At 51.3% G+C, this 60,948-nt stretch overlaps 1 protein-coding gene across 2 annotated transcripts; it reads right to left on the reverse strand.

Annotated features, from left to right (window-relative positions):
* Positions 1–32,686: 32,686 nt before the first annotated feature.
* Positions 32,687–51,380, reverse strand: KRT80 (keratin 80). 2 transcript variants are annotated; one of them, XM_049783487.1, is made up of 9 exons: positions 51,018–51,380; positions 45,203–45,411; positions 41,281–41,341; positions 40,997–41,092; positions 35,753–35,917; positions 34,900–35,025; positions 34,372–34,592; positions 33,575–33,630; positions 32,687–33,441 (listed from the first exon to the last, which is right to left on the reverse strand). In XM_049783487.1, exons 1-9 carry the CDS (start codon positions 51,303–51,305, stop codon positions 33,314–33,316), a joined length of 1,350 nt encoding a protein of 449 aa, XP_049639444.1. In that variant the 5' UTR covers positions 51,306–51,380; the 3' UTR covers positions 32,687–33,313. The 2 variants fall into 2 exon arrangements, with proteins under 2 accessions (XP_049639444.1, XP_049639445.1); XM_049783488.1 differs by having other exon boundaries at positions 33,365–33,476.
* Between the last annotated feature and the right edge of the window lie 9,568 nt (positions 51,381–60,948).

Below are 60,948 nucleotides of genomic sequence, written 5' to 3' on the forward strand. Positions count from 1 at the left end.
CCTGAACTTAATTCTATCTGCAAAGACACTTTTGTCACTAAAGGCGACATTCAGATTCTGAGTGTGGCAGGACCCTTGAGGGTCACTACTCAATCCTCTACAAGGACTAGGGTCTTGATCTAAGGTTTTAGAATGAGGACTGTTCTTAGAGGGGAGCTGGATGTGAGGACTGCTTGTGGTGCAAGGAGAAGGCATGTAAGTATAACCTCTCCCAAGTCAAAATGCTAAAATCACCTGGAGTGCAGACCAGCCCACTTCTGGGTGGGGTCTACATAAGGGAACAAAAGGATGGCCTCAGGGGTGGAGAGGAGACAGATTCCAGAAGAAGCTTCAGCAGGAGGCAAGATTGGAAGATGATAGAAAGAGGTTTGAGGGCCCGGAGAGATAGCACAGCAGCATTTGCCTTGCAAGCAGCCGATCCAGGACCAAAGGTGGTTGGTTTGAATCCCAGTGTCCCATATGGTCCCCCGTGCCTGCCAGGAGCTATTTCTGAGCAGACAGCCAGGAGTCACCCCTGAGCACCGCCGGGTGTGGCTTAAAAACCAAAAAAAAAAAAAAAAAGAAAAGAAAAGAAAGAAAGAGGTTTGAGATTCTGGGCAGCTGGAGGAGGAAGCAAGAAGTGGCTAGAGGTGTTGGCAGCATGGAGGGTTAAGAAACAGGTTGAGATGGCAGGGCAGCTAAAGAGAGCCTGCTTAAAAGGTTAGATTAAAGGCCACACATATGGTGGCTATGGCTTGTAATACAACCTTGCCTCCTGAAACTTCATGACCGCTGTGGGTCATTTCCTCGCCACTACCCTGAACGAGACTCGCTGACTGGAAGAGGATGCAGGTGCCTGGCCCTGGTCAGCTGAGAAAGTTCTCTCCCCTCCTTCTCACCATCATCTACAACCATCCAGGACTCTATAATTAATATTTAATTCTACAGTAAGTTCCTAGGAAACTTGCCCTAGAGTAGAGGGATTGGGGATCAGAGAAAAAGAAAGTAATAAAAATAAAAATGTTATCTTCCAGATGACAACATGTGGAGTGGGCTTCAGTGTGCTCAAATGTGAGCTCTGTAAGAGTGGGTTTGGGAAACAGGAAATGCTCAGAAGTCAAGAATACACTTTGCATGCACAAGTTTGATCCCTGGCACTGTTTATCCCCTGAGCACCACAGAACCACTGGGCATGAGTAGCGCTACATCACTGGGTTAGAGCATTCAATTGTCTGGCCTGGTTTGAGTATCACTGGGAGTGGCCTCTGGACACCCTGAGACTCTTGGAGCTCCTCCAAACAAAAGGACAGGTCATGCACTCCTTATCCTTCGTCTCGTGTAGCCAGTAGGTGCTCAATGTATGCTGATTTTTATTTATTTATTTATTTATTTATTTTTCTTTTCTTTTCTTTTCTCTTTTGCTATTTATTTATTTATTTATTTATTTTTGGGTCACACCCAGTTGTGCTCAGGGGTTACTCCTGGCTCTTCCCTCAGAAGTCGCTCCTGATAGGCACAGGGGGCCATATGGGATGCCGGGATTCGAACCACCATCTATCCTGGATCGATTGCGTTCAAGGCAAACGATACTGCTTTGCTATCTCTCTGGGCCCTGCTGATTTATTTTTTGAGGGGCTCACCCAGTGGTGCTCACAATTCACTCTTGTTAGATTCTAGAGAACACAGGGGTGCTAGGAATTGACCCAGGATCAACTGCATGTGAGGCAAGTGCCCTGACCACTGTCCTATTCCTCCAGCCCCTTATTGCACGCTGAAATGACCAACTCTCTTGAGGGTGCTTGGATGACTGGAGGTGGCATGAGGCAGAGGCTGGAGAAAGATATTGAGAGAGAAGGCTGAAGAGTGGGTTCGAATGGAGTCAGGTAGGGAAAGGACAAATGTGTTTGCCTTTGGATTGATCAACACCTCCCTCCTCTGCCTGTGGATCATATTCTAGATGGTTCCTCACCCTGATGGCAGGACCCCTTTTCCTGCTCATTCTCCCAGGACAAGCCTGATCTGCCCTGCCAGTTCACTGCTCAGTGCCAATTCACACCTCACTGCACTGACACATCCAGTCACAAGCTGATGGGTAAATTAATGCTTAAATACCTCTCATGGTTGCCTAGTTCTACTCAGTCAAGGTCAAGTTCCTCCCTTCCTCCCTCCCTTTCTCCCTCCCTCCCTCCCTCCCTTTCTCCCTCCTTCCTTCCCTTTCTCCCTCCCTCCTTCCCTTTCTCCCTCCCTTTCTCCCTCCCTTTCTCCCTCCCTTTCTCCCTCCCTTTCTCCCTCCCTTTCTCCCTCCCTCCCTCCCTCCCTCCCTCCCTCCCTCCCTCCCTTCCTTCCTTCCTTCCTTCCTTCCTTCCTTCCTTCCTTCCTTCCTTCCTTCCTTCCTTCCTTCCTTCCTTCCTTCCTTCCTTCGCACTTCCAGGAGTGATTCCTGAGCACAGAGCCAGGAGTAACCTCTGAGTATTACTGGGTGTGACCCCAAAGCAAAACCAAAACAAGTATTTTTCAGTGAGTTAAAATACTTACACTACTTGCATTTTAAACTTCTGCCACTAGAGGAGCAGTGTTCTGAGAACAGAGAACAGAGCTTTTCATGGCTTTCTGAACATCAGTTTTGGTTTGATGTGTGTGTGTGTGTGTGTGTCTGCAGGCTTCTGTGTGTGTGTGTGTGTGTGTGTGTGTGTGTGTGTGTGTCTGCAGGCTTCTCTTCCAGGGAATCATGGCACTCTGCAGCAGGGTGGTGCACCCCACCAGTTAGAAAGTTTGTCTTAAAGAATGAATACAGAGGGCCAGAGAGATAGCATGGAGGTAGGGTGTTTGCCTTGCATGCAGAAGGACAGTGGTTCAAATTTCGGCATCCCATATGGTTCCCTGAGCCTGCCAGGAGTGATTTCTTTCTTTTTTTGTTTTTGTTTTTGGGTCACACCCGGCAGTGCTCAGGGGTTACTCCTAGCTCTATGCTCAGAAGTCGCTCCTGGCAGGCACGGGGGACCATATGGGACGCGGGGATTCAAACCACTGACCTTCTGCATGCAAGGCAAACGTCTTACCTCCATGCTATCTCTCCAGCCCCTATTTCTGATCAAACTCAGATCGAACTCAGGTCCGTCCCAGGTCACCTGTGTGCAAGGTAAATGCTCTACCGCTGTGTTATCACTCTGGCCCAGACTCATATATTTAAAGTATTTAAATATTAAAGTATTTAAATATTAAAGTATTTAAAACAGAGCATGCATTAACATCAGAAATAATAAAAGCCATAATTGAATAGTCCAACTCAGTTTGCTGAAAATAAAACTAATGATATTTATTTATTTATTTTTTTTTTTGTGGTTTTTGGGTCACACCCGGCAGTGCTCAGGGGTTATTCCTGGCTCCAGGCTCAGAAATTGCTCCTGGCAGGCACGGGAGGACCATATATGGGACGCCGGGATTCGAACCGATGACCTCCTGCATGAGAGGCAAACGCCTTACCTCCATGCTATCTCTCCAGCCCCATGATATTTATTTTTTGAGGAATCCCTTCACATGTGCTACCCAAACACTCTTCTATTTAATCATAAGTTTCTCTACACTGATAACTCTACTAGGACACCTGGACACCTGATCAGCATCAAAATTACACAGGAACTGCTTATGGCTGCACATTTTCTAGATTGCTGAGTATAATAAATCAGAGTAAAAAAGAACATTTCCCCCCCCCCTTTTTTTTGTTTTTTGGGTCACACCCGGCAGCGCTCAGGAATTACTCCTGGCTCTATGCTCAGAAGTCGCTCCTGGCAGGCTCAGGGACCATATGGGATGTCGGGATTCAAACCACTGACCTTCTGCATGCAAGGCAAATGCCTTACCTCCATTCTATCACTCCGGCCCCCTTTTCCCCCATTTTAATGTACCTATGCAAAAAGGAACAATGCCACAAGGTGTTACTCATTCATATGGAGTCAGAAGTAACAAGCCCAACAATCTCCATAACCTGGTTCTAACATGAACTCTAAACACTAGAGAAACTTATCTAAAAAAGAACATTTTAAAATAAAATATTTGCCAGTATAAGTAACATAAAATTATATAAATATCATATGCAAAGTTTAAAGACTAAAATAACACATATGGAGGTAACACCCATCTGCAGGCTAAGGAAACAAGCACTGTTATATAGTGTGGGTCATAGCCTCTCTTGTCTCCAGGAGAACCACAGTCTCAAGTCTATTTACCAGGAATAAGGGATCCAGAAAAATTTCCTGACTACACAGGGATTTATAATTATTTTCATTTTGTTTTAAAGTTAATTTTTTTTTTTTTGGTTTTTGGGACACACCCAGTAACACTCAGGGGTTACTCCTGGCTATGTGCTCAAAAGTTGCTCCTGGCTTGGGGGACCATATGGGACACCGGGGGATCGAACCGCGGTCCGTCCAAGGTTAGCGCAGGCAAGGCAGGCACCTTACCTTTAGCGCCACCGCCCGGCCCCTAAAGTTAATTTTATTACAAATATTTGTTGTATTGGGAACTGAATTCAGGGCTCGATTTTAGAGTTTCTGTCACCTGAGCTGCACCTAAATCGCTGTAACTCATCTTTCTGCCTCTAGATGGCACCACCGATCCTTCCACTGCTCAGGCCCTTCTAAGGCTTGATGTTTCAGATTTTGGGCAGGATGGAGAGATGCTTTAAATTGAAAAGGGAAGTTCTGGCCAGCTCCCAACTAGCCAGAGTCAGCTATTGATTCCAGCTGCAGGCTCCTTTGAAATCCTGGCACAGTACAGAGTCCTCAGGATTTTGGGGGGGTTGCTTATGTGAAGTATGATAACAGCCTAATTTGGAGAGGTCTTTTGAATAATGGATGATTTGCTTTGCCTAAAGTGTCTGGAAGTGTTTGGTACGCAACGAATTTGCCATTTTTCCCCCTTTTCCATTTACATGGAGGAATGCGGGGGCGGAGCTCAGGACAACAGCTCACTGTTCATCTAGGTTTCCATTTGCCTGGCACAGAGCACTGTGGAGGGAGTTTCTCTCCCACTGGTCCCCTGCATGTGAGGCAGGGACCATTGCATTCCATAGGGCCGCAGAGAAGATAGGGAAGGGTCTTCCAGGGCAAAGGGCTTACAGCATCGAAGCAGTCTAGGTTATTTGAGTGTGGGCTGGGCTGCCATGAGGCAGGAGCCCTGTGTGGTGGAGGGATGTGAGGACAGTTAAGAAAGCTCAGGGGGCGGGGGCTGGAGAGATAGCATGGAGGTAGGGCCTTTGCCTTGCATGCAGAAGGACAGTGGTTCGAATCCCGGCATCCCATATGGTCCCCCAAGCCTGCCAGGAGCGATTTCTGAGCATAGAGACAGAAATAACTCCTGAGCAATGCTGGTGTGACTCACCACCACCACCACCGAAAAAAGAATGCTCACTGGTAGTTTAGTTATTTACTTATTTTTGTTTTTAATTCACATGTGGTGGTACACAGGCTTTCAGCTCTGTGCTGGGAGTCACTCCTGGAGGCATGTTGGGGACCATGTGGTACCAATCGTACCTAGGTCTCCTCTGCATACTAACTGAACTATCTCCTTTGTCTGGTTCCCCCCACCCTCTTTGCCATTGGTTCAGTGCAAGGGCAGGAAGGAGGCTGTGATGCTGTTTGAGTCCTGAAGTGCCAGGGATCCCTGGATCACCCTGGGGGTGCTGGAGACCTCCAGGGCTGTACTTGGAGATGCTCAGGGGACTATGTAATATGATGATAGGAATCAAATCAGGGTTAGATGCATGCTAGGCGTGTGCCCTAACCACTGTTCTCCTTTGTGGCCCCCTTTATTTGGGGGTTTAGTTAGTTTTGGGGTTTTGGATCACACTCAGCGGTGCTCAGGGGCTACTCCTGCTTCTGCGCTCAGAAGTCGCTACTGACAGGCACGAGGGACCATATGGGATGCCGAGATTAGAACCATCGTAGGTCCTGGATTGGCTGCGTGTAAGGCAAATGCTCTACCACTGTGCCATCTCTCTGGCCCTTTATTTTTATTTTTCAGTGCCTGGACTGGAATGTTTCCACACATACATGGCACATGGACTCTGTAGCTGAGCACTTTGGGTTACGTCTGGCTCCTGGGAACTGGCTGGTTGGGTGTTGCTGAACTCTCACAGAAGAACTTTTTTTTTAAATTTTTTTTATTTAAACAACTTTATTACATACATGATTGTGTTTGGGTTTCAGTCATGTAAAGAACACCACCCATCACCAGTACAACATTCCCATCACCAATGTCCCAAATCTCCCTCCTCCCTACCCAACCCCCGCCTGTACTCTAGACAGGCTTTCTATTTCCCTTGTACATTCTCATTATTAGGATAGTTCAAAACGTAGTTATTTCTCTAACTAAACTCATCCCTGTTTGCTGTGAGCTTCATGAGGTGAGCTGTAACTTTCAGCTTTTTTCTCTTTTATGTCTGAAAGTTATTATTGCAAGAATGTCTTTCATTTTTCTTAAAACCCATAGATGAGTGAGACCATTCTGCGTCTTTCTCCCAGAAGATCTTCTAATCTTCCTGGACTGTGAGGTTGAACTCGGCAGGGGTGCAAGGGTTTGTGTATTTTCTAGATGAGGCTAGAGGAAGAGACTGATTCTGGGATAAGGGGTGGGGTTGTGCAGTGCTGGGATAGTGGCCCCTTAAGCTACAGTCATAACTTACATGTGACTCCTGTCCTCAGCACTCATGTCCACTGTACTGTTCCTGTCCTGGTATCCACAAACCTGATTGCCCAAAGCAGAAATTACCCTGACAACTGGCTCCCATCTTCACTTGCATCCCTAATGGTTGCAGGGTTTCCAGGGGAGTGGTACTCCATCCCCTGACTCTGCCTTTCACCCCAACTTGACAGTGGGATGCTCCTGGAAATCCTTAGGTTAGATCACAGCAGCTCCCGGCTTTATTGTATCATTCACACTTTGGCCCCTGCTACCTGGCACTGGGGACTCTTGGGCCCTTCCCCAGACCCTCTGTGCTCTTGCTGGCTAAATGGCCTCTGTCCTTAAGGAAGACACAGTGCCCACCTTTGTCCACTCCTCCTGCAGAGCATGCTGGCTCCTCACCTGGCTCCTGACCATAGTCAGGACAGGGGTGTGTGGGAGGGAAAGTGGTGGCAGGAAATGTGTACTGGTCAACGAATGGGTGTTGAACTAGTTGTATGACTGAAACTCAACCACGAAATTTGTAACTGTGTATCTCATGGTGATTCAATTAAAGAATTAATTAAATAATTTAATTAATCAATTAATTAATTAATTTAGTTTTTGGGCCACACCCAGTGACACTCAGGGGCTACTCCTAGTTATGCATTCAGAAATCGCTTCTGGCTTGGGGGACCATATGAGACGCTGAGGGAATCGAACAGTGGTCTGTCCTAGGCTAGCGCTGGCAAGGCAGACACCTTACCGCTTGCATCACCACTCCAGCCCCCTATTTTTATTTATTTAAAAAATAAATAAAGGGGCCGGAGAGATAGCACAGCGGTGGAGCATTTGCCTTGCATGCGGCCGACCCGGGAGGGACCCAGTTCAATTCCCAGCATCCCACATGGTCCCCCAGCCTGTCAGGGGCGATTTCTGAGCTCAGATCCAGGAGTGACCCCTGAGTGCTGCCAATGTGGGCCAAAAACCAATCAATCAATAAAGTTTAAAAAAATAAATAAAAATAAAAAACAAGTGTCCCAAATGGCACACTTTGAGGCATTTTTATTTTTTATTAAAATTCTATTTAAATATCATGGTTAGGCATTTTTATTTGAAGAAAGGAAGAAAGGAAAAGAAAGGAAGAAAGAAAGGAAGAAAGGGGCCCCGAGAGATAGCACAGCAGCGTTTGCCTTGCAAGCAGCCGATCCAGGACCAAAGGTGGTTGGTTCAAATCCCAGTGTCCCATATGGTCCCCTTGTACCTGACAGAAGCTATTTCTGAGCAGAGAGCCAGGAGTAACCCCTGAGCACCGCCGGGTGTGGCCCAAAAACCAAAAAAAAAAAAAAAAAGAAAGGAAGAAAGACAGACAGAAAGAAAGAACAAAAGAAAGGAGAGAAAGAAAGGAAGAAAGGAAGGAAGGAAGGAAGAAAAGAAAGGAAGAAAAGGAAGAAAAGAAGAAAGGAAGAAAGAAAGAAATAAAAAGAAAGAAAGAGAAAGAAGAAAGACAGAGAGAAAGAAAGAAAGACAGAAAGAAAGACAGACAGAAAGAAAGAAAGAAAGAAAGAAAGAAAGAAAGAAAGAAAGAAAGAAAGAAAGAAAGAAAGAAAGAAAGAAAAAGAAAGGACCAAGTGCCTAGTTAGGATTATGTTAGGGGCTACTGCTGAGGAGGGTGCCTGAGGAACTGGGACAGCCTAGAGCTGAGAAAGCGAAGGCATTCCCCCATCAGTCCTGCTGCAGCCAGATGGCACACAGGTTCCCTGGGGGCCTTGCACTGGCCAATCATTCTGTGCAGTGAGCTTGGTCCTAACCTGATATTGTGTGGCTTGGGCTGCTGCAGCCTTGTTGGGCCTCAGTCTTGACCCTTAGGGAAAAGGGAGGATGTATGGCCACCAGATTTGGGGTCAGGGGGTTATGTGGTGACCTGGACAGTGACAGAGGTGGAGGTCTGTGTATGAGGAGTGTTGGGAGATATGGGGAAGAGAGATAGGCTCTGGAAGGTTGCCACGAGGTCCCATCACAGAAGAGGTACAGGGCATAGAGCTTGAGACGAAAGAACCTGGTATCTGCTGGCATGTTCAGTCCCCAGGATGCCCACGCAGGTGCTGAGGCCTCAGGTTGCAGGCCTGGAAACCGTGTGAGGCTGGGCCTTGAGGCTGACACCTTCTCCAGAAAGTCTGCCTACACCTGCCATCTGGAAGGCAGTCCTTAGAAAAGAGGTGGGTGGGGAGGTGGGGGGCATAAAGATAATCAGCTGGGAAGGCTCTTGCCTTGCTGACCCGGGTTTGAGTACCTCCAGGATTGAGTCCTTGGGATGTGCTCAGGGGCAGCACACAGGTGAGAAGGAGCCCCTTGGACTTCAGCTCTGCAGCCGAGAACCTTTGCCGGCTACCAGGGTGGGCCGTAGGGTGCATGGAGCAGCACTCAGGAGGGCATTGAGCACTGTTGGCATGCAGTGCTCTTTTGGTCACAGGGCTGGGCTGGAGACAGTTGTCGAGGGCAGGAAGGGCTTCAGAAGCGGCTTGTCCACGTAAGTCCACTAGACGTAAACAAAAAGGGATCCAGGGCCAGAAAGATGCAGTGCGGTGGTGGGGACTCTCCTGCCCACTCTAGGTATCACACTCAGCCACAGCCAAGGTGCCTCAAAAAACCTGTCCTCTCTGTGCCCACTTTGCCTGTTAACTGTCTCCAACCACCTCTGGTCCTTCCTTTTCCAGCTTCGGCCTTAACCAGGGCCCAGCCAGGGACTGAAGTGCTACTTCTGCTCGTGGCTCTGTTGTTCCTTCATGTAGGTGCCATGCGGCCTCCCTGCCCTTTGGAGTCTTCCACTGCAGCCTTTGACCTTGTCTGAGCTGGGCTTTCTTCCCAGCCTGCCTGTTTCATTACTGGTCGGCAGGGGCCGCTCCTGCCCTATGGAATCCCCGAGGCTGGCTTCTGGGCCTACGGGAAGTCTCTCGGTTGCTGCCAGCGGGACAAGCCGGTCTGGCTGGTCTGGGTGTGCCTGGGCGGTGGAGATCGGGAGTGGGGCCCGAGATGAGGATGCGTAGGTGCCAGCTATGGTGCGTGGGGCTGTGGGCTCAGCTCCCCTTGGGAGCCTGTGAGGGTAGGGCAGGGTAGACCATCGGTTGCCCTAGGGGTTCAGGTCAAAGTGCTCTGGGGTCCTGTCCGCACCCTAAGGCTGGAGACCCGCCAGATAGGTAGGGTTTTAAGAACTCTGGGGAAGTCTGACCTTTGTTCGCCCACATTTCCCCAGCACCCTCATTTCTTCGAGGGTGAGCTTAGCCTCAGTGCCTGTCAGTAAAACTGGGACAGTAACACCAGTGTCACAGCCTGTCATGAGAACCTTGCCCCAGTGGGAGTCAGCCATCCCTCCAGTGACCCTGCCAAATGGGGAAAGGTGGGGAGGCCCAGCAAGCAGTGTTTGCCTTGTAAGCAGACACTTGAATTCAACCCCCAACACCCTATATGGTCCCCAAGGCTGCCAGGAATGATCCCTTAACACTTGAGCATGACCAGGTGTGGCCCAACAAAACAAAACAAAAACAAGATGGAGAAACCAGAATGAAATCACAGCCCACTCGAACCTTGTGTGCCCCATCTGTGTCTGTGGGAAGCTGGAGGTGGGGTGGCAAAGCCAGGCCTTAGAGATACAGGGCTGGGATCTGGAAAGGAGGTAGTGGTTAGGGCTTCAGCAAAGGAAAGCTGCCACCCAGCTGGGCCTGAGTGTTTCATGGTGGAGACAGAGGGTGTGTGCCCACTTTTTGTCAGCCCCTAGACCATGGAAGCCTACATGAAGCCCAGATGCTGAGACTCCATTCTGCACCTCGTGGAGTTCTTGACTGTGAATGATTTGAATGACTGGGGCTACGGACATTGCCCATGAGAAATGGAGGTGTCCTGGTAGAATTGAGCTCTAGGCCCTGGACAGCTCAGAACACTGAACAGGCAGGACTGATCCCACTGCCCAGTGGTCTAAAAGCAGAGGCAGCAGAGCAAGAGACCATGTGGCTGGTGGTGGCAGGGATGAATAGCAGAGACTCTCCTCTTCTTTGAGGCCTAGAAAGACTGGGCCCAGGTGTGTTGAAGACCTGACCTGTCTCTCTATATACTAGCCAGACTTCTGGTCAGCCCTGGGCCGACTAAAGCCTGAGGTGTGGCCAGGGGGCTTGTTCCCCAAGTGAGTATGGGGTGGTATGTTGGGACCCATATTGGGGTATCTTTGGCATGCTTGGGGGGCCTGGAGCCTGGGCCTTCTGACAGGAAAGAGGCAGGCTGAGGAAGTGGGTCACTTGGGGTTCTGCAGTTGCAGGTTAATCAGACAGTGGGGTGGGTGGGATGCTTGGGTCAGCTTGAGAGGCTCCTGGGAGATTGTGAGAGAAACTGTGTGCAGCCTCAGCAGCCCTGGAGGCTGGAGGCAGTGGGAGGAGAGTGCTGAGCTGGCTTGTTTACCCCGAGGCAGGTCCTGGCCTGCAGGGAATGCAGGGGTACTGGCTGGAGGAAAGAGTGGGACTGAGACCAGAAACAAGGGCTGGGGGTGGGTGGGGTGCGTAGGATGGCCTCTATCTACAGCAGAGTCTAGGTGCTGGAAATGGGGTCAGGGGGGTCCTGGGGATTTTGGCAAATTTCCAGGGGCTGAGATTTGACTCCCTCCCTGAGGTGTGGGTGCCCCTTCTTGGGATCGGGAAGTGGTCAAAGTTGGTCCCTCACCAGAGTGAATAAACACAGTAGGCATCTGGACTGTTCTGAGCTACCCCCATTTACCTATGCTGGAGAGCAGACTGGCTAGGTTGTCTGGATGACTCCCTGCCCCTATCCAGAATTGTAGTAGGGGTGGCTTGAGGGCCTTGGGTACAGGGTTTGGATTTCAGGAAGAATACCTACTATGCTTACTGTGGGGCTTGAAAGCATGGCTTGTCCACAGCCCCTGTCCTTCCACTTCCTCTTCCTGACTGGACATGTGGGCCCTGTCCCCAAATCTGTCAGTGCCCCTTTGTTCTCCAGGCCCAGCAAAGGTCTGGGGCTAGAGAGTAGATACAAGGATGGGATCAATGTGAGAAATTTGGATATAAGTGGGGTGTGAGAAGGTAGGTTAGGGAACGCAGGAGGGTCAAAGCAGGTTTTGGAGGGCTGGAATGATAGCACAATAGGTTAAGCCCTTGCCTTGCATGTAGCTGATCCAGGTTTATCCCTGGCTCCCATATTGTCCACCAAGCCTAACAGGATGATCTCTGAGCACAGAACCAAGAGTAGGCCTTGAGAATAGCTAGGTATATCTCTCCAAAAATAAACAAAATAAGATACACAAAAAGCAAAGCAGGCTGTTGCGGGGGGAGGGTACTGCTGGAATCTGGAGTGGGGATTTGGGTTTGGGTAGGGCAAATGGCATATTTGAAAGGGGAGATGAGATAATTGAGAGCAAAATAGGGGCTTACAAGGAGATGATTTGGGGTGACAATTTGGCCCGAGAATGGCTGTGGGCTCATAATTGGAGTTTGGGATGGGATTGCTCTATGACTGGATTTTGAGGCATAGGCAAGCGCCCAAATTTGGAGTGAAGTTCCAAACACCTCAAGATTTGGGGATATGGCTTAGATTTGGGGTGAATGCAATGTCAGATCACCCCATACTTGGTGCAGGGGCGAGTGTGGGGAAAGTACAGGTTAGCAATAGACATAGTTTGGGATTAGGTGAGGGTTAGGGATTTTAGGGGTGTTGAGGGCTTGGGGATCTGAGTGTTAGTCTATGTGTCACTGGTGGGCCTGTCTTTTCCCTAGTTGCTGGTCTGGTCTCAGCTTCAGCCTTGTGAGGTATCTCATGGTGCCCCAGTGGTGGCCAAATCCTGTCCCCCTCAGCCAGGCAGGGCCTTCTAGGGCTGGGGGTGGTGGTGGTCACATTTCGTAGCAGGTTGTTCTGCTTTGAGCTACTCCCACCACTGTGAACATAGGCCTCTGATCCTGGCCCCCTGCCTGCCTCTTGTTCAGTCTCCTCTCTCAGTCTGGTCCTTGTTTGTGCTACTTCTGGTGGGGGTCAACAGGGCGAGACTCTGGCAACCTCAGTCCCAGAGAGAAATAGGCCTTGGCACAGGATGGCCAGTTGTGGGTAGTGCCTTAGCATGTTGCACCCATCCCAGCATGGCCAGTTTTTCTCCCAATTCCTCTTTCTTGGAGTGTCTTGCCTGCTCAGGGAGCAAATATTGTGGGCTTCAGTCAGGGGCTTCACAGGAGTTTAGCACCCAGTGGCTCACTGGGACTCTGAGGCCCATACCGTGCTCCTGCCTCTGTGGTCAATTTGAGGGGTGCCCCTGCTGTATCATGGAGCAGGCATCTGGCTGGGTGTGTCTCCCTGTGACTCAGGCTGGATGCCCGAGCCCTGAGCTGGTGGCTTTGTTTTCTGTGCTGGTTGCTGGCCTTGGTCGTGTGCATTTCACAGCCCTGAGTCACTAGGGTGTGGTTCATCAGCCTGATGGCACCCCAGATTCATACATGGTCTCATGCACAGACAGACATGTCCAGGGGCTGGAACATGACAATCCTGAGGCAGAGGGTCCTGGGAGCACTTATGAGGGTGTCCTGGAGGCAGGCTGTGCTGCTGCAGCTGCCCCCATATGGACCTGGGGTTGGGAGCAGGGCCAGTGCCCACAGACAAAGCATGGAACTCTGGGGGCAGCACCCACGCCCCCCAGCTACCCAGTGAGGCCCCTCAGGTCTCCATGTGCTGCTCTTTTCTGCAGACAGCCTGGAGAGGGGGAATCCATGATTCCCAGGTGAGCCAGTGATCCAGGGGGTTGGGTGTCCTTGTCTTTGAGCTGGTGAACAGCCAGATCACTTTATACCCATCTGCTCTCACTATGCTTGGGCCTAGCCTCCAACTTCTGTCTATCCAACTCATCCCAGGAACCCCGTAGGCTCCCCACCTTTCAGTCACCTGTTAGAGGCTCACTGGCAGAGGCACAGCTCTGAGCCCGGGTTCGAGGCCCTGTACAGCACACACCAGGCTGCTGCACTGCCCCAGAACAGAACATATGTGGGGGTGAGTGAGCATAAGAGCCAGTTCAAGGCACTCAGTGTGAAGGGCAGCAGGAATAGGGTGGGGTCCAGCTTCCCAGGAACCTCAGAGGCAACTTTAAGCCATGGGGTTCTCCTCATGGGTTGGGGGGCTACTGTTCGCACGGCAAGTTACTCAGCAATTTGGGGGAGTAAGAGGGTGTGGCCCTACCCTCTGCCCCAACTGCCGCTCTGGCAGAGAAAGCTCCTTATAAGGCAAGCGGCTGGCTGCCAGGTGCAGAGGCAAACCCCACCCAATAGCCAGGCCTGCTTCCAGGTGTCTGGGATGAGCCCAGGAACACCCCCCCCCCTCATCTCCTGGAGCACCTGCCTCCCACCCTGGCCTAGATTGGGGTGCCTAGTATGGGGGAAGGTCTGGAAAGTGGAAGAGGCAGCCATAATCTAAGAAAAGCAACTTAAGGCCCTGACCTTAAGGACCTTTCTGAGCCTCAATTTTCCCTTCCATACAATGGAGAGGGTGGACTGTGGGATCAGAGTTCCCCTGGGCATCTTGAGATCCATTAGTGGTCCTTTAGTTGTAGATTCTCAGCAGGCCACTCTGGGCACTACTGTCCCAAAGCCCAAGAGTTTGCTTCTTTTCTGCTGGGCCTGGAGTCAAGGGCCAGCCACTGTGCTCCCAGAAAATGGGCAGTTCTCAGTTCTTATGTGCAGGGTGATGTCGGGCTCTGCTCACCTCCTTCTGAGCACCATGTGCTTCCTCTGCTGACAATCTGGAATCATTATGGTCTCCCTTGAAAAGCTGACTTGCCCCCTCTACTCTACTAGTGCCTGCCCTTGGGTGCCCTCTGCTTTGTGCCATCCTCTGCTGCCTGGCACCATGCTCTGGATGAAGGCTCTGATGTCAGACCACACAGACACACAGTTCAGACATTCTTGGATTTGGGCAGGAGACAAGGGGTTAAGGCACTCACCTTGTATATGGCTGACCAACATTCAATCTCTGGCATGCCTTATGATTCCCTGAGTCCTGCCAGAGATAAGTCCTGAGCACCACTTGGTGCATCCCTCCCTACCAAAAAGAGAAGCATTCTCAAACTGTATCCTGGCTGCAGCCCTCCTTGCCCCTTGCTGCCAGCTGCTGAGTGTGGTAGCTGGGTGGCCTTCTCAGCATGAAGGCCCCGAGTTTGCAGCCAGCCAGCTCTGACTCCTGAGGCCAACCTTCCAGTGTGGTCCTTGGGAAGGCAGGGGTGTCTAGATGTCTGCTTCGGTATCCCCCAGACCTGCCCCATTTCCGGGATGCTTACAGTGCTCTCTTCTATCCACATCTGGGCAGGCCTGGGCATGAGGGGTGCTGGGCTCTATTTGGGGGGTTACACCTAGGTGGCCCAGCTGGGAGAGGGCAGTGAAAGCCCAGTGGAGGAGCTGGCTGTGTGTTCCCCTCCCCTCCCTCCCCCTCCCCTGCTGCCTGAGCCTCTGCCTTGCCCACTACCAGCACAGGGATTGCTCTGAGCTTTTCCAGGGAGCTGACAAGGCAACTTGTGAGGAAAACAAACTAAACACTGAGGTGGGCGGTGCCTCCTCCCTGCTTCCTCCATAGCAGCTGCCCTGACAGGCCTGCCTCAGCCTTTCTGGGTGCAGGAAGTTTCTCCTCCCCCCAGTTCACAACTTTCTTGAAAAAAAAATCTGGGGGCGAGGGAGTCCCTTAGTCTCTCTAGCATGGGATTCAGTCAACTCTGGCAGGAAGTGTTGCCTCTTGCCCTGTTCCCGCCTCTCCTGCTACATGTGGAACCCCTGGGCCCCACTTGTCCTGTCTATAAGAGGCTGCAGAAACCCCTGTGCGGAGTACTTGGCTGTCAGGATGTCAGCGACCTCCTCCTCTTCTCCACTGTGGTTCAGGGGACCCTGAGCTCCACTCGGGATTCATATAGCAGGCCCCTCTTCACCTCTTCCTCAGCCAGCCCTGTCCTGCCCCTTCCCTTGGTCCATGGTGCTCTTTGGGGCTTCTGAACACTGATTGTGGACTGCCAGCTAGTGCCTGGCAGGAGGGAGGAGATTGTGCCCGAGTCTGCTCAGCAGTCACCAGACCCTCCTGGCCACCAGTCCTCCTGGACTTTGCTGGGCCAGCCATAGAAACTTTGAGGTCTGAATTACTGGGAGAGCCAGGGTCTAGTAGGCATAATAGGGCATAATTCTCCCAAATCCTGGGCTCAAAGTGTGGATGATCACAGGGTCTCGCTCTTGTTACAGTTGTGGGTTGTTCCACGCACTTCAGTGAGCTCCTCCATTCCACAAGGCATCATGGCTCTAGGAGAGGCTGAAGCAGCCTCCAGAGTCCAGGAAAGGCAGGTGTGACCTGCCTCAGAAGGAGACCTGTCCCGTCCCTGTAGATCAAACCTGGGTCTCAGGGACCGACTCAGTGGGCTGCTGTGAGTGGCCAGGCCAAACATGCATATCCCCTTTGGAGCTGATCGCATTGGACATGGTGGGAGGGACGCTGCTGGGAAGGACAGATGAGAGTCACAGAAGCTCAGTCCCAGGTTCAAGGAGAGATACACGGTGCATGTGTGTGTGTGTGTGTGTGTGTGTGTGTGTGTGGTATGCATACCTACATGCATGGGGTGTGCATTGTTTGTTCTTTGTTTTTTTGTTTGTTTGTTTGTTTTTTTTTGGTTTTTGGGTCACACCCAGCAGCACTTAGGGGTTACTCTGGCTCTATGCTAAGAAATCGCTCCTGGTAGGCTCAGGGGACCATATGGGATGCTGGGATTTGAACCACCAGTGTTTTGCATGAAAGGCAAACGCCTTACCTCCATGCTATCTCTCCAGCCCTAACATTGTTTGTTCTTTTGAGGTGTGATTTTTTTTTTTAAATAGAGAGTAGGCTTTGTTCATCATGCAGGGGTGGGAGGCTACATATGCCTTTTGCTGCCATCTCTGTGAGAACTGGGGTTGTCTTAGAAGGGTCAAGACGGGGTGGACATTCCAGTCGGGAAGTCTGGAGAGAGGGTTGAGGATTTGGAAGATACGTGCTCAGCTTAGTCCGACCTTCTGGAGCCCAGGTACTTCTGCAGCCCGAGTGTGGCTATGTCCACAGTGTGCTACTGAGTGGTACAGGGCAGGGGTGTTGGAGAAGGGCTAGAGCTTGGCAGGTTGAAGAGAATCAAGGACTAGGCCCTGCAAGGCTCTGGCTAGACTTGGAAGGCAATCCCCACACCAGGCACCCTAGGACCCTAGGAAGGTTCGATGGACTGGGAGCTTGGGCAGCCCGTGCAGCTGCCTGCGAGGCACAGCAGGGGGCATTGCCTGACCTGCTTTGGGGGCTCCTACTCCAGGGCGGGGCACCCCGGAATGCGCCGGGGCTCAGATGTGGTGGCGCCGCCCGCGTCCCGTCCCGTCCTGTCCGATCCGGTCTGGGCGGCCCCTGCAGCCTTCCTGCCTGGGCACGCCAGGGCAGGAGGACACCAGGAGTTGGTGCTGCAGGAACAGACGCTTCCGGCCACGCCCGGGCCCTGGCGCCACTCCCCGCCCCATGCCAGGCGCCCTGAGGTGGGCGCGGGCACTGGCTGCCAGGGCTCAGTCCCAGGTTTCCAGAGTTTCAAGATCAGGGACCAGAAGAGGCCCAAAACAGTGTCAAAGCTGACTCCCCTCACTCCCAGCTATTTGCTCACTGAGCAAACTTAGAGCTGAGTTGGTTGAAGGCCACTCTTGCCCTCTTCCTGAGGGCCCTGCCCTCGGCCTGTCAATGTGAGCATATGTTCCAGCAGAGACAGCCTTCTTTAGCACTGGGCAGATGGGCCTGAAGAACTCAGTCAGAAGTTAGTACTAGACTTGTGCCCCTGACTGTCCCCAGCCTCCTTTTGTCCTGCTCTTTGCTCCACCTATCCAGGACATTGATTTAAAACTGCACAATCATAGTATTAAAAAGTTGGGGGTCCAAAACATGGGTCAGCATCCCCTACCCAAACCCAGTTTTACCTGTCATGCACCAGTTTCATTCTCATGCTGGCCATGGCCAGCTCTGCTCCTCCTTGCTGACTCCAGAACTCATCGCCCTTCTTTCTCTCCATCCAGCACACAACCAGCCCATAGACTGTGCACAAAGCCCACTCCCACACTATTCCTGCACAGAGCCAACCTAAGTCCTCGCACACAATCAGCCTACAGTCTCTACACATAGCCAGATCACATCTCCTGCACAGAACCAGCTCCCAATACCTACACACAGCCAGATCCCAAACCCGATTCCCATATACAGCAAGCTCACCGTCACAGCCCACAACCCCTGCACACAGCCCCAGCACAGTCAGCTATTTCTCTTCCCATCTTTCAGGTAGTCTCAGCACACATTGGGAGATTCCCAGGGTTTTGTCTGCCCCTCCTGGAGGGACTAGCCCAAAGTCCTATACTTATCACTGTGGTGGGCAGAGATTAAGACTCCAGGTCTCCATACGTAGCATGATATCCTTGGTGCAGGGAACATGCCTGTGTTATTCTCTGACCTCTCCATTTGAGGCTAGAGGTAGCCTTGATTGATTCTGGGGGGTACTGGAATGAGCTGGGCCTCACTGGGTTCATGTGGTTACTTAGGAGCCAGTTTCTGGAGAGCAGAGGAAAGGGCTTCTCAACTGGGTTCAGTCATAGGTCCTGCCAGCTGCTTCCCACCCTTGTGGACTGAGTCCCAGATCATCCCTTGAGAGCTAATAGCTAAGAAAGCTGGGGAACAGGACCAAGACTGCATTTGGGATGTCACTACCCTTGGGAAATTTTCAGGACTACTGGAACAGGCTTATAAACTCAGCCCTTCTGTTCTCTGAGTTCCTTTTTTTTTTTAGAGTTCAGGATAGGAAAGCTGTGCAGGGCAGCAGGGACATGGGGCAAGACTATGGAATGGTCTTGGGGTCCTGGAGGAAGGAGTTGTGGGGTCTTTTTCCAGGGAGTCCTAAGGAAAGTATGTGAGGGTTGGGAGAATGGGTGGTGATTCTCTGTACCTCACCCCAAGACTGGCCTGGGACTTGTGAGAGGGACTGAGATGGGCTGCCTGTAGCTCCCCAATCTCATAGTGGGAACACAGTGATCTATGAACAAGGCAAAGCCTGCAGTGATCTGGGGGTGGTGGTGGTGATGGTGGTGGCGGCACTATAAGTTCTCCATCTTGTACCATAAATATATGGGGCCTAGAAGAGGGAAGGCAGAGGATTGCAGGTTTCCTGGCAAGGCCTGGTTCCAACAAGCTCAGGTGGAGGTGTGGGCGATGTAGTTCAGTAGCTGTAAACAGAAGCTGTGCTAAGAGTCTTGCTGGCTGTGAGCCTACGTGGCCTGCTGGGGCTCCCTCCAGGCTCAGGACCATGGCCCCAGAGGATGCTGGGATCTCCAGGGCTTTAATTCCTGCTCCAATTGGCCAGAGGATACTGATCTGTCTGCTGCCACCTGCTGGTGCCTCTTTAAACCCATGTTTTGGCACCCTTACCCCCCACAGCAGACCAGCACCTTTGTTACCTGCTTTTACAGATGGGGAAACAGCTCTACAAAGCTGCAGTCATGGGACAAAGCCATCGGGTGATAAAGCCAAGCCAGGGTTCCCACGGGAGGTTGGCCGGGTCCAGAGTCCCTCTTGGCTCCCTGTCTGTGTGTAGGGGTATAGGAAACTGGATTGAGGTGGGGGCTTGAATAATGGATCGAAGTGAGCATGGTATTAGGCTCAGTGGGAGGGTGTGCACCTTGGTCCAAACCACAGGTGTGCATGTCATGTGACACCTATGTTCTTGTGTTTGGATAAGGTGCACATGTGTACACATAGGAAGAGTGTAGGCAAGCACACTTATGTTATTTTTGCCTTTTTTTTTTTTTTTTTTTTTTGCCACACCTGGTGGTGCTCAGGGATCACTCCTGGTGGGCTGGGGGATCACATGGGATTGAACCCTGGTCAGCTGTGTGCAAGGCAAACCCAGCACTCGTTGGACTGTCTCTCTGGCCCCAGCATGCCTGTTATTGAACAAGAGCGTTCCTCTTTGCTGAGTCCCCTGCCTATCATCCTGGGACTCCCTGAAAGCTCACACTCCTTCCCTTTTTATCCCTCCTGGCCTTGACTCCCTGAGGACCTGGACAGCCATGAGAGATTTAAGGTTAAGGCGCAGAAACCTGCTGGGGTCCTTTTCATTCCCCAAGCAGGGGCAGAGGAGGATTTACTGTGGCTAGGCCCAGTGCCATGAGTCCTCCCCACTCTCCATCTCAGCCCCCTTAATAATAGACCTAAGCAAATGCGCCAGGCTGCTGGCAGCAGTGTGCCCCATTCCATGTTAAAGGCCTGGGGGGCCCTAAAGTCCAGAGGAACGAAAGGGAGGGGGAAGCTAAGACGTGAATGCTAAGCCTCACCTGGGTTCCTGGCTGTGGGGTACAAGAGGTGGGATCAAACTATAGTGGAGGAATTGGTCCTCTCGCCCCATGGAGCTCCAGTTGGACGAGGAGGTGCAGGCAGAGCAGAGGCCAGTAGGGGGCGCGCGGAGCCTGCGGATGACGGGCTCAGGCACTGGGGATGTGGCTGAAAGGCTGAATTGGAGTGTGTGCACTTTGGTCTAAAAATGCAAGTATGAATGTCACATGACACCTATGTGAGTGTGCTTGGATAAAGTGCACACGTTTGCATACAGGAAGAGAGTAGGTAAGCAAACCCATGTTATTTTTTGCCTTTTTTTTTTTTTTTTTTTTTTTTGGCCTCAGCTGGTGGTGCTCAGGGGATCACTCCTGTGGGTTGGGGGAACATATGGGATTGAACCCTGGTCATCTGCATGCAAGGCAATCCTCCCACCTGCTGTACTATGTCTGTGGCTGAAAGGCAAGTAGATGCAGAATTGGCCTCAGTAGGTGGAGCAGGGCTTTGAGCCACAAGGTGTTTCCTACCTTTTTACTTCTTCTCCAGAAAGGCAGACATCCAGGCTCTCCTCTGGGCAAGCCAGGTGGAGGCAGGAGTGACCTCAGTGGCCTGTGAGTCTCTGGTGACAGGGAGAAGGGTGGTGGGGATCTGCAGCCCCTCAGGCCTGGGTTTGGGAAAGCTGCGCCTGAACACAGACTGATTCTAACTGTGCCTGGAAGGGACCCTCAGCAAGGTCTCAGGCTCTCCTGGATTGAGGGTCATTTGGACTGGGGACCCAGCAAGGACAGGCAGGATGGCTGTGGAGTTCATCAGAAGTGGGTTTTATTGTGTTATGGTTTTGTGTGATGAGGATAAATCTGTCTGTGCGCTTTGGTATTCCTGTGAGGAAGAATCAGAGCAGGGACGTTGGGCTCTGGGTGAAAGTGCCATAGGACCTAATGTTGGGTCATTATGCAGGGGACAAGGACTTATTTATTTTTGTTTTTTGGGCCACACTCAGTGGTGCTCAGAAATTGCTACCAGCAGGCCAGGAGACCATATGCGATACCAGAGATTGAGCCCTGGTTGGTTCCAGGTTGGCTGCATGCAAAGGCAAATGCCCTACCCACTGTGCTATTGCTCCAAACTCTACAAGAACTTTTAAACTTTGGAGTGTCTGTCTCTCAATGAATGCCAGGCCAAAGATCTTCTCCTCCCCCACATTTAGGAAGCCTGGTGGAACCTCTATTTTTAGAAGCTCACCCATATCTGGCCAGGTATCCTCCTTCTCAATGTTTCATATGGTCTTGGCTTGGAGAAATAGAAAAGGACCGTTGAAGAGTAACTGGTGGCTTCTTTCCAGAGGGAATCTCTACTGTCTATTCAATGTTTAAGGAGCATCTGGTGGGTGCTCTAATGGGGGAAAGGGTACTAGGGGCCAAATTGTACCCAGCTTCTTTGAAAAGAAAACTGAGAAATAAAGGAGGAGCTGACAGCTGATCTCTCATTGCCAGTCAAATCCAGACAGAGAAAATTCCAGAAATGATTGTTCTGCTATGGCCTTGGCTTTTTTTCCCACAGAAGTCTGTGGTGTCACTCTCCACCACAACGTGGCAAAGCTAGAGTTCATCAAGCCACACTGGAGGCCTCTGACCTGCCAACTCCCTGCAGCTGCAAAGCTTTTGTAGGCATCCATGTGGCTGGTTCTGTGTCTCTTTCTGGATGTTTGTTTGTTTTGGGGCCATACCTGGCAATGTCCAGGGCTTAGTCCTGGCTCTGTGTTCAGGAATCACAATTGACAGGGCACAAGGAACCAAAGGGGTACCAGGAACCAAATCCTAGTTAGCAACATACAAGGCAAGTGCCCTACTATGGCTCCAGCTCCTCTTTCTAGATTCTTGTTTGATTAATTGTTTTTGGGCTTCACCCAGTAATGACATTGCACTCAGGCAGGCTCAGGGGAGCACATGAGCTGCTGAGATTAAACCTGGGTTGGTTGCATGCAAGATAAATCCCTACCTGTTGTGCTTTGCTTTGCCCTTTCTCCCCTTTTGAGGGTGAAATCCCCCTTATGGATTGAACCCAGGGTTTCATACATGTAAGGCTCATGCTCTATGGTGGAGCCACAGTTCATCCTCCTAGATTTTAATGAAATGACTCCTTATCAGGAGAGGTGTGTCCTTAAGCCCCCAATCACCTTCCAAGTCAACATTTCCTCTGCTCTGATCTCTGTTCTTTCTTCACATTTATCATGGCTACCTTGCTACACTGTCTTTTCCTGTCTCTCCTGGTGAAAGAATAAGCAACAAGCAGGATTTGGGGGTTCTGTTCATGCCATCACCCCAGAGTCTAGAACATCCTCAGCACTCTGAGGCCCCACTGGCTATATCAGGGGAACACAGGGCTTGAGGGTGGGAGTCTTAAGAAGGAAAAAGTATTCTGGTTATTTTTTGCTCTTTGAAAAGTGAGTAACCAGGGAAGCATGTACCAAACTCACAGACCTTAACTGGAATAGGGAGGAGCAGGTTTTTCCCTTTGAGAAAAGTATTTTGTTTAAAGTCTAGGACATCTAGCAAAATAATTTATTTTTATTTTTTTTGAGTCACACCCAGTGCCACTCAGGGTTACTCCTGGCTCTGTGCTCAGAAATCGCTCCTGGCAGGCTTGGGGAACCATATGGGATGCCGGGATTCAAACCGGGCTCCATCCTGTGTTGGCCGCATGCAAGGCAAATGCCCTACTGCTGTGCTACAGCTTTGGCCCCTAGAAAAAGAATTTTTTTTTGTTTGTTTTTTGGTTATTTTGGTCACACCCATTTGATGCTCAGGGGTTACTCCTGGCTAAGCGCTCAGAAATTGCCCCTGACTTGGACTATGGACTATGGACTATGGACTATGGACTATGGACTATGGACACCAGGGGATTGAACCGTGGTCCTTCCTTGGCTAGTGCTTGCAAGGCAGACACCTTACCTCTAGCGCCACCTCACCGGCCCCACAAAAGAAATTTTTATAAACAAAACCAAACCTGGTTTTGCAAGAATGGTTTAATATACATAAGTCAACTAATGTGAAACACCACATCAATTTAAGGTAAAACTGTAATATACATACATACACAAAACGAAACACTTTTAAGCTATAAAAAAAGATAAAATCAGCTGGAGAGATAAACAAGAGTTTAAGGCTCCTGCTTGCACATGACTGACTCTGGTTCAGTCCCCAGCACCATGCGGTTCCCTGAACATTGTTGGAAGTTACCTCCTAACACTTGAAAGCCACTTAACCTCTGAGCACCACTGAGAACTCCAAAACACTCCACCCCCCAAAAAAAGAAAAGATGAAACCTTGAAATTTACTGCTACATGGATGAAACAGTGGGTATCATGCAGAGCAAAGTGATTCAGAGGGAAAGAAACAAATCCAGAATGTTCTCTCACGTGTGGGATATCACAAAACATGGTAAAGGAATAATTGGCCAATGACAACAGACCCTGGAAGTTGATCTACAAAACTGAGTTTCCTAGGGTGTCTAAGGGGTTATCCTGGGGGGTGGGTGGGACCATGAGACTTTGGTATAAGGATGCTGACACTGGAGATGGATATGAAATTGGGACATTGTATGCCTGGAACTATATTAATAGTCAACCAGGTGCCTAAATATTTATTTAAAATTATTTATTTACTTATTAATTAATTATTATTCAGAAATATTTATTTCTGAAAAAAGAAACAAACTCTTCCTTAATGTTTAAAAATGAATATACAATTGATACATACATTTTTACATTATTTTAAAATATGTAACACAATGATGTGATTTATCTCTCTTCTTTTTTCGTTTTTGGGTCACACCTGGGGCACTCAGGACTTACTCCTGGTTCTGTGCTCAGAAATCATCCCTGGCAGGCTCAGGGGAATATATGGGATGCTGGGAATCGATTCGGGGTCTGTCTGGTGTTGGCCATGTGCAAGGCAAATGCCCTACTGCTGTGCTATCGCTCCCCCTTGCTGTCTCTCTTAATAGAGGTTACACCTAGCAATACTGTTGGGGGCTATATGGTGTGAGGGGATTAAACTGTGGCATGCTTGCTACCACTTGAACCATCTCCCTCTTTTTTTGTTGTTTGCTTCTTTGTGTTTTGGAAACAACCAACTGACCTCAGGAATAACTCCTGGCAGGCTTGGGGGACCACGTAGGCTGACTTGGATTGAACCTGGGGGGCCAAGTTCAGTCCTCTCTCTTGCTTGCCTCCACCACAGGTGAGAACAATAATCCCGGTGGAATTTCCCACGGTTTCCAAGGGAAGGAAAACTTCCCTTTTTCCGATGGCCCTCAGGGAGGCGCTGTTGGGTCTGTGTTGAGGAATCTCTAGATTATCTCTTTCTGCCCCTTTAGTTCCTTGAGCTTTCAGTACCAATGTGTTGAGTTTCTTGCCTGGAGCTGCTCTGAAATTCCTCCCCATTTCTCCTTTTCTCCACCAGAGAAAGACAAACCAAGACATAGCAGGTTGTGCTAAGTGAGGGCCATGAAGAACACCAGACAGGGTAGTAAGAAAAAAGAAAATACTACGTAGTATGAAGGTAAGAGGTGCCTATTTAAAGTGACTTTCAAGGAAGCCCTCCTTGGAGGACTTGACTTATGATTTAGCAAATGAACAGGCCCTGTGGGATGAGCATTTCAGTGAGAGGTGCTGAGACTGCCAGGGCTGGAAAGGCAGTGAGGGCTGGTCCAGTGGCTCCAGCTCTGGGGGATTCACTCTCCAGTCCTGGACCTCTAGGGGATACTAGGTTTAAAACGTCAGCAGCTAAGAGGCTGGAATCCGAATTTGCCGCTTGGAAATGCAGCCTAGCCTCCTTTCCCTACTCCAAGCCCCGCATCTGTTGCCCAGGAGTGCAGCTTTCTCTATGGCTGACAGAAAGCAGCAGTGTTTTCGGGGCCCACCGCGTTGTGCAGGAACGGACGTTTCCCCCTTTGAAATGTGGCTAGGTTCCCCCTTACCCTTGAATTATCAACTTCTCCAAATGGATATATCTGTCCTGGCCTCCCCCAGAATAGGTGTAGGACAGAACGATGTCGCTGAGTCACCCCTCCTGGCCAGCAAGTACAGGGGCTCATTCTGACATTGGGGGGGGGGGGGTGGATGGGTGGGTTGGAATCTCTCCCAAGTCAGAGCTTCTGCTAGGATTCTTAGGATTAAACACTTAGCCTGTGCAGGCCCTGTGCCCCTTGATGGTTTCTTTGATCATGCACAGCTCTAGAAACGTTCACATCTCTTTATCTTGGGAGAGTGCCGAGACCACCCTGCTATCAGGTCTTGGGCGCAGTGTGAGTGGGCGTGCTGCCAAGGGAATCAGGTTGAGTACAGAGGGGATATTGGGGCTCCACGTGCTGACATAGGCGGAGCTACAAGGACTATCCATTCCCAAGCTTTATTTTACAGACTGAGAACTCTAGAGGGAACACCCACAGTGTCCCATAGCCAGGACTTGGCCACCTAACAGAGGGGACTTCTGCAGAACTGGGACCATGAGCAGACTCTTGTGGAAGCCAGAAACCCCTGTTCAGGCTTAAGGACAAATATCCAGAAAGGAGACTAGGAACTCTCCCAGGTCTGATAGGGAACCTTAATTGAAACAGAGAGACAGGCAGAGCCTGTGATTGAGCAGAGAGGTAGCCCAAGAGGCTTCCTGCACCAGTGACAAGAAGTTAGGATGCATGCCCAGCCAAAGTGGTACCCCACTTCTTCTCTGGCACCAGAGTCTCCTGAGCATGGATGTGTCAAGTGGCCCCAAGCACTGTCAATCATGGCACTGGAACCCCACATCCACCCAGCACCACTGGGGTGGACCTGGTGGTCCCTCTCTTCCCCTCACACCGAGTGTCTGCATAGGGGCCAAGTTATCACAAGGAATGGCCCTGGGCTCCCTGAGTACCACTGGATGTCCCCTAAACCAAAATTGGAGCAAAAGAATGAAATGTTAGGGAAAGTTCATGGAATTAGGATTGCAGCTCAAGGTGGGTGGAAGAGAAAAGAGTTTTCTTCCGGTGGACCAAGAGTTCAGGTAGCTGTGTTAAGGCAGACGCCCTACCGCTATGCTATCTCTCCAGCCCTGTGCTCTGTCATTTTTTTTCTGCCCTCTGGCAGGAGATCTGCCGGTGAAGATTGAAGGGAAAGCCTGGTCTCACCTGTCCTGTGGCCCATGTTTGGGGTCTTTCAGGGTCAGGCCAAAGGTTTTTCCCCTTGTTTCTCTAATGAATGAATGGTTAGGAGGACCAGAGAGAGGGAGAAGCCACCAAACTCAGGCTATTTTATTTGTGTGGTCCTCAGAGCAGGCAAAGGGCTCAGGGCTCTGTGCTCATGGTCAGAGGGCAGAAGTAGAAAAGAGAAGGGAGCTGGGAGTCTGCATGGGGGGGCAGCAGGAACTGAGCCCCCAGAAGAGCCTCTGAAGCTGCAGGCAGGACAGGATAGGAGACTTCTTTCTCAGAGTGGCAAAATAATGCCCTCTCTTGCTTCCCTTCCTCCCCTTCCTTTCTCACTGTCCCCTCCCCTTCCTTCAGATTCTTCTCTTCCCTTTCCTCCTCTCCCTTCCTTCCTGTCTTTCTCTTTTCCCCTTTACTTCTATTCTCCCTCCCTTCCCTCCTCCTTCCCTCCCCTCTCTTTCCGTCCCTTCTTCCCTCCCTTTCATTCCTGTCCCCTTCCCTTTTCATCCTTCCCCTCTTCTCCCCTTTCCTCCCCCTTTTCCTTTCCCTCCTCTCTTCTTCCTCCTTTCTCCTGTGTGCACTAACAGTGTCCCTTCAATGGGCCAAGCAATACATTAGCATCAGGGGGAGAGAGTGATTAGGCAAGGGGACCATGTCTAATCTGGGGAAGCACAGTATGCGATTCACTTCACAATTAGGAGCACTGGCTTTGAGCCAGGCACCTACCTGTCTGGCCTTGGGGAAATAGTGGGGTGCTATCCCTACCTCAGTGGAGTTTGGGGGTTTAGATAAAGGGCAAGGAAGTAGACAAGTGATGCACAGCTAACGTTGAAGCTAGGGAGTCCAGGATTCAGATGTAAGTATCAAATGATTTTATCTCCCTTAGCATCTCAGGCAAGGGCCAGGCAGACTGAGCTGAGTTCAGATCATGGTTTTAAAAGAATTACCCATGGCTAAGGACATTTCTAAATAACTTCTGAGTCAAGAAATAAATTTAACAATTTTAATTATTATTATTATTTTGAATTGAGGTGGCTTTTTTTTTTTTTTTGTATAACTAGTGGTGTTCAAGACTTTCTCCTGGCTCTGTGTTTAGGGATCACTTCTGGTGGAGCTTGGCTACCATATGGGATACTGAGGATGGAACCTGGGTCGGCAATGTGCAAGGCAAGTCCCTACCCATTGTACTATTGTGCTGATCCAAGAATGACATTGTTTTAAATAAGTACAAATAAAATTATTTCATGATAAAAGATAGGAAGCAGTAAAAACGATATGTCAAAGGAAATTAATGGTCTTATTGAAAAAAGATGGCCAAGTGAATCATTCAACTTAAGAAACTGGAAAGTGATTAAAGTAATAAATTCAAAGAAAACAAGAAAGAATGAATAGTCAGGTATGTATGTCCTATGTCACCTGTATGTCAAATCATATGCCATATGTACATATACATATATATGTAGGTACATATATATATACACATATATCTTATGTCACCTGATACCTTATGTCAGGTGTACCTCTGTGTATATGTTCTCTCCTTTCCTCCCTCTGCTGCCATGACTTGGGTGACACATACTTCGTTGCAGCAAAGTCTATGGTCCACTTCCCTTACAGTGCTTTCTAGGGATGATTACAGGGAGTTGTGGTGCTTGTGTATCTCCTAGCTGTAATGCTCACCAGGGGTCACTGTAGCACTCACAGAGTGCCTCAGGGTGGTACCCTCTAGTTCTCATTCTCATTTGGATTGTGTAATCTGTGATCACACACTACTGTGGCCCCAGAGCTGCTCTCAGGGCTGGTGGATGCAGCAGGAGTCAGAAGAAGCTCACCTGAGCCAACTCCCTAGCTCTTGTCATATATTTTTATATTCAAACTCAAAAATTCAAATTAGTTCTCAGAAATGCAAAACTCAGAACTTAACTGAATCTAAAACAAACATAAAAGGATAAGAAGGGAGCTATTCTCATCTATAGTCCCCACCTGGATTTGACCCAGTTGTCATTCTGAAACATGCAGGTAAATAGGAGCCCTGACAATTAAATTGGGAAAGTCACTGTGTCTGGAACCCAAATCAGTCCAGAGGCATGAAGGCTTTGCCTCTGTGATGCAGAATTCCCAGGCCTGGAACATAGGCTGGACCCCATAGAAGAGGCTCCAAGTAGAAACGAAGACTGTAATGAGAAATAAAAAAGAAAAAGGAGCAATAGTTCCTGACTCTAAAGCTCTTCTCCTTAGCAACACCCTAGCAATAGACTGTGTGTGTGTGTGTGTGTGTGTGTGTGTTGGGGAGTGTTTGGGAAAACTTAGATTATAAAATATAACCTTGCAGAGACAAAGGCACACATCTCCTGATTTTGGGAGTCCCTTGCCTCTCTGCCTGTACTGTGTAACCCCTTTCTTTTCCTTTATGGAATGCTGTAGTCATTTTGGGGATTCATCCGCATCTCTCTTAGATGTTAGCATGGCTCTATCAACTCTGAAAAAGTCTGTGAAGTTCTCTCAAGTGCATACTCTCTTTTATTCCCTGCATATTTTCTAAATATTTTATTTCACTATTTTGTCTTTTTGAGTTTCCTTTTATGGTTAATGGAGGAGGTTCTTTGGGTAACTTTTGTGAAATGGGGAGGAAAGAGCCAGCATCCTGGAGAAGGAAATCTTAGGCTTTTTCTCTATCTACCTTGGTCAGCCCAGGAGTGCCAGAGACTTAGGACTTATAAAAGTCTGAGATGAGGTGCTAGAGCAGTGGCACAGGCCGTAGTGCTGGCGCTAGTCTAGGATGGATGGCGGTTCGATCCCCCCAGCATCCCATATGATCCCCCAAACCAGGAGAAATTTTTGAGTGCATAGCCGAGAGTAACCCCTGAATGTCACTGGGTGTGGCTGAAAAACAAAAAACAAAACAAAACAAAATAAACAAATAGTCTGAGATGAGCCCCTGCAGGGTACAGACCTCCTCATGTCTCAGCAGCCCCATGAGGCAGCTGTCAAACTACATCTGGAGTCCTCTTATTCTGTAACACACAGGACACAATCCCTGTCACCAGATTTCTTGGGGAACCATGCACTTGGGCTGGTGAGAGGAATTTCTCTTTGTAAGAAAGGAAGGTCAGGGGCCAGAGAGATAGCATGGAGGTAGCGCATTTGCCTTGCATGCAGAAGGATGCTGGTTTGAACCCCGGCATCCCATATGGTCCCCTGAGCCTGCCAGGAGTGATTTCTGAGCATAGAGCCAGGAGGAACCCCTGAGCACTGCTGGGTGTGACCCAAAAACCAAAAACCAAAAAAAAAAAAAAAAAAAAAAAAAAAGAAAGAAAGAAAGAAAGAAAGAAAGAAAGGTCAGTCCTAGACCTTATCCTGACTTTTTGAGTTCATTGCTTTGCCCTCACAGAAGAGAATTTTAGGAGGAGATGAGATAGTTAAGTAAAAATTTTTTTTATTTAGAGATTGGAGGGGGCAAGAGATAAAGGAAAAGAGATATTTAAGAGAGAAGTCCACATTCAAGGCAGACTTCTTCAGAAGCAGAGAGAGTTGAGCATTTACATCTCAAGAGGGCAGATATGAGTGACATATTTCTGGTAGCATGAATGTAGGCCGTATGGGCTGGCAACACATGCATTCTCCTCCTTTATCTAAGCTGTTTTATATACACTTTCACAAACTACTCCAAGTGGGTAGGACTTTCTACTGGTTAAGTGTGGAACTGGAGTGATAATATAGCAGTAGAGTATTTGACTTGTATGTGGGCAACTGGAATTCAATATTTGGAATCCCATATGGTCTCCTGAGCACCTGAAGGGGTGTTTCCTAAGCACAGAGCCAAGAGTAAGCCCTGAGCATAGCCAGGTGTTTGAAATGTTGGTGGTCTGCTTCATGTCTTTTTCACAGTCTTTTACTCTTGCTGGAGCTTCTCTGAGAGGAGGCTCAGCCTTCTCTGGGACTATGCCGGAAAGAGCATCACCAGAGCTCAGTTTCTGTGCCCAAAAAATGAGTCCCACAATAATCCTTTTAGGGTGAGTGAGAGTGATTTCTTCAACTCCCACCTTAAATTTATTACATTCCAAGAACTAATTTGCCAGGACCCTCCCACTCCCACCTTAAATACCTGTTTGCCTGCTTCACTTTCTCAGATGACAGAGCAGGGTAAAACCCCAGAAAGAGGTCAAGACTGATTTTTCCATTTGATGCAGAGAAAATTTCTCACTCTAGCCTGAGACCAAGGCTCTCTTAGGAAGTTAAGAAACGGGGGCAGTAGAGATCTTCTCATGCCCTGAAGATCAAGTGAGATTCGAACACATCTAACAACTGGTGAGCTTGGGAGGTTCAAGCATCTGTGCTTATGGCAGATTAGATTAGTCCTGACCCCTTCAGGCACCGCCCAGGTGACTGAGACAGGCAAAGGGGAAGGCTGATATCCCTGTATCCCAAACTTTACATAAATCACCAGCAACAAATCTTTTCTAAAATTTTATTAACTTCTTTACTTATTTTTGCCTTGGTTTGTTTTTGTGGTGTTGGTGTCAGGAATTGAACCCAGGGCCTCAGGAAGAGGATAAATTCAGTCTCTGCACACATGGCCCAAGGGCTTGTGTGCTATGCCTGGAGCCAGCCTGCCATGGACCCACTTGCCTGAATTCCTGACTAGTGGGTTGTCTTTAATCCATACATCTGCTATAACAACAAAACAACATGACTATTAATCCTCTACACTTGATGAGTTATTTCAGTTCCGAGTGCCAAAAGAAAAAGACTGGAATTCCTGCTAGGAGTATGTCAGCTCTCTGGTCTGCCCCTCAAAAGACCAGTGAGGAGAACAGGGAAGGAAGGCTTTGTCTTAGGGCAGCATGCTGGTCTGTGAGTGGAGGAGCCAGAATCCTCCAAGTCCCTCCTTGGTGCCCTGTTTTCCTTCTGTCTGTCTAGCTCCCTCTCACCCACGCCAAGTCCCAGTTCCAGCAGCTAGTTCCCATTCTTGGGTTTCCCCCACAAACCCTGCTCTTCTCTGACCTCCAGTAGCTCTCCTTCCCATGGCCACATGGGACTGTGGAGCCAGGACACCTATCTTAAGTAGCTGATGTCAGTTAATATGTCTGTGGCTGAGGGCTGGGCTAGGAGAAGGCCCTCAATCCTTGTTTGTTGATCTAGAATTTGATCTGACAAGATTAGGCCTGTACCCATCAGAATATCTCTGCAGTTGGCTGTGTCAGACCCCACAGCCTGTAGGAGTGTTGGAAAGTATCACAGCTACCCCTGGAAACCCCCTCGCCTGTGCTTGCTGAGGCAGCCCACCTGCTGCCTGCACAAGCCAAAAAAGCTGGGAACTCAGGCCACAAGAATACCAACCACTCAGGCTAGGTGTGGGAGACCGGAGAGTTTTGGCACCAAGTAGTTTGAATCTAAAGATATAGTTGGGTTACTGATCCCCTTTCTCCATAACTAGGGAATTCTGAAATCTGTGATCTAACTAGTCACCCAGTAACTGACCTGTCCTGTTGAGATAAAAGCAGACACAAAACTTTCAACACAGACAAATCTCAGTATTTTATTCACCCACAAATTCTAACAGGTGGGTAAGTAGTTGGGATATGTATGTATGTATATATATACATATATTTGTATATATATATATATTCTCTATCCAGATAGGACAATATATGGCATGGATTATGCAGAGACAGCAAGAGAAGCAATAAGTTAAAAGCTACATAAGTTATGAAAAAATAATGCATATATTTTATATATCTTGTATCCCCACTGAGGATTTGCTCCCTTAGAAACCAATAAATAGGTGGAGAAAAAGCAGCAATCAAAATGAAGAAAGAATCTTTGAGTTTCCTCCAGCCCAAGCATCAGCAGCCTTTTGGTGCCCCCTTCACCCCCGATCTGGAATATTTGGGCCTAATTGGGGTCAAGACCTTGGGCACCGTGTCCTGGAAAATGACATGAGTGAAACGAGAAACACGGAAACAAAGATGGGCCTGGAAGGGGCAGGCAGAGGAGAGAAGGAAAGGGAGAAGGTAGAGGGAAGACTGGAAGTACTGGCATGCTCCTTCAGGTCCAAATCCTTTGATTAGAGGCGGGAGAAGGTAGAGGGAAGACTGGAAGTACTGGCATGCTCCTTCAGGTCCAAATCCTTTGATTAGAGGCAAAATTTATCTTTGGTTGAGCTTTCTAAAGGGTGTTTGTAATTGAGGTCTCCTAGCACTCCCTCCTGGGCTCAGAAGCTCCCAGATCCTCCTGGATGCTGCCTTTTAAACTGTCCTACTGAGACTGGGAGCAGGCATGGAGGTGAGGGATGGAAGAAGGTGGTAGAGGGCTCCTGGGTCCTGAAAAGTGAAGAGCAAAGGGCCAGGCTATGGATAAGAGGCCCTGAGTGGGATTCCAGGGAAGTTTCCCTGGGGCTTTATGGCAGGAGGGGCGATGTGTCCAGAACATGGAGCACTGAAGCCAAGTCATGCTGGGGGAAGAGCTGTTAGGAGGCAGAGAACTGGCACAGGTCTCACTCCCCTGCCAGGACCTGGCCCCCAGAATGGTCATTGTGGCAAGAATAGCTTCTGGAGGATTCTGGGGGCTGGCCTGCACTGTATCTGTGGGGGGTTGCACAGGAGAGGAGAAGGCAGACATGGGATGGGGAGTGGGGCCTTCTCTGGAAACAGCCCCAAACACCTCTTTCCTCCCTCCCATAATACTGTCAGTTCTCTGGGGAACCCAGGGTGGAAAGCCAGGGGGGACTTAGCACCCAATTTCCTAGGGACCCCAGATTCAGGGAGGGTGCCTAAGCAGTGATCCTCAGCCTGGGTGGAAGCAGCCGTCACCCTTCTGAGGCATAGACCAGGCTAGGTTAGAGATGACAGTTTAGGGCAAGGTTGGGCAAAAGGAAGATTTTTGGGGGTGGACCTTGAGGGGAGCAAGAGGCAGAGAGAAGACTGACCCATCCAATTCCAGTTGGTCCCAGGAGGAAGCCATTCTCCTACCCATCCTTAGCCCCCCACTAAGTGAGCATTCTTAGAAACTCTGGGCTCAGGATCAGGCTCATCTCCCTCAGCCTGGAGGACCTCAGGTGCTTTCTGAAGTGCCGCCTGCTGTTGTGGGGTGACTGGTGCTCCCGGGGCCCAAGGCCTTACTCTGAGGCCTCTGACTCCTGCAAGAGGAATTTTTCTGACATCTCGGTGATTTGGATCACGGGCCCCTTTTTGTTCTTCTTCTTCTTCCGGGAGGGGGCTCTCTGGGGGCTGCACTTGGATACAGCTACAGGGAACACAAAGGGGAGGGGAGGGGTGGGGCTGGAGGTTTGGGAGGCTCTTAAAATGCTGCCTTTTGGGTCCTGGACCCTTGCACCGGCCCCTCCCCACCATGGATTCTTGGGCTAAAGCTCACTTACCGGTTCTGGATCTAGACTGCACAGCGCTGACCACAGCCGTTGCAGGTATGTCCATCCTGGGGGAGAAGCGTGTGAGATGTGAGGGGAGCTTGAGATCTGGCTCTGAGATGTCAGATCTGGGAATGGGCAGGTCACGGTGCCACTTCTAGCTCTGAGTTCTCCTGCTCTGTGACACGTATTAGCCATCTTGGGAAACCTCTGTCTCCTCTCTCCTGATCAAATGGCTAACACAAGCCAGGCACTTGCTTACAACAGGCCACATATTTATGACCAGCCCATGTTCCAGATAGGAGAACTTTTGTTTTTGTGCCACACTTGGTTGTGCTCAGGGCTGACTCTTGATTCTCTTGGTGGTTCTTGGGGAACCATATGGGATGTCAGGGATTATAACCTGGTTGGTTGCGTGCAGGTTTGCCCGCTATACCATTTCTCTGACTTCAAATGGAAAAACTTAAGGAAAACAGTCAAGGTCCCAGCTGAACCAGGACACCAAGATTCAGTGTCTTGGGACCGGAGTGGTGGTGCAAGTGGTAAGGCATCTGCCTTGTCTACGCTAGCCTAGGATGAACTGCAGTTCGATCCCTGGCATCCCATATGGTCCCCCAAGCCAGGAGCGATTTCTTAGTGCATAGCCAGGAGTAATCCCTGAGCGTCGCTGGTGTGCCCCCCCTACCAAAAAAAAAAAGATTCAGTGTCTTATTGGAGAAAGCAGCAGGCTGGTCGGCTGTTCTGTGCTCCCTAAGCCCCATCCATAGACCCACCCACCACAAGCCTTACCCACTGCGCCCAACCCTCACCGGCTCTCCTCGCCCTCCACCAGCTTGCTGTAGGTGGCGATCTCGATGTCCAGGGCCAGCTTGGTGTTCATCAGCTGCTGGTACTCACGCAACTGCCTCGCCATGTCCTGCTTGGCTTGCTGCAGGGCGGCCTCTAGCTGGGCCAACTTGGCCTTGGCGTCTTGGAAGGCCAGTTCACCCTGCTCCTCAGCCGCCTTGATGTTCTCCTCCAGTTTTAGGCACTGCAAGCCAGGAGCATAAGAGTATTGGAGAGGGTGGACCAGGTCTCAGGTTCTATTTCTACCCATGGTGGGGAGTCGTAGGAGAGGGAAGGCTATATGGGTTGCACTGAGGCAAGAGGAAGTTCAGTGAGAACTGGAAACACTTTCCGGAGCCAGCTAAGAAGGGAGGTGCCTGTTCCCAGGAGCCTGGCCCTGCTATCTGTGCCCCTCTTAGTGTGCTGGCATGAGGCCTGGAGTGCCAGGGTTTCCATGTTTGTATTTGCTCAACTCTGCTCACCGCCCTCTAGGTGGGTCCCCAGGCTCTCACGTGGCTCTTGACGGACAGGATCTGAGATCTGAGCTTCTGGATGCACACGTTGAGGTCTGCGATTTCACTGCGGCTGCTCTGGAGACTGTTTCCGTACTCTGTGGAGCGGACAGCTCGTTCCTCTAGCTGGAGGGTTGACAGAGGTGGCTGTGAGGGGCAGCTTCCAGAGGCCCTTGCTGCACCTTCCTGCTCTCTCCCACCTGCAGCACCACCTTCTCCTTTGAAGACCACCACTCCATGCCCAACCTCCTCCCCTGCCTCCCTGGGCACCTCTTCCTGTAAGCTGACCCCCACTACCCACGCTTCACCTGGCCTGGCCTTCTGGGTGGCCGTGCTACTGGAGCTTGTGGAGAGTGGGACTATGAGCTCTCCCCACTCTGTCTCCCTCTGCAACTGACACAATTGCTGAACACACACGCTGCAGACCCTGGATGCTCACTTTCCTTCTTCTTAGTCTAAGAGACCACTATTGTGGGCACCTTAGTTATTACCTGCGCTGCTTCTCTTGCCTTACATGATCTGCCTGGAACCTGGTACTGGGAATTCAACTGTGTAGTTGGTTCTGGGGACACAGAGCTATGGGGATATGCAATTGAGCCTGGCTCCAGAAATATATCAGGCTTCAGGAGCAAATACCTGGTCCTGGAGCACACACCTGGCTGTGGTAGCATGCACCTGACCCTGGAGCACATACCTGGTTCTGAGGGCATGTACCTGCTGGTGGACCATGAATCTGGCTCTAGGAATATATACCTGGCTCAGATAGCGTGCTCTAGGCTTGAGGAGCACATACTTGGCTCCAGGATCACACACCTGGCACTGGGAGTACGCACTTGGCTCCAGAAGTACAGACCTGGCTCCGGGAGTATGCTTCTGCCTCCTCCAGGCTTCGAGCTGCAATGGCGTCGTACTGGGCTTTCACCTCCTCCACGATGCCGCTCAGGTCAATGTGGCAGCGGCTGTCCATATCCACAGTCACAGACACATCTTTCACTTGGGTTGTCAGGTCATTCAGCTCCTGGCAGGGCACAGACATAGGGGTGAGGGTTAGTGGCAGCACCAGGGCTCTTAGCCACTACAGACCCCATAGTCTCTTCATTCCTGGGGGAGAAGAGTAGCCCCTTCCTCCTGTCTGTTCCATAAAAATTAGGTCGATGCCTGTCAGCATCCCTCCTGGTCTGGGCTCCGGGAAATGGCTCCACCTCCTTTGGGCTCTGTCTCAGAGTAGAGAAGTGGCAGTGAGGGGCTTCTGTTCAGTCTCCCCTGCAGGCCTCCTTAGTTCTCTACTTCCTACGTCATTGCCCACTGATGGGTGGGACACCATTTTCCTGGCGTGGGTATTTTTCATTGATCTCCACTATGGTCTCTGCCTCCCCCACTGGACAGAGCTCCCCAAGCTGCCTGCAGGTTCTGTTTTCATTTTTGGCTCCACATCTGATCCCACAGATGCTTCACACCTGGAAGCATCTCAGCTTATGGCAGAAATGTCGGGAAGGGGACCTGAAATGATAGCACAGCAGGTAGGGGATTTGTCTTGCATGTGGCCAGCCTGGGTTTGATCCCTGGCACCCATATGATTCTCTGAGTCCCTCCAGGAGTGACCCCTGAGTGCAGAGTCAGGAGTAAGCCCTGAGTACTACCCAATAAACAAAAGAAATATTTAAAAGGAGGTATGGGAATGTTGAGGGCAGTCACAGGGCTTCCCTGTCAGGTTGAAGGCTTGCTGGGCACCAGGACTCAGTCTCAATATGTTCATCTTTTCCTTGACAGTCATGGTCTCTTTCCTCCTCTCTGTCTTTCTGCTGTCCTATGCCAATCCCTATCCCTATCCCAAAGGCTCATGGTGGCCTCCAGTGGTCCTTTCCCTCATCCTTACAGGGCTGGCAGTGGGAAAGGAGTAAAGAAGCTCAGGAACTTCTGCATGCACAGGGCCTTTGCTGCTTCTGCTAGACTTGCTTTCTGACTTGAAGTCCTTCAGGACCATCGGTCTGTGTTTGTACTTAGAGAGATCATGGTTGAGCCTGTGGGCCCCTCGTACCTTCATTCTGTGTTCCTAAGGCTATTGCCTGCAGGTCAGAGAGGGCTAGCTGGAATCCTGTGGGTTGTCCAGTTGTGTGCAACCCCCCTCCACATCTGCCTCATCACATAAGCATCCCTGGTGAAAAGCCTGACCTCCTGGCAGAGTCAGCCTGAATAGTGGTGGGCATATTAAGGGCCCTTGGGGGCCTGTGTCCTGCCTAGAGTCAGCAGGGGGCTGAACTAAGTGCCTAAAGCCTCTCCGAGGCTAACTTGTGTCATAACACAGTGGATGGTGGCCACAGACTCTGCCCAGCTGCCTGGACACATTGGAGGCCAAAACTACCCCAATGGTAAAAACCATGTTCCATCCGGGGTTTGACCTGCAGGGGGAAGCTCTGAGATTCTTGGTCACAGGGTGATGTGTATGTGGGGGCAGGGAGGTTCTTTCAGGGGCATGAACAACCCTGCACTTCTATGGCCTTGCAGGAAAAGGCCTGGGCACTGTTGATTCTCTGCAGGACAATTCTCCAGGCTACTGCTAGGGGCTTGGGGATACGTGGCCCAGTGGAGCCACCTCAGATCCTTTCTAGAAGAAGCAGAAACTTGAACTGGTAAATAGGAGCAGGAAGTTGAGGGTTAGAATATCTGACACCTGCTCAGACTTGCCAGCCTCAGCGGGGCCTCCCAGGGCAGAACAATGCTGGCTGTGTGGCATGGAAGTACCACCCTGGGCTTAGATCCTGCAATAGGCACCTTCAAGTTGGCAAGAGTTAAGCTGAGGAACTGTTTTGAGTTTCTCCAAGGAGCCAAAGTCTGAGGAAGCTGTTGCATATCTGGTCCTCAAATCAGGATAGATAGTAGCTGGGGGCAACGTGTGAGTTGCCAGGCCAGGGCTGATCTGTAAAATGCAACACTTCACAGAAGCTGGCTCCTTTTCTGGCACCATTTCTCAGTAGCTGGTCACAGCAGGCGCCTCTCTGAACATGGCCTGTAAGTGGGACTATAGACCCCAAAACAGAAAACATGCACTAGACATGCACCCTTGTCCAATGATATTGATTTTTTGTTTGTTTGTTTGTGTTTTTTGGCTCACACCCGGTATCGCTCAGGGGTTACTCCTGGCTCTGTGCCCAGAAATCGCTCCTGGCAGGCATGGGGGACCATATGGGATGCTGGGATTTGAACCACCATCCGTTCTAGAATGGCTGCATGCAAGGCAAATGCCCTTCCACTGTGCTATCTCTCCAGCCCCCTCAATGATACTATTTTAAGTGTTTGGGCTATGTTAACAAAGCAAACCCTCACCATGCAAAAGTGAGTTAAAGGCTCTTCTCCTGATTCTAGGCTTTTCAAGAGGAAAATAAAGGCATGCAGGAAAGAATCTGCTCAAGTTCACAGAATCACTAATTCAAAGGCCAGCAGCTCAGTCCAGAGCAGAGCACTTGCCTAGCATGTGGCCTATCTGGTTTTTTTTTTTGTTTTTTTGTTTTTTTGTTTTTTTTTGTTTTTGGGCCACACCCGGCAGTGCTCAGGGGTCACTCCTGCCTGTCTGCTCAGAAATAGCTTCTGGCAGGCACGAGGGACCATATGGGACACCGGGATTCGAACCAACCACCTTTGGTCCTGGATCAGCTGCTTGCAAGGCAAATGCCACTGTGCTATCTCTCCAGGCCCTGGCCTATCTGGTTTTAATCCCTGGCACCACATATGGTTCTCCAAACTCCATCAGGAATGATCTCTGAGTGCAGAACTAGGATTAAGTCCTGAGCACTTCCTGGCCTGGTATGGCCCTGAAACTAAAACTAAAGCAAAAGAAAACAAAAACAAGGGCAAGTGACTGCATTGTTTGATATTTTTTGTTCTGGTTCACAAGGTCATGAAGAGCAATGAGCTCCGTGCCTCCTTGGAACGGGGAACAGCTCACTGAGCATTAGCTCAAGCTAATGCTCTAGTTCAGCAGGTGAAACAGGACTGAGTGTTGGGCAGAGCAATCTTGTGCTCCTTAGCAGCTGTGCCCCGCAGCTTAGCTTTGCCAGGCTCAGGGTGCAGAAACCACACTCTCTAAGGTGCTGGCTGCAGGGCAGTAGACTCTAGAGCTAGTGTCCCAGGAACTCGAGTTGAATCGGCTATAAGGGTAAAATACACCCAGGACTTGGAAGACTTAGTAAGATAAGGGTATATAAAAATATTAAACCTGGGGGGCCATAAAAACAAAACAGCAGTTGAAGCACTGCTAAATATTAGCCTTGCAGGTGGCTGACCCAAGTTCAATTCCTAGAACCCCATAGCTCTGGAAGGAGTGATCCCTGAGCACTGTCGGTGGATAGCCTCCCCCTCAAAAAACAAACAAAAACCAGTCTGCCAGTCAATAGTTTGATTGGGCTAGACACAAATAGTAAAATGATGCTTTCTGTTTAAGATTTTTCACCCCTTTGTTTCTAGGAAAGTTCTGAGTGTCCCTGTGATTCACACTGTATCTCTGTTATACAGTACAGGGGTGCAGTAGGAGGGGATTTTCAACAAAGGATAGTCCTTCCGAGCCTGCTGTGGGGACAAGATAGAAAGCAAATGTGGCCTCGACACACAGGACTGTTTTTCCTGCCGTACCACAGCAGAAGTGCCTCGAGCCCTGGGCATGCTCTTGTCACTCAGTGTTCCCTGTGACAGGCAATGTTCACCAGCAGAAGCTGCATCCTTCACCTGCTTAGCACCCTCCAGAACCTGGGATAGGTGGAAGTCCTCTGCATATAGAGAAGGTCCTGATGGTCCTGTGGCTCCACTCCTGTCACAGAGCTGCATTCTCTACCTTCAACTTCAAGATCCTTTTGTCCAGGAACTTTGTCCTCAGGCCCTCTCCCTGGCATCAACAGGCTGCACCTTCTCAGCTGGGGTCCTCACTCATTTGTACCATCTTTGAGATACCCCTGCCCACTGATTTGCAGTTTGCTCCCTGGTCTCAATGCTTATCAGCTTGCTGTACTTGTGGCCCATTCAAGTCAGGCCTCTGTCCTGGGTTAGCACCTGAGCTCTGGACTAACTGAGAAGTTAGCAGAGCTGAGTGCAGACGCTGGAACGTGGGTCTTCTGCTGTCTACCATGGCTGCCCAGCCCAGCGTGACCAGTCCCCAAGTGTATCCAGAGGCCAGGGCTCCTGTATGTACTATAGGCCTGGCCTGGCTATGGAGAACCCAACCAGAAACACAGCTTTGCTGAAAAACTTCTGTGGGCTGTCTGTTGGGAGAGCCGCCTGCCACCCTGTCACTGGTTTCTGCTGTCACAGAAGCCCAGCCCAAATTCACTGTTGAGAGGCTTAACCCTCCTCTCAAAGGATGGGGGCAGAAGGAAGATCTATGGGGGCCATCTCCAGGGCCATCTTAGTAGAACTCTCTGGTTCAGGGGCTGAAGTGATATTACAGCAGATAGGGCATTTGCCTTGCATGAAGTCACCTACAGTTCTATCCTGGGCATCCATATGATCCTTTGAGGTTGCCAGGAGTGACTCCTGAGTGCATAGCCAGGTGTAACCCCTGAGCATCACTGGGAGTGGCCCAGAAACAAAACCAAATGAAAAGGAACTCCCTGATTCTGGGGGTGGATTAAACTCTGCTCTTTCCTTGAAATGGGGTGTGGACAGAAAGATACTCCCTACTAGGATTCCCAGGACACAGAGTGGAGATAGGAGCAGCACCAGCATGGGTGGCAAAGCCCAGGATACTGGCAGCCTCCAGAGCCTGGCTGGACCTTGTTCTCCCCACCTGGCTCAGGATGTAGGGCCCCAGGGGAATGGTACAGAGCAGCCTCCATCTATCTTTGAGGTCAGCAGCTGGTTCAGCTGTCTTGGTTGGCCGGCAAAGGGAGAGAACTCTGAGCTAGCACTGGGTAACTCAGAGAGCAGTGTAAGAGCTCTGAGCTACACACATAGGCTTCCCTCACAGCGGGGACCTTTAGGAGCCATCTAGGAAATGAATGCCGAGTGCACACATGGGGTTGGTGTAAGGGGCACAGGAAGGTACTTGTGTCCATGACATACCCCCACCCCCTGCCGGTGGGTGCTGGGCAGGCCGTGGGGAGCTTCGCACCTGCTCATAGATGGTTTTCATCAATTCCACGAAGCTCTGCAAGCCTTTCAGCTTGGTCTCCAGTTCAGTGCGCCGAAGACACTCAGCATCCAGATCCTGGGGGTGCAGGAATGATGAGTAGGGGAACAGGACATGAAGGGGTTCTGGGACAGGGGTGGGGTGACCTCAGAGGAAACCTGAGGAGACGGAGTGGAGTGGCAGGTGAATGTGTAGTTTGTGGCCTGGGAATTATAAGATGGGGGATGCCTCTGAGGCCTCGGAGGAAGGTCCTGGGGGCCCAGTACCTTCTTCAGCTGCACGAAGGTGAACTCCATGTCTGTTCGTTTGGAGATCTCCTCCTCATACCTGGGCAGGTGGCAGGATAGACACAAAAAAGCTGCTCAGCAGGTGGGCTAGAAGCCTGGAGTTCCATTAACCTGCTTCCCTGCTCCATTAGGGACCAGCTGGGGGAAGGAGTCTACCTGCTGAGTGATACTCTTATTGTCTGGAGGCAAATCTGCTCCCCATTTGCCTCTGCCTCTGCTCTTGGGAGGACATCCACCCAGTTTCAGACTGCTCTATACCCCCTCTCCAAGAAGTCCTCTTGGTTGTGGAATCCTCTTGGATTCCAGAACTGACCATTCTCACCTGCCATTTATCTTTTTTTTCTCACTCTCCCTCAGTTTAGTCATTTCTTCCTGTCCCTGTTTCCTCTTACTCTTGACTTTGTACTCAGGGCTCACACCTGATGAGTTCAGGGGACAATATGGGGCATGGGGATTGAGCCTATGTTGATGTGTAGAAGGCAAGTGCCCTGCTCACTATACTATCTCTCTTATCATCTTTCTCTTCTCTTGTTTGCTTTTGTGTTGGAAGTGGTAGAGCCTAATTCCAACTCTCCCTAAACCAGCTGTGCCTTCGTCAAGTCCTGGTGTAGTGTGACTTGCCCTCCACCACATCCTCTTCTCCTCTTCCCTTTCCCCCATTCCATCACTATTTCTTGAGGGACAGCAGAGCTTGCTGGTCCTCAGGTATTTGACTCAGGGACCCTTTCTTCCTTTCTTGGACGTCTTTCCTGTCAGGAATGCAGGGGCAGGCAGACGCCACAGACAGAGTTGGCTCTATCACTTCTCCCTCTCAGTCAGCTGTCCTGGGCTTTGGATAGGTGGAAGGGACTTGTGGGTGGAGCCATGGACAGCCCTTCATCCCTGCATCTCTGATCTCAGATCTGACCCTTTGCTTCCAGTGGAGAATCTGCTGATGCTCTTCAGACTTGCCCCAACCCCAGTGGCAGCTGTGAATGTGGGGTCCTTTGGCTTCCTGTTTTCTTCCCTCCTCTCTAGGGAATGCCTGAGTCACTGACAATCTAATTATAGCCGCCTGCCTGCCCTGGTTCCTGACCTCCAGGCAGGGACAGCATCTCCTGCACCCACGTCAGCAGCTAGACTTAACCTTCTCAAGCCTCCGCTTTCACACAGGGACACACTCTAGGGGGCTTGGAAACTGTTTGAGTACAGTCTCCTAGGGGCTCCTAAGCATGTATGAGGCTCTGAGGGAGTAGGTCTTGGGGGTATGAGGCAGTGGGGTCAGGGGGGACTGGATTTCTGGGTCCCTTGCACCTGCACCTGCTTGTTGCATCTGCTTGGGACTCCAGAACCCTGTGCGGGAGGTCCTGGGAAGCTCATCTCTCAGAGGAGGGCTGGCAGGGAGCGTGGTGTTTGGGCTGAGGCGCGATTCCAGAACTGTGCTCTGTGGGCTCAGAGTTTGGCTTCCCTGTGGGGAGCGCCGCGGGCGGGGTGGGGGGACGCCAGCGCGTGTGCTGCTGCGGTCTGTTAGCGTTGGCGTGAGGCTGAGGCAAGCGAGTACAGGCAGGGCATGTATCTGCGCATGGCGGGACCTATCTCCCCCTGCACAGTACTGTGCCCGTGCCCCGGGCCTTTACAGAGCATGGGGAGGCCTGGTTGGTTGCAAAGGGGCCTGGGCCTGGTACTCTGCATGCTCCCTATCGGAGTCTTCTCTGTACTCCTTCACAGCCATCAGGGCCCTGCAGCTTGAACAGGTCCCCCATGGGAACAGAGGGCCCCTGAGGAATTCTCTGTGCTAGGGACAGGAATCTGGGGAACCCCAAGCAGAAAGTTCCTAATCTTGAGCTCTGTGGCCCAGAAGCTCCTGGGGACCCCTCCCCTCTACATGACACATCTCCTTGTAGACCCGGGGAAAAATGACCAGCGCACACAGATGCATGTGTGTATGTGTGCATGTGATACATGTACGTGAGTGTGACATATGTATGTTTGCAGACGTGCATATGTGTGTGCATGTAAATGAGTCTATGTGTGTGGTTGTGGGGTTGTGAATCTGAAATGCCAACCCTCCTCTCTCCTTGCTGCCTTTCGCCTCCTTTGTGCCATCTTTATTCCCCCTTTTCTTCTGCTCCATTGGATGCAGCCCTGGTTCAGCCCCTCAGCCACATAGTCTTGGGCAGCCAGCAGCTTGCACAATTGTGTCTGCCTGAGTCACTTGCTGTGTGGCCTTGGGCAAATTGCTTCCCCTTGCTGAGCCTCTGCTTTGTCCTCAGCAAACAGAAGGATTAGTTAGCTGATCCTTGGGGTCCTTGCTACAACAAAGGTTTTGGAAGTCTCCAACCCCATATAGTCTTAGGTAATGCCATCTCCTCACTTCTACCCCAAATCCACTGCCAAGGTGCCAGCTCCCAACTTCCAATCCATTCTCAGCCCTTTTCAACTTGTCCCCCCCCTCCACTTGTTTATTTCTAAAACTGAAGCTGATCTCATCAGCCTTGTAGAGACAGGGCACACCCCTCCCTGTCAGGGCAGGGCCTGGAGCCTCCTGGGGCCCTGGTCCCTTATAGCTAGGCTGTTACTCCACCCCTTCCTCTGGCCTGCAGACCCGGAGCCCTCCAGAACCACTCACTTCCCCTACCTGAGCTGGGCCCCCTCCCTGGAGAAGGTGAGGAGTCCTGGGCCAAATCTTGGGGAGTCCTGACTGTAAGGTCAGGTGGCTGATGGAAAGCAGGCAGCAGGCCTAAGGAGGGAGCCAAGCCCTATTAGAACAACAAATGTGTTTGTATGATTGTCCCTGTCCCCTACCTTTTAGTGGACTTCTTTTAGGGGCCTGGGAGTGGGCTGTGAGACTGTGTGACTGAGTACAAGACCCCCTGTCTCCGTGCCTCTGCTTCTTTTCCTATCACAGGGACACACGAGGTGCTCACCTTCACGACTTAGGGGGCCAGAGACCTATGAGGCAGCAGTGAAATGAGTCTCAATTCTGTGAGCTGTGAGCTGCGCCATTTTCCCCTTCATGGTTGGGGCCAAAGTTTCTCAGAAGAGATCAATATACCAGGGATGGCACTGGGAAGAGCGGGTCCTCCAGAATGGTGAGGACTGCAGCACACCCCATTGGGAAGTTTCAGCCAAATGCACAGATGAGAAGGCTGACATTCTGGAAACTTCCTAGGCTACAGACCCCGTTCTGAGATCCCCACAGCCACCCTCACCATGTAGCCCTTTGCTGTTAGACCTTCCTACCTGCTCTGCTCAACTGTGACAGCACCTGGCAGGGGCCTGTGAGAGCCTTTATCTTCCATCCCACTGAGGTCTGGCTCCATTACCTAGAGGTGAGTGAAAGCCACCTCCTGCACTCAGACCAGGCTCCCCATTTCTGTCCCTGCATTAGGACCCCTTCCTTGGAAGGGAGATAAAACTCCAGGCCCTGTCTACAACAGGAGCTCTTTTTATTATTTTAGGGAGTGAGCGACACAATCCTGTCTCCAGGCGGACACAGGAGCGAGAGCAAGAGTGTTTACAGCCATCGGCACAGAGAGCCCATGTTGTGGGCTGTACTTGCGAACTGCACTGTATAGGCAAACTCAGGAACAGCAGCACATCCCATCATTACCCAGTGTTTACTTCTTTCTTCTTCCTTTCAGTTCCTTTCCATTGAAAAAAAGTGTTTCGTGTGTGTGTGTGTGTGTGTGTGTGTGTGTGTGTGTGTGTGTGTGTGTTTATGCTGGGAATTGGACCTACTACTCACTCATGCAAGGCAAATGCTCTATCATTGAACTAAGGTGTCCCAGGGTCTTAAAAAATAACCTTTCCTTTTTTTTTTCCTTTCTAGCTGGGGTGCTTCAGACTTCTTTCAGGGGTGCATGTTGGTCCCTACCCTGTGCCCACAGCATCTCCTTTCCCCTGTTCAGGTTCAACCTACCGGATCCGGAATTCTTCCACCTTGTCGAGCATCTGCAGCAGGTTGGCCTCCAGCTGTCCCCGTTCCTTGCTGACTTTGAACAGCTCCTCCTGCAGCCGGCCCTGGTGCTCAGCGTACAGGTGCCCCAGGTCGAAGGGGGCTGCATCCTGGCTCTGCAGGAAGCGCCAGCGCGTCTCCAACAGCTGGTTGCGCTGTTCCAGGGCTTGCACCTGGGGGAGCAGGAGGGCTGCAATGAGCGGGCCTGGCGGGGGCTCATTGGGGAAGGGGCTGCCCATTTTGCCACACACCCACACCCCAGCGGGCCTCACTCAGCACCCTTAGCCCGAAATGCCAATGACTGATGGCTGGAAAGGAAGATGGCAAGATAAGGAGGGAAGGAGAGGGAGGTGGGGCCAATTAGCGAGGGTTCCCAGAGGAGGAGCAGGGCAGCTCCAGGAAAGAAGGGGGGAGCTGGGTGGGAATGTGGGCGGCAGGCTCTCCAGGCCCGCCTGGGGTGTGGGTGGGAGACCCCAGGGAATGTGGGGTGTCGAGGCCCCTTTCCTTCCCCCCCAACAAGCCTGGTCTCATCTTGCTTTGGAAACTTTGCAGGGCAGGGCCAGTTTCCTCGTGAATGCTAATCTTCCCAGCAACCCTGGACTTTGTAGCCTCTCCAAGCCTCAGTTTCCCCCGCTAGCTGCACTGGGTATTTTTACCCACCCTGTGTGCCTTTGCGGGTCACTGGGAGAGGTGAGCTTTGCAACAAGGGCTGCACGAGGGCCAGGCCTGGGGTACCAGGCTGTTGGCCCTGAGATCTGAACTCCTGAAGCTGCCTCCTTGGGTGGAATACTGACCACTGCACCTCTGACCACAGACAGTCACCTGCCGTGGTCTTATGAGCCCTGGAGCCAGGCAGTTTGGGTTTCAAGTCTGTAGCATATGCCCTTGTTTGCCACTGGGGCTCCCAGGCCTGGTGCCCACCTGGCCCACTTAGGTCCAGGTTGTCCCAGAGGATCTAAGGATCAGGAGCCTCTCAGGCAGCCCAGCTCTGCCCTCTAACAGACCAGCAGGCTATAAACTATGTTACCTCCACTTCTCCATTTAATCCTTCAAGAGTATCTGAACTCCTTCTCCAGAGTCAGCCTGACCCTCTCCAGATAGACACGTCCTTTTCTTCCACTGAGTCCCCAGTTTGTCTTTCCTCCAATGACCTACGTCTTTCCAGACTCACGGAGGCCGTCTGCGTCCTGTTTTCTGCAATCCTACTCCCTAATGCCCTGGACACTGGGAGGCCCCAGAGGCCATGGGGACGGTTGTGTGGGGATCCTGGTAGTGTGGGGATTCTGTGATCAATAGCTGGGATAGTCTTGGACACAGCAGTGGCTGGTCTTCCTCCACCCACTCTTGGCTCCAGGTTCCAAGTCACAGCCTGAACAAGCCAGCAACACAGCCAGGAGCCTTTGGGATCAAGCTAGTCTGTGCCTGTTGTTACTGAGGTGGAGATGGGCACTCAGGGCCGCTGAGACACTTGTGTGGGGGTCACACAGCAATTTGGTGGCTCAGGGGATGCAGCTGCCCTCTGTACCATCAGGGCTCTCTGTTCTGTGAGTCTGGGTGCCAGAGCACACTCCCTTCCCTTGGTGGTCTGCTGTCCCTAAGTTTATCCCATGTCCCTGAGAGGTCCACTGTGCTCTGCAGTACCCACACACCAACAGTGCTATGAGCGCTCTGGGGCTGCCAGTCGCCTGCTGGGCTCCTGGTGGCTGTGAAGGAGCCAATCTGACCTGTGAGTTGCCCTGTGAGCTGTGACCTGTGAGCTGCCGCACTGCTCTGATCACATCCAAACAGGTTCCGTGGGGATGGAGGTGAGAGCCTGTCCTTCCTACCCTGTGTGAGAAAGACATGGTGGGGGAGGCATCCGCTCACCCCACCTTGCCTGCGTTTGGGCAAGCCAGAGCCCCATGTTTACACTGAGGGTGGGGTGAGAGGAGAGGAACGAGGCTTCTCTCTCCACCCAAAAGCAATGCAGACACTTTGACACCAGGAAGTCCTCCCCATAGTCTAACCTCAGTCCGTCACGCTTCAGTGTCTGCTTGCCTCTGGAGGTGGGAGATCCTGGGCACCCCCTCCCCCAGCACCCTGGTTTCAGTGGGTGGGGTTGGAGAGTCTTCCCCCACCCAGGGCCTTCTCTCTTGGAACAAAGACTGGGAGGAGGTTCATTCCGCACCCTGTCAGATTCATTGCCTTTAACTTGTCAAGAGTTGGGCCCTCATTCCCCTTCCTCTGGCTTCAGGTCCAGCCCCCAGCTCTGACATTCTCCCTGGCTGTTCTGCAAGTCGGCTGGACTTGCAGACGTACCATCTCACCAACAAAACAGGCCCTCAAACACAGAACTTCACTGAGCCCTGACTCTATGGCACTCGGCTGTATTCCCCCTGACACTCAGGGTCAGACGAGTTGAGGAATGATTTTCTGGTGGGTGCTGATCAGCTGGGCCAGGAGCTCAACTTTTATGCCCTGCTTTGAATTGGATGAAGACTGTCCCATTGGAGCCTGGGCTCTGTGTCAGGAAGCTTTGCATTTGTTTTTTTGCCGGCAGGCTCCAAGAACTCAGGGGAGACGGTTCTTCCTCCCTCTGTGCACTGCACTCTCCTAGTTCACTCCACAGAAAGGGCCACCACCACCATGGCCTGCCAGTGTAGGCTCCCAGATGTCTCCACCTTTTCTGCTCCTGCCCTCTCTCTGGGGATCCAACCAGCCAGATCATCTTTCTTACTGCAGCCTGCCTGGGGCCTCCTTTTGGAGCTGGAGCAGAGCAGGGAGGTAGGACAGGATACTGTCCAGCTTGTGATTAGAAGAACCAGCCTTGTTTCAGGGACTTCAGCTGATTCCAAGGGGCTCTACCTTCCTTCCCGACCTTTTCTCCTTGGAGCAGTGAGAACACACTCAGCAGGTGGACAGAGCTTCTTAGAGCTCTTAAAGCCGATGTCAGTGGCAGATGGATATGCTGACCCTAGACCAACAGTGAGGGGCAGTTCATCTGAATGATGGGGCTTTGTTTCTTGGTGTCTCAGTGCCAGAAAAGGCTATTTGCTGGGTTCCCCTTCTCTCTACGACAGCCCTGACCTCCCAGCCCCCTGCTGCTAATCCTAGAAGTGCCTTTGCTCCCTCCTCCAGCTGCTCCCATCCTTTCTTCTCTTGTGTTTTTGTCTACAAGGGCCAATCTAAATTTTAGGAGTTCCATAGGCTGGGGTCCTTTATAGAGTTTAAAGGGAGCCTTCCAAGCAATGCAACTTGGTCTGTTCGTGAGGCCTGACAGTCTGATGATATTTTAGTAGGCCACGAGATACTGGGAATTGTACTCAAGGTAAGTGTTCCAGCTCCCTAAACAATCTCCCTGGCTCTTGTCTATGAGAGTTTTAACTTAATAGTTATTAAAGCATATAGATGTCCTAGATGTGCTTTAAGTGCCTTTTAGAAAAAGCCCAGGGGCTCGGGATGTGACTCAGTGGCAGAATATTGCCTTGTATGTGTGAAGCCGTTGGTTTAATCTGGTCCAACATTAAAATAAAATAAGGGGCCGGAGCAATGGTGCAGCAGTAGGGCGTTTGCCTTGCATGCAGCTGATTCAGGATTTGATCACAGTTCGATCCCCTGGTGTCCCATATGGTCCCCCAAGCCAGGAGTGATTTCTGAGCTCATAGCCAGGAGTAACCCCTGTGCGTCATTGGGTGTGGTTCAAAATAAGTAAATAAATAAAAATTGGGGCTGGAGTGATAGTACAGTAGTAGGGTGTTTACCTTGCACGCAGCAGACCTCTACTGACCCAGCATCCCATATGGTCCCCTGAGCCTATCAGGAGTAATTTCTGAGTGCAGAGCCAGGAGTAACTCCTGAGCGCTGCTGGGTGTGGCCCCAAAACCAAAAACCAAACCAAAACAGAACAATTAAATTAAATTTGGGCCAGAGAGATATTTTGGGCTTAGCTCAATAGACTGTGTGAACGCAGGAGCCCCTGTTTTGATCCCCAGCATCTCATGGTCTCCAAACACCCCAGATATAGCCTCCTTGCATTGGGCCAGGAGAAGAAGCCCTGAATCCAGCTGAGTGTGGGTCCTCCAACATGAAATAAAAAAACAAAAGATTGCTCTTGATTCAGGCAAGCGCACTGCACAATGCTGCAGAGATTCAGAAAGGTGTAGGGAACACTTTGCCTGAGCACTTACATGGGCCAGGCCTCACTTAGAATCATGACCCCCATTTTCCCCCATTATATTTCTCCTCTATGACCTCCATGGCCTTTCCAGGGAAGAGGATCAGGATTTAATAGATTTTTTCTTTAGGTGTCCTTGAGCAGCACCCCATTTCCTCAGGCTGGCACCCCTGGTTCTATGTCTCCCACTTCTAGGCTGCTTATCTTAAAGCAAAAGCTTGAAATGTGGGGACAAGTCATGGCCCTTAGGCACAGGATCCAGCCCATGGTTCCCCTCCAGTCCCCATGGCAGAGGCATAGGGTGATACCAGCCCTGCATAGGGAGAAATGCCACCCATGGGAGCCAAATTACAGAGCACGGCACAGCTTTCCTTTTAAGGGATTAGAGCGGGCTTGGGAAGGCAGTGGCTTTGCAGAGACCTGCCTCGTAGGGCAGGGGAGCCACCAGGCAGTGGGGGGCTTTGTGTGGTCCCCGCCCCCTGTGGGGTGCTCTGTCTAGTCATCACATCCCCTCTGCCACCTGGGCACCCAGTAGTGGGCACAGAGAGGGGCTAGGCAGTTCCTGCCATGTCAGTGCTTCCCTCCCTCTGCCTCTCAGCCTAGTCTCTGGAACCCCACTGTCTGTGTGTGTGGGGACACGGAGCAGAGACTGTGAGGGACGGACATGGATTGAGAAGGTGTCCAAAGAACACGGCTCTGCTTCAGGGGCAGAGTCAAAAAGCCTGAATTTTCGCCATCTGTCAAACGGGCATAGCACGACTTTTTTCCTTAGGAGGCTGGGGGAACACAGTACTAAGTGTGGAACTGTAATAATGTAATATTATTATTACTGTGGCGATGCTTGTCCTCAGGCCAGCGGGGCAGGAACTGAGAAACAGCACAGGGAGAGCTAGTCAGGAAGGGTTACCCTTGGGATAGGTGAGTGAGGAGCAGATACGGAGGTGGACGAGGCTTCCTCGGAGACCTTAAAGCCTTTTCTAGAGCCAGAGATGGACACACACCTGCTTCAGAGAACTATTCCTACCATGGAGGGAGACAGGCTGGGTGCAGGAAGGCTGACGGCCTGCTCCTCACTCCCAGCATCTATTCTCCCCCCCTTCCTATCTGCTTGCACTCTACGCCGGAGCTGCTTTGGCCAGCCCCACCTGGCCCTTGCCTTGTCAGCAGGGTCAGTGGCCTGAGAAAACGGTGGGCCACTCCAAGGTCACTCTCATGGTCAGCGCGCCTCACCTCGGGGACCACGCCCACTGAGCACACCCCCCAGGGAGACCACACCCCTCGGGCATTGCTACTAGAGGGGGCTTCCCCATCCCACTACTCCACTCCTGGGGCAGTCTGCTGGTAGGGGTAGGGAGACTTCAGGCCCCACAGCATGTCATGATCCATCCTGTCCTGGGCCTCCGAGCTTTCTTTCCCCTTGGCAGGTGGCTCCGAAACTTTTCTCCCTATCTCTGCTCAGAGCAGGCCTGCCAGGTCTGCAGGGCCATTGGCTGCAAGGGGGTGGGTGTGGGAAACATGGAGCTCTGCCACCTCCCTACCTGCCCAGGCCCGATGGAAACTTCAGTCTTGTCTGGGGAAGCCCCCAAGCCCTGCCCCACCATCCCATCTCCTCTTCCACTCACTCACCTTGCCGATCAAGGAGGCAAATCTGTCATTGAGGACCTTCATCTCCTCTTTCTCCTGCGTCTTCTGCTGCTGGATGGCTGGGTCCACCTTGAGGTCCAGGGGCACCAGCAGGCTGGGGTTGACGGTCACCTTGGGGAGGGTGCCAGCCGGCCGGCAGCCGGTCAGGCTTCTGGAGCTGAAGCCCGGCCCGGGGGCCCATCCCGAGGTGCCGAGCCAGGAGCATCCTGCCGGGCTCGCCTCACAGCTGCTGAGGCTGCTGAAGCCCACGACGCAGGAGCGGCAGGCCATGGCAGCCGGCCCCCGGGCCCGGGAGCCGGGAGGCTGCAAGCTGGGCGAGTGCACAGAGGGTGGCGGGCAGCTGGCTCCGGCCACAGGCAAGGCAGGCTGGGGACTGGGGAGCAAACACCTGTTGGACAGTGCTCATTAGCCCCGGGAGGGCGGGGCGCCTGCAGCCCGACCGACCTGTTAGGAGATGGGGCGCTGCTGCCCCGCCTCCCGCCCCACGCACGCATCCCCATCCCGCAGGCAGGTGACTGGGGCGCTCTAGGCAGCCCAAAGCAAAAGCTGGCTCTGGCTCAGGGAGTGGGGCTAGGCTGGGCTCCGTGATTGGGTGCTTGGTTGGGACGCAGGCCAAGGCCACGCGGAAGGAAAGAGCCAGAGAGCAGGCTGAGGATGCACCTCCCACCGCAGCCTGGCCGCATACCTGAAGTCTGACGTGGTCCAGAGCACATAGTTTTGGAGGAGATGAGGCAAGCGCAAGCACTGTGTGAATGCCTCATCCCCCACCCCACACACCTTCCGGACCTGCTTGGAATCCCGTCACCTTCTTTACTGACCTGGCCACTCTCCTTGACTCTCCCATCTGCCTTGGATCTGTGCCCCTGCAGAGTTCCCTCTTGGATGGAAGGAGGGGAGAAAGCAGGAGCAGGCAGACCCCTTGCATGGTTGAGGCTGGGCTGGCCTCCCACTGGGCAGCTCACTCCTCCTGCACCTGGGCAGATTCCTTCTGCCTCCTGTCCTTACTGGAAAACAGAAAGGAAGAGCAACTCATACCTGGTGGGGTCCGCATGGGCAGAAAGGCAGTGGAGGGGTGCACCTGGCCCAACTGACTTCAGGTTGGAGTCTAGAAGGTGGAGAGCAGGGCACCACCAAACACAGCTCTGTATGTGCCCCCATGCCCCCACTGTTCTTATTCTCCTCCTCTTCCCTTTCCTCACCTCCTCTTCTCCAGCTTCCTCCCGTGTTTCTTAAATATCAAGTGGAGATGAAAAATGTTTATGCTCCCAGAGATGTTTATAGCTCCTTCCCTAGGCTGCTGAGCGTCTTTGAGGGGGGCTTGGAAGGGGGAGAGGGGTCAGTGCATAAGAGAGGGGGTATTGGGCCCGGAGAGATAGCACAGCGGCGTTTGCCTTGCAAACGGCTGATCCAGGACCAAAGGTGGTTGGTTCGAATCCCGGTGTCCCATATGGTCCCCCGTGCCTGCCAGGAGCTATTTCTGAGCAGACAGCCAGGAGTAACCCCTGAGCAATGCCGGGTGTGACCCAAAAACAAAAAAAAAAAAAAAAAAAAAGAGAGGGGGTATTGGGTGGGCAGCCCTGGTTCCTTAGGGCCTGCCACACTCTATAGAAGTTACACATCTACCTGATTCCCTTTTATGTTACAGGGGTTTCTCCAACAGGCCCCACGCATTTGGGCGCTATCAGGGCTACATCTGGTAGAGCTGGGAGGTATGTGTTGCCAGGGCTTCACCTATGCTAGCACATGCTCTGCCACCTCAGTTGTCTTCTCCTGGAGCCTTCCAAGTCCATATTAAGGTAGGATTCCAACTCTAACAGAAGAGTTGGGTGACCAGGTCACAGTGATGGTGGCTGTGTCCTTATTTCAGGTATGCGTGCCTCTCCCCCACCCAGCACCTATTTTTGGGGGCCCACTCAGGCCTCCTACCATCTTTGCTCTGACCTGGTATCTGAGTGGCATGTGGTCCAAATCAGTGCCCTGCCCTCTCGTCGCGCTCTGGAGCAAGCAATGGCATGAAGGCTCACTTTGTCAGGCCCAAACAGCAGCAAACAGGGCAGCTCCGTCCTCCCCATACTTCTTATAAAGGTGCCCGATCTGTACGATTTCCACCTTTGGTAGGTGTTTCAGTCTTGCTGGACAGGGCAAGGTAGAGGCCTCCTTAGATCTGAGCCCCCACATCTGTCATTCCTGGAAAGGGCAATAGGACAGGAGGGCAACTGCTCATTCTACCTTCAACTTCTCAGAGCTCAAGAGTGCCTCTGAGCCAGCTTTGATCATCCTGTTCTCTGCTGTGACCCTCACCAAGTGAGGTCACATAGTGATCATTTCTGGGCCCTCACTTGGCTGGCCCTTCTTGGGGGTGGAGCAGCCTCTTGAAGATTTGAGGTGAGATGTGGTATCTATCTGTGGCTGCCTCTGCCCCACATTCTCCCTTGGGGACAGTGCATATTTCCAGATACTTGATATGGGAGACTCTCTCTCCCCGTAAAAGCTTAGACACACAACACTCCAGATGCATATTCCATCCTACCTGTCCTTCCTGCCCTATGCCATCCTTAAATAGACAGGCCCCTGCCACCCATCCTCTCTGAAAGGACCCCGGGCCCCAGGGAACACCCCCAGGAAGCCTTGGGAGTGAGGGGAGGACCAGGCTTTTTAGTCTGTATTGGGGTTAGGAGTTAGATCCTGGGCAGTCTCCAAGCCCCTTCTGGGGGGTGGGATGGGGAAATACACAAACTAACTACCATCTCGGGGCTCTGAGGGTTTGGTCTTGGCATCTGGCATCCAACTTATAGGGTGTGTGGAGCTTGGGAGGACCAGATGTTGGTTGGTTCTTACATGGTCCAGATATAGAGATATAAGTCCCTTCTCTCTCTCTGATCCATCGAGTCATTGATGGAGACTGGGGAGCGGCAGAAGCTGGTGGGTGGGTGGGGGAGTGGCGGTGGGCAGGCTGGCTAGAGCTGAGGAAGGTGGTGTGTGGATTGGATGGTCCAAGAAGCTTGGAAATTGTTCTCTAGGCAGCAGGGAAGTTTCTATTTCTTTCAGCTTCCATCCTCTCTCCCTCCCAACCTTTGTGCTGTCTGGCTTCCCTCTCACGCCTCCTCTCAGTTTCCGTCCCTCCCCTCCCACTCACTGTCCAGGCCCTGGGGCTCTGGGGCTCTCAGTTCTGAGGGAGGAGAAGCACCCGCAGGATGGCCTTATGGGAATGGCATCCCTGTGTCACAGTTTCAGTGCCAGGTGGACCTGGGATATAGCAGGAGAGAAGCGCATAGTTGCAGGATGAATGTGCCTGTGAGACATGCCGAGCTCTCGGGAGGGACTGACTCCTGGGCGACAGGCAGGAGCTCTCTCTCTAGGAGACACTTGGAGAAGCATGGACCTTCCCTCCAGGGCAGGATGAGAGGGCAGCCCCTCCTCCTAGACCAGCCCACTCAGGTTCCTGTCTATCTCTCCTCTCTTCTAATTGCAGTGCCTCACCCAGAGTCACCTCTTAGACTCAGGACTTCTTTCTCCCTGAGGAGGTTGGACAGTCTGTTCTCCTTTCTCTGACTGTCCCTTTGATAGGGGGACAAAGGGAAGTCCTATCAGGGGGCCATTCTTGGGTATGGGATGGAACTAGGGCTATGACATAATACCTGTGTCTGTGTGAAAAACAATTTCTTTTTTTTTTGTTTGTTTTTTGTTTTTTTTTGTGTGTGTTTTTTGGGTCACACCCGACAGTGCTCAGGGGTTACTCCTGGCTTCATGCTCAGAAATTGCTCCTGGCAGGCACGGGGGACCATATGGGACGCCGGGATTCGAACTGATGACCTTCTCCATGAAAGGCAAACGCTTTACCTCCATGCTATCTCTCCAGCCCCAGTGGAAAACAATTTCTGAGGACACCAGAGCTAGGGATGGGGGAGCTGAGAAATAATTTGGGAAGGATCAGGAAAGGGGGAAACTAATGGCAAAGACAGCTGCCCCAGAAGCTTCTCTATATGCCAGGAAGGCCATGGAGAAGTGTGTGTGTGTGTGTGTGTGTGTGTGTGTGTGTGTGTGTGTGTGTGTGTATGAGAGAGAGAGAGAGAGAGAGAGAGAGAGAGAGAGAGAGAGAGAGAGAGAGAGAGAGAGAGACAGGGAGTAAGAGAGAGAGAGGAGTCGGGTTATTAGAGGCCTGATGTTGGTAGGGAGTGTCGGGAGCTGCTGAGCTCAGAGGACCTCTTGGGGGTCCCCAGACCTTTTAGTGTGTTGCTCCTTTCCTCTCTGTTGTTCATTCTGAGGCCCTTCTTTCCCTGCCCTTCCTTTATCCTCCACATCAAAGTGGCCCTTACCCCCTCCAGCTGAGCTGTGGGTCCTACACAGGCAGAAAAGTTACCTACCCTTCCAGCATCTGATTTGACAGCACTGTAAGGAACAACTAAGATAGGTTGAGGCTGCAGGCCCCTGGAGACTGGGCACTAGCTTAAGAGAGGAAGAGGGGCAATAGAGAAATAGTAGGGTGCTTGCTTTGCACACAGTCAACCTGGGTTTGATCTTCGCATTCCATAATGGTTCCCTGAGCCTTGCCAGGAGTATGTCCTGAGCACTGCTATCAGATGTAGTCACAAAACAAACAAGAGAAACAAAACAAAACAAAACAAAAAAACCACAACAACCCACTAAGGTGGGACAGAGTTGGGGACTGGAGATCCAGTTTCTGGTTTGGTCTCTGTCATTTCTATGCTAAATGCCTGGCCTCTCTGGGTCTCACTGGCTTATAAAATTTGACTGTACAAGTGTCCATTGTTAACTTATTTATTTGTTTGGTTTTGGGGCCACACTGGCAGTGCTCAGGCTTATTCCTGATTCTATGCTCAGGGGGTCACTCCTAGAGGTGCTGTGGGACTATATTTAATATTAGGAATCAAACTAGGAATAGCCTATTGCAAGGTTAGTGCTTTAACCCTTGTATTATCTCTCAAATCCCCCTCCTCCCATTTTAAAAATAGCAACAGTTCGGTTCAACAAATGTTCCTCTAGCTATGGGCCCTTCATCACTTGGTGATTGCCAGTTGTGCTGAAGCTTTGTTAGGAGCATGCTGGGGAGGCCAGAGGTGCACTAGGAGGCAGAGAAATTGTCTAATTGCACTTTCCTGTCTTCTCAGCATTTAGCTCAATTTGTAGTGATTTGTCCCTGGTTGTTTATCTATGCTTCCTCCTTAGTCAACCTGCAGGCTGCTTTACATCCTGGGGCCTAGGCCAGGTCCCTGGTATTAAGCTCCTGGTCACCATTTCTTTCTGCAACAAGGAAGGGGTTAACCATGGGTAATCAGACCATGGGCCACAACTCTCATAACATGGTTTAGGGGAGAGTGACAGGTCCTGGTGGGTTGTGGAACCAAATCAGGTGAGGAGAAAAGCTCAAAGGCCAGCTGCCAAGCCCCTGCCTGCCAGGATGTGCTGCCTCCTTCCTGGGTTGGGCTGGACTGTGGACATCCTCTCTAGGTCATTATATCTAATACCCCAAGGGGACTTCCAAGACCTGGCATCCTGCTTGGTTTTGGGAAGGAACTCTGATGCTTTCTTGCCTAATAAAAGAATATATTCAAGGTGCAAAGGCATAGATGAGACTTCCTACAAAAGAAAGGCTGACCCCTTAGCTGGCAGAAGCCCCAAGTGTCGCAAGTAGGGCAAAGCAGTAGTAAGTGCCCCAGAGCAGAGCAGGCAGACAGAAGTCCATGGTCCCCCTCTCACCGGAGTTCAGTGTTTTCCTGATCTGGTGGAGGGGATGACCAAGTTACCTGGGGAATCCCAGTCTAAGCCCAGTTGTGTGGGTGCTGGGCTCAGCCCAGTAGCATTTCAGTGGGGTGGCCAGGCCTGCTTCTGGGTGGAGAGGGGAGGAAGGATTGCACAAAGGGAAACCTGTGGGAGGGCCCGGTGTATACTTTCCGGCATGCAGCACATGTTAGCCATGGCAGGGCAATGTCTTCCAGCTGCTTCCTTGGGAGGAACCGCCAGAGTCTAGACCTGGAGTCTCTATGGCCTCCATGCTCTGCTCCTGGAGCTGGTGGGTGGGTGGTGGGTGGAGGGAGAGACACAGCAGGATGATCTTTTCAATAGCCCGGGATGCTCAGGCTTCTGACTGCTAAGCTCCCAGACAGTCTCCTTTCTCCTGCTGCCCCTGAACTCTTCCCTCCACATTGTCCTTTTAGGGCATTTTCCCAAAAGGCTCTTGAGCAGGGAGCTTTCCACTCAGCCTTCCCTTTGCTCATGGCAAGACCTTCTCTTTGCTGCTCCCTTGTTCACAGCAGCAGGAATGAATACTCCTGACTGAACCATCTTCTGCAATGAAGCTCCATTTATCTGCACCTCTTTTCCTGCTTCTTTTCTAAAGAGTTTTTCCTCCCTCACCTGCCAGATGGAATCTGGGTACTCTGTTGCTCCTCTCCCAAATGCCCTCATGCCTAGAATTCTGGTTCCTGGATAAATCTACCAATTCCCCACCTCCACGCGCCTGTGTGTAGAGCAGTAAGGAAACAACAGCTGTGAGTAGGGGTGTAACCCAGGTACTGTCCCTCACTTTGGCCCTCCCAGACCCCCTCATCAGTTCATTCTCAACTCTGGATTCTTTTTTCATCCCCCCTTCACCTTCACCCCCCCCACCTGCAGGGGCTGCTCCCAGTTTCCTTACCTCTGGTCAGGCAGGGCACTCAGCTATTTAGGAACTGCCCCCTCCCCCGGGCTGCTTTCTGAGAGGAACAAAGAGGGCCTGGCAGCTGGGGTGGCTGACAAAGACAACCTGGAGAGTGATAGGGCAGCGGCAGATGCTTATTTGTGAGCCCTCACCTCTCTCCCTGCGCTGCAGCTACTGCCTTTATCTGTCCGCATAATAGACCGAAACCATGTTCTGTTCTCTGTGGAGAGATCCATCCGGCCTCTGCGAACCTGCCAGGCTGGTGCTGGGCCCAGTGCCAGTGGACACAGGCTGACCTGCCCTGGGGAGCAGGGAGCCAACAGACGAAAGAACTCTCCCACCCCCCAACATCCCACTCAAGCAGGGGACTATGGGGGCACTTAGGAGGTCAGGACAGAGATTTGCAGCCTCTGCTTTCAGAAACATTCAGGGCCTTGCACTGGGCTTCTTCTGATCGCCCTTACAGGTGGCAGTGTCCTCTTAAGCTGCCCAACACCTAGTGGGGATATAGGTGAGTAGGTTGTGTCCAGAGCAGATCTGAGAAGGGTCCATGAGGCCTGCCTCCTGCCTCTCCAGTAGAAAAGGAAGAGGAAACCCTTCCGGATGTGACTGGAACAAATTAGCACCCAAGTTGACCGACTGCTCATTTATGACCTGGTTTCTGTCTCCTGGATGCTGCTGAGGCAGGCCAGACTCTCAGGACTGTTTTGTTGAGGTGTAGCCGTAATACTGGCCCCATCTTCTGACTCAAAACACAATCTCCTGTCCAGGCTCTATTTTGGGCCATTGGTCCCTGTGTGGAGCTCCAGTTTCTGGGGACAGTGAGACAAAGTTATCAATGGGGCAGGACAGGGCCCTGGGGAAAGGGCAGAGGGTTTGGACAGGGCCCCCAGTTGGGGCCAGAGCAAGGAGCCAGACTGGTCAATGAGAAACTGGTGAGTTCAGCTACTCTTTCCGGTGCTGCTGTGGCTTCCTGAGGAGCAAACAGTGCCAGGTAACTAATGAGTATTTTCCAGCAGGTGGTTCCTCTATGCCGGTTTATCTTCCTGGGTCATCGTTGCAGTACTCTGCACTTAGCAGGGTAATGGCAGCCTGCTGTGGGGCTCCTGTCCTCCCACTGGCCCCAGGGCTCTGCCAACAGATGTTTGTTGAGGAGGGAGAGGAGAGCAGCAGTGCTGGCCCTTAGTTCTGCCCTGTACCCATCTCAGGTCACAGGGGTGTGCTGTAGTCATGTGTGGCTGTCCTCATGGCACCAGATCAAGTCGACCCACACCCCCTGTATACTACAACCTGCAGCCCTGTTTACCCCTGTCCTTCACGGCTACTGCAATTCCTGCCCATACATCCTCAGACAGAGGGAAGAACCAGTATCGCTAATCCAAGCTCTTCATCCTGTGGTCACTCCATGGGAAGGTATTTCTGGTTGCTGGTGGGAGGAAGAAGATTCTACAATGATGTGTCCAAGGTCACCCAGTGTGGTGAGCAGAAAAACAGACCCCCCCCCAGACCCATGTCTTTGTTCCCTCACATGGAAAGGGGGCTTAGCATCTGTATCTGTGTTTCCTCATGTGGAAAGGGAGTCCAGAACCAGTTTCTGTGTTCACTCACATGGGAAAGGGGATTCAGAGCCTGTATCTATTTTCCCTCAAGTGGAAAGAGGGTCTGTCCATGTGATTTGGGGCTTTGAGATGGAAAGACTCACCTGGCTTCTCAAAGGCCCAGATGGACAGAGGCTGAGCACCATAGCTCTGAGAGGGGAGGGGAGCCCAGGTGGGAAATTTCTTGAGGCTGGAAAGGCAAGAGGACTGAGTTCCAGCACCTTCAGAGGACACAGCCTTCTGATCCCAGTGCTCATGGAGAACCACAAAAGATTTTAGATCTTCCAACTATAAGATCCTAACATTATATTGTTTTAAGCCACCAAGGTACTTTGCTCTAGTAGTGACAGGAAGCGCACACTCCAGAGGAATTCATTGCCCTCTGCTCCCCATGATGCTGGTGTCCAGGCTGGGCCCTGCACCTGTTCATCTCTTCTCCTACCCCTGCCCCAAGTTTCTGAACTGAAATTGGTGAGGAGGGAAAGAGGGGCTCCAGGCTGGGTTGGGCCTTGAATTTACCTGTTCTCCTCTTCCTTAATTCCAACTTTCCTCTCTTGCTTCCCTACTTGGGGTAGGTGGGCTGTATTTTAAGAAATAAGCCCAGAATTGTCTCTCAGGGTAGAGAGAACATCTCGTGTCTGGGTATCTGGCCATGGGAGGATTCAAGGCTCCATTTCTCCAGTTTGTTTATCTAGGTGACACATGCATGAGCAGTACACGTGGACACAAGCATGTACTTGTGTTTATGTGCATGCATGTATGTGTATATGCATGCGAATATGCATATTCATATGTGTGGGTCTCAGCTCTGAGGGCCTGTGGGAGTATGTGAACACACGAACATGCCAGTATGTGCATATGTTCCTCCTTCTCTCCCTGTACATGCAGATGTGTGCCTGTATGTCTCTTCACACACTCTGAGTGTGAAAACAAGCACATAACTGTGCCAGTGTGGGGGTGCATGTGGATACCCCTGCTGCCTCTGTGTGGTCATGGGTGTAGGTGTGTCCATGTGTTTCTCTCTCTTTGCTTTGAGGGGAGATGGGGTTGGGCTGTCATCCCCAGATGGGAGCCAATGAGCCTGGGGGGAGCATGTGGGAGCGAGCACCGGTGCATGCTGTAAAGCTGCCCCGAGTGTGGGCATAGGAGTGTGAGATTTGGGGCTGGAATAATAGAAAATAGGGCTTTCCTTGCATGTGGTTGATCTAGGTTTGAACAGAAAATAAAAAAATGATGAGACAGGTGTATCTGTTCACATTTGTGGGTCATTAGCCTGTGTGTGTATTTGTGTATTTGCATGTGTTTGTGTGTATTCATGTGTGAGCATGATTTGCATGTTATGTGTATGTTTGTTTGCATGTGTGTGTTTCTATTTGGATGTGAGTGTTTCTGTGTTTGTGTCTGTGTGTTTCTCTGTGTTTGTATGTCTGTGTGCCTCTGTATATATGTTTGTTTATATGTATTTGTGTGTATATTTGTGTGTGTTGTGTGTGTGAGTGTGTGTGCGCATATGCTCCCTCAGCCCGACAGGGGAGTGGCGGTTCCCTGCACACCGCCAACATTGCCTCACCCTGTGACACAGACACTAATGACTGTTTGCCATTGTCTGTGTGATGGTGGCATCACCTGCACTAATGACAGTCTCCCCTGCCTAATG

This window comes from Suncus etruscus, chromosome 11, assembly GCF_024139225.1.
Source record: "Suncus etruscus isolate mSunEtr1 chromosome 11, mSunEtr1.pri.cur, whole genome shotgun sequence".
Taxonomy (NCBI): Eukaryota; Metazoa; Chordata; class Mammalia; order Eulipotyphla; family Soricidae; genus Suncus; species Suncus etruscus.

Excerpts from the sequence above, each read along its gene's own strand:
- KRT80 (XM_049783487.1), bottom strand. The coding sequence starts at position 51,305 with ATGGCCTGCCGCTCCTGCGTCGTGGGCTTCAGCAGCCTCAGCAGCTGT. Across the intron at positions 41,342-45,202 it reads GTGGAAGAATTCCGGATCCG|GTATGAGGAGGAGATCTCCA; the intron begins GTAGGTTGAACC and ends CCACCTGCCCAG. Across the intron at positions 35,026-35,752 it reads AAGCATACTCCCGGAGCCAG|CTAGAGGAACGAGCTGTCCG; the intron begins GTCTGTACTTCT and ends TCAACCCTCCAG.